This window comes from Phoenix dactylifera, chromosome 2 (genome assembly GCF_051530095.1).
Source record: "Phoenix dactylifera cultivar Ajwa chromosome 2, Ajwa_hap1_PhDact_Kaust_v1.1, whole genome shotgun sequence".
Lineage (NCBI taxonomy): Eukaryota > Viridiplantae > Streptophyta > Magnoliopsida > Arecales > Arecaceae > Phoenix > Phoenix dactylifera.
In genome coordinates, this window is record NC_143191.1 from 31,982,108 (window position 1) to 32,053,317 (window position 71,210).

The window sequence follows — 71,210 nt, forward strand, 5'->3', positions numbered from 1 at the left end:
GCCTGCTTGATTTTAATGGGCCTAGCCTAAAAAAGCCTGGTTATTACCCTGTAACGTCCACAAATTTGGCTGTCCAAAATTTTCGTATCTTAATAGATCATTGGTGTGCCGTATGTAGTAAAAGAAAAATCTCATGACTAGCCATGCATGACCATCTCATCTGACCTTCATTCCTACTCTCTCCCTCTCTTTCCGTCTCTCTCGGGCACATTTTTTTTTTTAGTAATATTATTAGACAGTAACTCTAGCATAATTTGTTATTCTAAAGTGATGGCCGCATAGCTTAAAAGATAAAAGGTTTGGACCTTACTAAATCATCATGCCCCTGCTTTAAGCCTTTAACTTGATTGATCCTATATATTTTAATCAAAAGAGGAATATTAATTATGGATGCACACATAATACACTTTCAAGCACACCCAAACACTTTCTTTTAACTAGAGAGTAGAAGTATATTATAACAAAACTTGAAACATAACATTCTACAAAACAAAAGTTTTGTTTCTACAAATTCAATAACCAAGTAAAAAATCTTTTTACAAATCCTCATATATGTTTGAGGATTTTTGTCTCAAGAGTTTCTATCATGTCAAAAGTAAAATATAAATCGGCCCTCGGTGCACCAAGGGTTTCTGTCATTCAGACTCTCACATTTTCCAAATTATATTCTCAGGCTTAGATTCGCCATTTTGGTTTGAGGAATTACCTAAGACAATCGTAGGAATATTTTATGCAATGCTTGGTTTCTTTGAATTTCTGATGCTAATGGAAAGAATTATTATTTTTGCTTAAGTTGTGTCTTTCTGAAGCCGATAGAAAGGCACCTTTCATTGTTTCGGTGTGTAGCTTCGTGTGGCAGATGCACCTTTTCTTCATCTCCTTTTGTGCAATGGTAATATGGTGGACAAAAATTTCACCAAATTAGTCGTAGCTTCCAACCCTTCGCATGCACGGAATTTGCTTTCTTTGATGTTATTTTGTTTCATTTAGACTCGAAGCTGGTCTAATTTGGAGTGCAGCGGACCAAGTAGTTTGATGATATTTTATTCTTTCCTCGCCTTATCCTCTTATTGTGCTTTATGTTTACGTATTTATTCTTTCATTTTAAAGAATATCAATCTTGCCTACTTGATAAAATGTTGAAGTTAGGAAAATGATAGGATGCAACTAAGTAATAGAAGAAAAACGACACCAAAAGAATGGAATGTTTATTTCCTATTCACATTTACCTCATCCCTCTCCATCACCAGTTTTTGATAGGGATAGTGCAATCTATTTATCCCCATGGAGAACAGTTTTACTTTGCCTGCTTTTGATTGTTTAAATTATAATATTATTATGAGGACCCGTGCGGGTGTGTATTTAGTTCCACGTTAATTATTTGCTTGGTAAATCTTGGATATTTATACCGGATCAACAAAACCCAAATAATAATTTTCGATTAGTCATATTGGATGAGGTTCTGAGTTGTTACAAATGGTATCAGAGCGGATTTGACTCATAATCTATATAGACTAAGGAACACTACAGCACGAATCTATTGAGACTGTCCATAGACCGAACCATGTACAGTAATTACAATTGTGCAGGAGATGTTTGTTTGTCCTATCCTCGCTTGACATTCGGCCCGATTTGGACCAATTATAAGGAGCTCAGATGCGAAGACAAATCTAGCATTTTAAATTCAAACGCATTCATGCTCTTTCCTTTGCGTATTTGGAATACCACTTTAATTTGGCAACACCATTGCTTGGATTAATGTATCACTGAAGCTGCACAAAGAGACGAAATCCAGAGCATCATATCATGGAAATTCCTGATTTACACCAATCATGCGCCATAGGTCCCACCAGTTTTATATTCCGTAGGCCCCACCAGTTTGTGAATCGCAAGTTGTAATGTATCAGACCTCGATTGGCGACAGGGACGTACTACCGGCTGGATTCTTGGCGTTCCTTGGTTAGTGGAATTTTGGGAAGGACACCATCCTGACCCACCGGAATGGCGGTCATAAACAAATCTAACAAATAAATAAGATAATAAAAATACATTCGACCCAACAAAAAATATTTATCTGGTGGGCACATAGAAGGAAATATGAGATGGATTTTATATATATATATATATATATATATATATATATATATATATATATATATATAAATATATAAAAGCAAATTCAAAAGTTAAATAGGGATAAGAAGAATCCTACTTCCGTCAGTCCCCTAATTATTCGTAAAGAAAGCCTATTTACATTCTCTTTCTTTCTTGTCAAGCCTCTTCTTCTATTCTTTTTTTCTCATCAAGCCGTCTTTTCCATCCGTGAGGACTTTCTTCTCCTCCCAAGTTCATTTCTTCCTTTCTTCTGCAAACTGTGTAGCTGTTTATCTAAAAGTATATATTGAAATGTTAGACGACTATTTTGCTAGATGTGTATTATCTAATCGTGCAACGAGTACTGATACTCTATTCTGAAAATTGTGTATCCATTTATCTGAAGATATGTCTTGGGTTGCTGCTGGATGTGTATCAGAAAATTTTATAGTATGTATCAGAAAGCCGAAAAATATATATCACTTGATTATGTAGTGTATACTGGTGAGCATCATATTATGAAGATTGTACCAATTTATTTGGAGATATGCAGTGAGATGTTGAATGATTATATTGCTAGATATGTATCAACTAGCTATATATTATGTACTGATATACATCATATTTTAAAACTATATATTAATTTACCTAGAGATATGTATGAGTTGCTACTAGATGTGTAACAAAAAAAGACTTACAATATGTATCAAGAAGTCGATGACAATGAGGGAACTCCATGCTTTGTGAATACACCCCCTTCAGCCCGTGCTTGGCATTCTGGTTGGACCTGATTCAACACTAACCTTTCAATTGTATAATTGATGCTAAGTTCATGAGGGAGGTAAACAAGATTTCACGTGATTCAGTCAAATAAGGAATTTCTTCAAAGACAATTTGATATGCAGGATCTGATATACAAAATTCATGTGTTCTTCTCTTGAATCACTGTAATTGCTCATGGTTTTATGAATGCTCGATGGATTCCATTGGTACACTTTTGGTTAATTCTGTTTCTTATCAATATTTAACCTTTATTATTATTATATTTTGGCTTTTCAAATTTATGGTGTCTTTTAGTGTTTGATATTTTTGCACATTACTTGATGATTACAAATTTTTGTTCTGTACGATTCTTGTGGTCATAGCTACTGGTCTGTTGGTTCGGATGGTTTACATGGATCATGTTTGCAACTCATTATTTATTCTTGCAAAGTGATTTGAGTTCACTTGGAATATGATGATAAACTTCAATTTTATTGATCTAAATAATTCAATCTCAAAATTTATTTTGCTTTAAGGAAAAAATTTAGCCATAACATGTGGAAGCACTCAAGGAAGATATTAGAACGAGAAAGGCAAGGATATTTGGTAGATATAAAAGTTAGTTGAAACACCTTGCTGTATATATGGACCTTAAGCCACTAATTTACAATACAGTTTACCATAATTTTGGCTCATATTCTCTATATGGACCTAGTCGTATGTATGAACCTAACAACAACATCATCTCAGATATCAGTAAAGGACAATAGAAAAACATGTGGAATATAAACTTATCCACAATGTCATAAAAATGCACTTACCTATGAATATTACAGCTAGCTACTGACCATATTCATTAGGTAACAACTCATTTAGATAGAGACCACCATTGATTTTGCACCTATAAATTCTACCATTAAAGATTTGGCCAGAAGTGCATATATAATCCACTTCTCCATAGGTAGCTTTCATGCAAAACCAAAGTAATTTAATAACAGCAGCAACAACAATAAAAATAACAAAATGTAAATAAATCTAAAATTCGAGCACTTCTTGATGAGAAGGATAACATAAGAAATAACATAAGTCGATGTCATGTAGGATAATCTATTTAAAAAATATAAATTCAGAAGAAAACTATAAAATAGCAAAATGCAAAATAAACATAATATAAGATCCCACTGCAACTTGTTAATGCAGTAAACAGCTTAGTTCATGTCTTTCAAGCAGACTGATTTTGGAACTGAACGCTCCAAATCTGGTGTAAACTGATAAGCAATTGATAATTGAAAGCGGTGCAAAGAACATGCCACAAATCTTTAGCAAATAAATGCATCAGCAGAGCAGCAATGGTTATTTATAATCTTTTACAAAGACATCATGAAAGTAGTTTAAGGGATGATGGAAGTGCCAGAGATGATCATAATGGAGGTAGTCACATGCCAGAAATGAAAATTTGAATAGAGACAGGAGGTGCTGCTTTATTAAGGCAATAGAACAAGAATGAAGTAACTTAAGTTTTCACCCAAAATAAAGATGAACAATTTAAGTTTCTTATTTTCAAACTTCTCACTAAGATGTGCATCCAAGGCACTCTGAAAGAAATCACAAGCAACTATCCATATCTACATTTTAATAGAGGTGTAAATAGGTCGGGTCGGGTCATGAGTAACCCCGACCTAATTCAGTTCTTTGTTCGGGTCCTAATTATAGATCCAGACCCAACCCAATAGAAGATCGGATCGGGTCGGGTCGGATCCACCGCTACAATTTTTAACCCAATGGATCGTTCAGGTCAGGTTGGATTTACATATAACCTAGATCCAACCAAAAAATTTGGGTCCGAGTCGGGTCCGGTTTGGGCCCACTTGATTTTCAAAAATTTTGCACACTTATTTCAGCTGCTGGAGTATCAACTTGCAAGTAGGATTGCAATATTTTAAGCTTTGTTATGTTCCTTGTCAAGTTTGTTAGAAAACAGCTTTCTTTTCATATGCTATATTTTCAAGCGTTTCCATGCTCAAGGTGTAATGTCCGGGCCCACAACCTACTAGGCCCAATAAGAAATGGGCCCAGTTAAGGGTTTGGGCCCAAATTTCACTGTGGGCAGTGCTGTTATAATGTTTAAAAAAAAAACGAAGGGATAAGACCGACAGGGAAGGGTGACCCTCACCCCTGCTGGCAGCCGATGCCTGCGCACCGGAGACAGGGGGCGGCGGCCAGTCCCGGAGAGGGGAGGAATGGAGCGGATGGGACCTCTCAGAGAGGGGTCTCATCCTCTAAACAATTGTTTAAGCCTCTGCCGGCAACCCTAAGTCACAGACCCCCAAGAACACTGAACGAGAGAGAGAGCCGAAGCCCTGGAGCCGAAGGCGAAGGAGCCCTGAAGCTCCAAGAGGAAGGAGGGACTACCAGGGGGAAGAACTGTCCAACGGTAACCAGCAAAAAGCCAGGTAAGCCCCCTGCCTTCTCTCCCCCTGTTTTGTGCAAGACAACAAAGAAACAAAGAAAGAAGGGAGGAAGGGGACTGCCGGCAGACCAAGGGAGCGGCCGCGGGCATCCCGCAGTGCCGCCGGCTTCTCCCGGCATCTCTTCCCCGTGGGAGAAGAGAAGGCCGCCGCAGGCGCGGCCGTGGGCTCAGCCGCAGGCGCGGCTGTGGACGCCGCGAGCTCGGCCGTGGCACCGCCGACTGTGGCTCGGCCCTCCCAAACCCTCCTTCTTCCTTCACAGGGGAAGAATGAAGAGAGGAAGAGAGAGGGTTTGGGAGTGAGAGAGAGAATATGGGGGGTTGGTGAAGGGAGGTTGAAGAAAAGACGAAGAATGAAAGAAAGAAAGGAAGAGGGAAAAGAAGAGAGGAAGAGGGGACTCATCCTCGTCGTCGTGTGCGGCGGCCGCCGGCTTCGGCCGCGAGCACCGTCGACGCAGGCGCGGCCGAGAGTGCCGCAGGCTCGGCCGGGGATGCCGCGGGGCTTGGCTGCGGACGCCGCCGGTCGTGGCCCGTCCCCCTCCGCTCGCCGTCCTCCCTTTCCGCTCGTCGTGCTCCCATCGTCGGAGAAGAGAGGAAGGGGGAGATCGGGATGAAAGAGAAGGGAGGAGAGGAAGCTTCGGGAAGGAGAAGAAAAGAAGAAGGAGAAGAGAAGAAAAAGGGAAGAAAAAGGGAAAGAAAAAGAAAAAGAAAGAAAGAAAGAAAAAAATATAAAAAGAGGGGGTTTAGCCAAATTTGACTAACCTAAGCCCAATTAGACTGGGCAAGTCTAAATCCGAGCTCAATCAGATTGTGCTAAGTCTGGACGAGCCCAAACTGCAAATTGGGTCAAATTCGAACCAAATTAGGCCCAAATTGATTTGGGTCCGAACCCAGTTGAGTGGAGTTAATCCCAGCAGGCCCAATTAATACTAAATTAGGCCCAGTAAATTGACAGAGGACCCAATTGGCTAGAAAAGGTTGGACCCAATTATAAACGAGGCCCAATCCTTCAATTAAAAACCCAATCAACCCATGTGGGCCCAATCTGGTTTTAAACTGAGCCCCAAAGGCTCTAAATTGGGTAAATTGGACTTGGCTAGATCCTTGGATGGGATCCAAGCAAGTAAGTTCATAGTATGATGAACTAAGAGATTTTATAATAAATAAATGGGGAATAATGTAAACCCTATGATGTTGTTTTAGGTGATTAAGGATTTGTCACCTGGACTTGAGCAATTTGGAAAGCGAATTGAGGTAAGTAATCTGTCTTAATCCTATCGTAGATCTTGTATTACGTTTTATAAGATGAACCAGTGTTTTTCATACAATTTGAATTGTATGCATGATTAGTGAAGAATGTAAGTAACCTGTCCTAATCCTGTTATGGATCATGTTATGTTATTAATGTTTCCTAAGCATTTATTTTAAGTATATATGTTTCATACATGATATGTTACAATGCATAAGTAACTTTAATGATCCCAGAAGCTATGGCTATGTATGCAACATGATGATACTGATATTATAATCATGCATGTAAGTTTATAAAGTCTTAGCTAGCCCAGAGGCACTATAATGGGCTCAAAGATGCTACTGAGAATGACTGAGCCGCCAGTGGCTGAATAGTAACTGAGCTGCCCCGCCAGTGGCTGAATAGTAACTGAGCTGCCCCGCCAGTGGCTGAATAGTAACTGAGCCTGCCCCGCCAGTGGCTGAATTGGAATTGGGCCTGCCCCGCCAGTGGCTGAATAGTAACTGAGCTGGCCCCGCCAGTGGCCGAGTTGACTTCGCAGTAGCATCCGAGAGTAAAAGGACCACGGCATGCCGGGGGAGGCACGGTTTCATATGCATATAATATGAAATTTTGTGATTTGCACTACTGCTTTGTTTAAATTGCATACTTATTATGCCAGGATGATTATTAGATAAACATGCATGTCAGCTTCTCAAAACCCTGATTTACATGTTTAGTCTACTGGTTGATCCGGTAGGATTATGCAGGATTACTTACTGAGCCGTGTAGCTCACATCTGTTTATGTTTCGTTTTCTTTCAGATCCTCACCAGTGATCGCCATCAGATATGTTTTTATTTTGTTACAGAGCTTCGTATTTTTGGAGAAGCTTATATACTTCTGTACATTTGAATAGCATAGAAGTTCTGTATTTTTGGTTTCAAACTTGAAGGTTGTACTGCAAACTTTTAATATATATATAAGGATGAATCCTTTTTGGCTACCTGTTACCCCTGTATGAGGCTGCATGCTACTGTGGGCGATAGTCGGCAATAGCACGGCCGTGTCACGGATCCGGATCCGGGGCGTGACATCTAGTGGTATCAGAGCAATAGGTTAACCATGAGTAAAAAATTTAAATTTTAATAAGGGCAGGGGTAGTTAAATCTCATTTAGTGAAATTCCGTATAATTGGAAAGAAAGAAAAGATTTTATTGGTTGCATCATCGGTCAGTCACGAAAATTGCTTGACACAAATATTTTGATAGGTGATAATGAGCAACAAAAAGAAAGAAGCTAGGGCTAATACAAAGCCATTCTAGGGGCATGATTGTGACAGGTATGGTATTAGAGCTTAAGATTTAAGACTACTAAGGATTTTGGTGTTTTGAATCAGAATGCTAACGAGCCATGCCAAAATAAGAAAAAGCTATTTTGGAGATTTCTCGACGGAGTAATTTGTATTTTGGATTATGATTAAAGTATATTTTGACTAATATTAAGTGGAGTACCAGCCATGGAATATTAAAGTACAGTGCGTATCAGTATATATGTGATTTTGAAAGTTTAACTTGATACTGAGTATTGTGGATAATACTTCTAGTTTGAAGTTAATTATTTTGATGGCAAGATAGGGTTCATGCATAAGTTGTTTAAGGCTTGGACAAGGAAAGATATTTTTTAATATTCTTCGAGGATAAAATCTGTATGACAATTATGCAGGCAACTATTATATAGAAAGAAAGTATATTTGAGAAATGAGATTTAAGAATTTCTCCTTTGTTTACTTGGAATGTGAAATATTAGATCTTTGCAAATTATAATGCAAGATTAATATTTCGATTGGAAGTCATTTAGTAAATTCTGAGAATAATTTTCAATGTTGAAGAATATTTTAGGCTCAAATGTTCTACTATGGATAAAGTGCAGTAGTTTGTGATCCTGTGATAAATCAATTAAACGAATATTAGTTGATGTTTTGACCAAAAAAAAAAAGAAGAAGAGAGAATGATGATGATATGGGGTCATTAGGAAATGCGAGTGGAATCAGCAATAGAGTTGATATGGGAACATGCCCAATAGCACATGATGTTTCAGGAGTTTGTATTTAGCAATCCCTGCTTCTAAGATTTGGAATAAAGTGTTTCATCTCTAATAGATGGGCAATTACTAAATGCCTTCGTTTATCATTGAGAAGCAAGTTTAAATTGTTTCATGAGGAAGGTGAAAGTAATGGATGATAATTTTACATATCATCGTCTAGTGGAAGGAGCACAAAAGAAGAAGATTTTTAAATAAAGATCTTACGACAAAAGTATGCATCTCTTTCTTTTAACGGATATGTGAGATCGAGAATCACCTTCTAGCAATGCTAAAATAGGGCAGATTATTGTTCATGCAATTTAAGGATACCTAATATAAGAGATTGGGATACTAAGGAATAATTTTCAGAAGTTTACATAATTCCGAGCTTAAAATGTTCTAAGATGGCTTGAGGGCTAATCTCTTATTAGGAAAGAAGGCTTATTTTCAATAAATGAAGTTGTTGAAAATGTAAAATTCATTTAAAGCGTTGTCGCTTATTTAAGAGGATCTTATGTTGGGATACCCTTTCTTTACTCGCTCATGGAAAAGTAAAAAGAAGTTTTGGCTAAGTAACATTCGATCAAGATGGAGGAAAGATTTGAAATGCAAATACAGATGAGGAATTAAATAGTTTTGTTTGTAGGCAAATAGTATGTTGATCAAAAGTTATTTGTGAATTCAAAGGAATTTGATCAGAATGCACAGCGAAAACATAGTGATCTGAATTATTTATCTAAGTTGGCCAGAAGTATTATTCTTTTGATTCGGAAAGTTTTAATAACAAAAGATTTGATCTGTTTTCTTGTGTAGTAAGATTTTTCTGGATAAATAAAAGGAGAATGTTCTGATTTTTGGATAGCACTGTGCTATCCTAGATTCTCCAGTTTTATGTCATGCTAAGAAACTTCTTAGCATCTTTTGACATGAATTAATAGATCATCGATTTTGATCTTGGATCTAGAATATGTTGGTATGAACCTTCTCCCTCCTAAATTTGAAGCTTGAAATTTTTAATTAATATCCATCCTTTATTCGATTGAAAGAAATTGAGGTTGTCAATTGACTTTGATGAATATCTATCAAGGGTGGATTGAAGTTGTTTATGATCTAATCTTGTGATAGATCGGGTAATCGAGAGCAGTTGATACTTTGACAAAGAAACTTGAAGTTCTTATTCAGAATTGAGATGTAGATTTTTGTGTATAAGAGAAAAGTTTGATTTAGATCACCTACCAAAAGAATCAAATCTGAAAATGTTAGACCTTATTCTTTTGATAAGATCTAATGATGAAACTGTATTGATGAATAGAATTATTGAAAAATTTGAATTAGAATTCTAATGGAGAAAAGTGTTGTTGATTCTCTGAATAATCTGGAGATAGCTATATAATTTCACCAGTGAGTTTTTCTATTGTTGGCAACTCCTGGGAGATTTTGAGCATCTTAAATTTAGTATTAACGGATTGATGGTGCCTTGGATGGGCTCAGACCTGGAATGTTCCTTACTCCTAGCTATGACATTTTCGATCTACCTATTTGAAAGGGGTTTGAAGTTTTGCTAGGGTAAAGGTTGATCATTAAATTGTAGGCAAAATCAAGAGAAGAAAGAGGATTATAGATTATGAAAAGTGTTTGATGTTAATGCTCTCACCTATTTCTATTAACCCGATTACGACCGTTGTGTGGACTTAATCGAGAGCAATTAATTTCTTAGGCCAAGAATCATAGCATTTAAAATCTAAGGTTGGAATATTAGTCTTCTTTTGGGAGAGATAAAAAGAACTCCTATATCATAAATAGAAGGGATCAAGTTTTGAGATGCCATGATTTTGCCAAAATCTTATCAGCAAGCATTTTAAGAGGGAGACTAACCGAGAACTAGAGGGTGACTCGATGGTTGAATACTTTTAAAGCTTGAACCTTAAGGTATGACTAATTTCGAGGACGAAATTTATTTTAAGGGGGGTAGGATGTAATGTCCGGGCCCACAACCTACTAGGCCCAATAAGAAATGGGCCCAGTTAAGGGTTTGGGCCCAAATTTCACTGTGGGCAGTGCTGTTATAATGTTTAAAAAAAAAACGAAGGGATAAGACCGACAGGGAAGGGTGACCCTCACCCCTGCTGGCAGCCGATGCCTGTGCACCGGAGACAGGGGGGCGGCGGCCAGTCCCGGAGAGGGGAGGAATGGAGCGGATGGGACCTCTCAGAGGGGGGTCTCATCCTCTAAACAATTGTTTAAGCCTCTGCCGGCAACCCTAAGTCACAGACCCCCAAGAACACTGAACGAGAGAGAGAGCCGAAGCCCTGGAGCCGAAGGCGAAGGAGCCCTGAAGCTCCAAGAGGAAGGAGGGACTACCAGGGGGAAGAACTGCCCAACGGTAACCAGCAAAAAGCCAGGTAAGCCCCCTGCCTTCTCTCCCCCTGTTTTGTGCAAGACAACAAAGAAACAAAGAAAGAAGGGAGGAAGGGGACTGCTGGCAGACCAAGGGAGCGGCCGCGGGCATCCCGCAGTGCCGCCGGCTTCTCCCGGCATCTCTTACCCGTGGGAGAAGAGAAGGCCGCCGCAGGCGCGGCCGTGGGCTCAGCCGCAGGCGCGGCTGTGGACGCCGCGAGCTCGGCCGTGGCACCGCCGACTGTGGCTCGGCCCTCCCAAACCCCCCTTCTTCCTTCACAGGAGAAGAATGAAGAGAGGAAGAGAGAGGGTTTGGGAGTGAGAGAGAGAATATGGGGGGTTGGTGAAGGGAGGTTGAAGAAAAGACGAAGAATGAAAGAAAGAAAGGAAGAGGGAAAAGAAGAGAGGAAGAGGGGACTCATCCTCGTCGTCGTGTGCGGCGGCCACCGGCTTCGGCCGCGAGCACCGTCGACGCAGGCGCGGCCGAGAGTGCCGCAGGCTCGGCCGGGGATGCCGCGGGGCTTGGCTGCGAACGCCGCCGGTCGTGGCCCGTCCCCCTCCGCTCGCCGTCCTCCCTTTCCGCTCGTCGTGCTCCCATCGTCGGAGAAGAGAGGAAGGGGGAGATCGGGATGAAAGAGAAGGGAGGAGAGGAAGCTTCGGGAAGGAGAAGAAAAGAAGAAGGAGAAGAGAAGAAAAAGGGAAGAAAAAGGGAAAGAAAAAGAAAAAGAAAGAAAGAAAGAAAAAAATATAAAAAGAGGGGGTTTAGCCAAATTTGACTAACCTAAGCCCAATTAGACTGGGCAAGTCTAAATCCGAGCTCAATCAGATTGTGCTAAGTCTGGACGAGCCCAAACTGCAAATTGGGTCAAATCCGAACCAAATTAGGCCCAAATTGATTTGGGTCCGAACCCAGTTGAGTGGAGTTAATCCCAGCAGGCCCAATTAATACTAAATTAGGCCCAGTAAATTGACAGAGGACCCAATTGGCTAGAAAAGGTTGGACCCAATTATAAACGAGGCCCAATCCTTCAATTAAAAACCCAATCAACCCATGTGGGCCCAATCTGGTTTTAAACTGAGCCCCAAAGGCTCTAAATTGGGTAAATTGGACTTGGCTAGATCCTTGGATGGGATCCAAGCAAGTAAGTTCATAGTATGATGAACTAAGAGATTTTATAATAAATAAATGGGGAATAATGTAAACCCTATGATGTTGTTTTAGGTGATTAAGGATTTGTCACCTGGACTTGAGCAATTTGGAAAGCGAATTGAGGTAAGTAATCTGTCTTAATCCTATCGTAGATCTTGTATTACGTTTTATAAGATGAACCAGTGTTTTTCATACAATTTGAATTGTATGCATGATTAGTGAAGAATGTAAGTAACCTGTCCTAATCCTGTTATGGATCATGTTATGTTATTAATGTTTCCTAAGCATTTATTTTAAGTATATATGTTTCATACATGATATGTTACAATGCATAAGTAACTTTAATGATCCCAGAAACTATGGCTATGTATGCAACATGATGATACTGATATTATAATCATGCATGTAAGTTTATAAAGTCTTAGCTAGCCCAGAGGCACTATAATGGGCTCAAAGATGCTACTGAGAATGACTGAGCCGCCAGTGGCTGAATAGTAACTGAGCTGCCCCGCCAGTGGCTGAATAGTAACTGAGCTGCCCCGCCAGTGGCTGAATAGTAACTGAGCCTGCCCCGCCAGTGGCTGAATTGGAATTGGGCCTGCCCCGCCAGTGGCTGAATAGTAACTGAGCTTGCCCCGCCAGTGGCTGAATAGTAACTGAGCTGGCCCCGCCAGTGGCCGAGTCTGACTTCGCAGTAGCATCCGAGAGTAAAAGGACCACGGCATGCCGGGGGGGGCACGGTTTCATATGCATATAATATGAAAATTTTGTGATTTGCACTACTGCTTTGTTTAAATTGCATACTTATTATGCCAGGATGATTATTAGATAAACATGCATGTCAGCTTCTCAAAACCCTGATTACATGTTTAGTCTACTGGTTGATCCGGTAGGATTATGCAGGATTACTTACTGAGCCGTGTAGCTCACATCTGTTTATGTTTCGTTTTCTTTCAGATCCTCACCAGTGATCGCCATCAGATATGTTTTTATTTTGTTACAGAGCTTCGTATTTTTGGAGAAGCTTATATACTTCTGTACATTTGAATAGCATAGAAGTTCTGTATTTTTGGTTTCAAACTTGAAGGTTGTACTGCAAACTTTTAATATATATATAAGGATGAATCCTTTTTGGCTACCTGTTATCCCTGTATGAGGCTGCGTGCTACTGTGGGCGATAGTCGGCAATAGCACGGCCGTGTCACGGATCCGGATCCGAGGCGTGACACAAGGAGCATCTCTCAAACAATTGGTAAAGAGTGACAAGTGTGGCACAGCTTGTTTGTACGACAAAGATTAAATCACCAGTCAAGGAAGATTCTGTAAAAGATTTTAAAGAAAGCTCACAGTTAATACATAAATAACAATAGGGAACTATTTTTATGCACCATACCATCGCTGTGTGTATCCCAGTAGAAATGGCCTAGCAACATGAGACCATCTAAGCCCACGAACTCTTCACGCTTCTGTTGACTTTGGCTCCTGTTCTTCTCTAAGATGATAGATTGATAGTTTGATGATAGTGAGTATACAAGGAATAAAAATAGAGAATCTAAACTGAAAAACCTCCATGAGAAACACAGAAAATTGCTAGTATATCTTTATTTCCATCAGCAAACTCATCAGCAAACTAATTTGAAAGATGTAGCAACATTGAAATCTGTCATTGACTAATAATTCCACATCTTACAGTGAGCATATCTACACCCACAGCATAAAGGGCCAATTGTGCATTCCGAACCTGTAACTGAACCAAATGAACCAAAGGAACTACCTAAACCATCTGCAGTATAATTGTTTTCTCTGTGGTTTGATAGGACTGCAAAACAGAAAGACATACTACCTAAACATCCATGAATGATCAGTTCAGTTTAACTGAGAGAATATTCTAGTGGTTCATTTGAACATTTACATGAACCTATCCAAGACATTATGAAAATGAATTACATCACAGTCAAGCAAGAAAAAACATAGTTCGACATGTCAAGTGAAGTAGATGGCACATGGCAGTGTAAAGAGACATGCTTTTGGCCCAATTCAGAAAGCGGAGTCTCTTACCCTTCAGTTCGCAATGTCGCACCCCGACGATGTATGAACTTGATAGAAAATAGCTGCAAAAAAAATTTCTTTTTCACTTAGATAATAGATATATAGTTAACTATGCATAAAAATTATCATATTCTTAATAATATAAACATAATAATGAAGATGATTGTTATCTACATAAGTTAATCATCAGTACTAATAACAATAGTTGTTTTATAATCTTCAACCATGTAATTAGTACAAGGAGGTGGGTCATCTACAAATGAAAAAAATACGAAATTAAAAATTGAAATATTTTAAAGCACTAGTATATGATAAAGTTAGGGATGTCTAGAAATTGAACCTGCAAGATGAGGCAAGGTGTCTCGAAGCCAACCTTGTGTGCATATCAACGTATCTGGGGATAGGCTACTATGGAAATCATCCCAAACCCGGCCAACAATGCTGAAGGCACATCCATACAAATTCAACTTTATGTATTAAATCGAAGATCTTGAACTAAAATGAAGGAGATTTGAAGGGTTTCATTTCTAAAATTTTTGTTGATATGAATTACCTTAGTGTCACTCGAACTAATTCGAATTTTGGATATGTGTTATATATTTCTGATGGACAACTATTATTATTTCCACATGACTTTCACTACAAGAGCAAGTTCATATATTATTTCCACATGAAAATGCTAGAAAATAAAAATTTAACTTGTAGAAATAAACACTATTACCATCCATAAGACCTAAATAAAAAACACAATTGAATGTTTCTATGCCCGTAAAAATAATTGCTTACAAGGTTGTATATATTTATATGCTGATACTTAATACTAACTGACAGTGTAATACCATATGGTAAATCTGCAAACAATTAATACTAAAATAACGTATGATCCTATGAGGGTTCGTCCCAAACCAACCATTTCGAGGTGTACCAAACCAAACCCTAATTCCCCAAAACAAGGTCGTGACCATTCGAGAGAACCCCTCTCACAATCGTTCGTGTGAAGCAACCCCCCCTCTCTCTCTCTCTCATAATCGTTCGTGTGAAGCAACCTTCCATTAACAATATGAATCAAATAGCAGCATAACAGAAACATTGAATGTGAAAAGAAATTGAAAAGCTCTGGTTTTTCATAAAAAATATTTCAAGCAGCATCTAAAAACTCGATTCTTGAAAAGAGTGGTAGAAGCCTTGATCCCGAATTCAGAACCTAGTATCCACCTTCCATTAACAATATGCATCAAATAACAGCATAGCAGAAGCATTGAACGTGAAAAGAAATCGAAAAACTATAGTTTTCTATAGAAAAGATTTCAAAAGCATCCAAAAACTCAATTCTTGAAAAGAGTGGTCGAGCCTTGATCATGAATTCAAAACTTACCGTCCACCTTCCATTAACAATATACATTAAATAACAGCATAGCAGAAGCATTGAACGTGAAAAAAAAATCAAAAAGCTCTAGTTTTTCATAAAAAAGATTTCAAGAAGCATTCAAGAATTCGATTCTTGAAAAAAGTGATACAAGCCTTGATTTTTCATCCAAGAAGCTTTAATCCAAGAAACCTTCTATTAACGATATGCATCAAATAGCAGCATAGTAGAAGCATTAAACATGAAAAGAAATCAAAAAGCGTTGATTTTTCATAGAAAAGATTTTAAAAAGCTTCCAAGAACTAGATTCTTGAAGTAGAAGCTTTGATCACGAATTTAGAACTTTGCATCCACCTTCCATTAACAATATGCATCAAATAGCAGCATAGCAAAAGCATTGAACATGAAAAAAGATCAAAAAGCTCTGATTTACTATAGAAAAGATTTCAAGAAGCATCAAAAAAATTGATTCTAGAAAAGAGTGGTAGAAACCTTGATCACGAATTCAAAACTTAGCATTCATCTTCCATTAGCAATATGCATCAAATAGCACCATAGCAGAAACATTAAACATGAAAAAAAAACCAAAAAACTCTAGTTTACCATAGAAAAAATTTCAAGAAGCTTCCAAGAACTAGATTCTTGAAAAGAGTGATAGAAGCCTTGATCACGAATTCAGAACTTAGCATCCAACTTTCATTAATAATATGCATGAAATAGCAGCATAGTAGAAGTATTGAACATGAAAAAAATCAAAAAGTTCTGGTTTTTTCATAGAAAAGATTTCAAAAAGCATCCAAGAACTTGATTCTTAAAAAGAGTGGTAGAAGTCTTGATCACGAATTCAAAACTTAGCATCCACCTTCAAATAACAATATACATCAAATAGCAGCATAGCAGAAGTATTGAACGTGAAAAGAAATCGAAAAGCTCTAGTTTTCTATAGAAAAAATTTCAAGAAGCATCCAAAAACTCGATTCTTAAAAGGAGTGGTAGAGACTTTGATCACGAATTTAGAACTTAGCATCCATCTTCCATTAACAATATGCATCAAATAGCAGCATAGTAGAAGCATTGAACGTGAAAAGAAATCGAAAAACTCTGGTTTACCATAGAAAAGATTTCAAGAAGCATCCAAGAACTTGATTCTTGAAAAGAGTTATAGAAGCCTTGATCACGAGTTCAGAACTTAGCATCCACCTTCTATTAATAATATGCATCAAATAGCAGCATAGCAGAAGCATTGAACATGAAAAGAAATAAAAAAAAAACTCTAGTTTTCAATATAAAAGATTTCAAAAAGCATCCAGGAACTTGATTCTTCAAAAGAGTGGTAGAAGCCTTGAACACGAATTCAGAACTTAGCATCTACCTTCTATTAACAATATGCATCAAATAGGGTCATAACAGAAGTATTGAATGTGAAAAGAAATCGAAAAGTTCTGGTTTACCATAGAAAAGATTTCAAGTAGCATCCAAGAACTCGAAAAGAGTGGTAGAAGCCTTGAACTTCAAAAGAGTGGTAGAAGCTTTGAACACGAATTCAGAACTTAGCATCTACCTTCTATTAACAATATGCATCAAATAGGGTCATAACAGAAGTATTGAATGTGAAAAGAAATCGAAAAGTTCTGGTTTACCATAGAAAAGATTTCAAGTAGCATCCAAGAACTCGATTCTTAAAAAGAATGGTAGAAGCCCTAATCATAAATTCAGAACTTAGCAACCACCTTTCATTAACAAGATGCATCAAATGGCAGCATGCAGAAGCATTGAACGTGAAAAAAAAAATCGAAAAGCTCTGGTTTACCATAGAAAAGATTTCAAGAAGCATCTAACAACTCGATCCTTGAAAAGAGTGGTAGAAGCTTTAATCACGATTTCAGAACTCAACATCCACCTTTCATTAACGATATGCATCAAATAGCTGCATAGCAAAGCATTGAATGTGAAAAGAAATTGAAAAGTTCTGGTTTACCATAAAAAAGATTTCAAGAAGAATCCAAGAACTCGATTCTTAAAAAAAATAGTAGAAGCCTTGATCACGAATCTGGTAAGCAGAACTCAACATCTCCCTACAATAACAATATGTATCAAATAGCAGCATAGCAAAAGCATTGAATGTGAAAGAAAATCGAAAAGCTCTGGTTTACAATAAAAAAAGATTTCAAAAATCATCCAAAAATCTAATTCTTGAAAAGAGAAGTAGGGCTCGTTTGGTTCGCGGGAAGCATTTTCCTTCCTAGGAATATGATTCCTGGGAAACAAATTCCTAGGAAGAGGATGCCTAGGAAAGTACTTTTGGCATGTTTGGTTGACCATGGGAAAGTGACAAATTTCCAAGGTGCTTATGTTTGGTTGGCCATCTACTTTCCTAGGAAAGTTATATATAATTCCTATTATGCCCTTAATAAAAATTAAGTTTTTAATGCCTCTTTAATGCTTCTTTAATGCTGAAGGGACTTTTTGGGAAAAAGTAAAAATGGAGTGATTCCCGCCTCATGGGAAAGTAACTTTCCCTTCTCTCTCCTTTGAAAACTCCAACCAAACAAGAGGCATCTCATTACTTTCCCGTTGACCACACTTTCCCCCCTTCTTTTCCCGCGAACCAAACGAGCCCGTAGAAGCATTGATCAAGAAAAGAAGTCGAAGCAACCTATTCTCTTACAAAAGAGATTTCAAGAGAACTCGAAGAACCCGATTCTTTTTTTTTTTTTGCTAAAGAAAAGGGGTAGGGGGAGGAAGGGACAAGCCCACCCCTGCGTAGCAGCCCCCACTGGGCTCCCGTCCCGCCAGGAGAATGTTCGATGCGGGCAGAAATGGCCGTGTTGGGCACCCCGACCAGTTTTACTCATGCCTTCCCCATCCATGGGCCCGGCTCAGCTACCCCTCTAGGCTCTGGCTCGAGTCCCAAGTGTGAGTACGTCACACCTGGCACCACCCCGGCTACCAGCGGTCCAAGAGCGGTCCTATATCTCATGTCCAAGCAGTGGCCGAAGCCACATTTTAATCGTCGCTACAGCGACTTGAACTTGGGACCATGAGGTTAGAATCCCTGCCCAGTACTACTAGGCTACCACCTTGATGGTAAGAACCCAATTCTTGAACGACATAGTAGAAGCGTTAAGCATGAAAAGGAGTCAGAAAGCTCTGCTCTTTTGTAATACGAGATTCCAAGAAAATCCAATAACCCAGTTCCTGACAAGAGTACCGAGGACCGTGACGCGAATCTTTGGACTCTGGACATTCCCTTCTGCTTCCTGTCTCCCCCACCGATTATGGTTGTGGCATGGTCCTCCACCATATAAAGAATGGCAGTTTCGATCCAAGAATCCTTCACGCCTTAGGGTTTTGAGGGTTTTGGTAGAAGGGGAAGACGTCGTGAATAAGAAGAAAGAATGGGATCGAGAGGAGACGATCTCGAACAATCAAAGAAGATGAGAGAAGAGTAGCCGGAGAGAACTGAAGGTGGTGTTTCTTGGAACGGGCAACGGATGTATTTCGCCAACGTAGGGTTGCTTATTTATAGGCATAAATCGGCTAGGCAATTGCCGACATATTTAGACCCATGGTTCAAATGTCAAGTCCGGTTTGAACCGAGCTAGGCATAGTTTTTGGGGAGTAAGTTAAGGTTGTAAACTGTGGTTATCCTGTAGGTGGAACAACTTACCCATGCAGAGAGACAGAGAGAGAGAGAGAGAGAGAGGGGGGGCGTGGAGGGTGGGAAGAATAGGTTTAACTAGAATATTTAGATAATTTTAGTTAGAAAAGTTTTACTTTTTATTAGTATAAATGCTCAATCTGGTTATACCCGAAGGCTGAATAGGTATAAAAAAATTGTTTATGGTTTCCTTAAAAAAAATTGATTATTGAGATTTTATTGAAGTTCATAAAAATTGTTTGGATCGATGAACTTAGATGAATTGAAAAAAATGAGTTTTATTCAAATTTATTTAGGGGTGGCTTTTAAAATAATATTTTTTTTTTTGTATGTACTATCTTGGCACCGTTGCACTAAAATTTTATGATTAAAATTTATTTATTTTAAAGTTAGGTGATAATAATTGTATGAATAATTTATTTCTCGCTCAGCTCCTCCTTGATCACATGCACAATTTTAAACTACAGGGATAAAATACATTAGAGGGAGTGCTTAAACTGTCGATCAGCAAACCTATTTTTTAACACAATCTTTGTTTTGCATTAGAAGAAAAGTGATGTGATTTTTAATAAACAAAATTCAAGCGAGCCCATATGGTTGAGCAACCTTGCTTATCTGAAAGGACAACCAAACTTCGGCGAGACCAGTACCTTTCTTGCGAAAAACTATTGGATATAAATATTCAGTGCGGCAGATCCACTAGTATTTCTCGAGAAAAAAAAGAATTGCTGATGCAAGAATGACCTAAGCATGGCGTCTTATATAAGAGAAGCTAAATATTATTATTTTTTTTATAAAAGTAACCTAATTTGTTTTTTCTAGAAGTACCACTAAATTAATATATTTTTGGAGTACCTATTTGCAGGACCGGCTCAACCCTTAGGCGAGTTAGACGTTCGCCTAAGACTCTAGCCCACCGTAAGAAAAATCTTAAAGATAAAATGAAAAGAAAAAAAAGACTTTCATGTAAATTCGTCTTAATTCGGCCTACTGTAGGAAAGGTTTTAAAAATAAAACGGCCTTAGGCCTCCAAATATATTGGGCTGCTCCAACCTATTTAGTATGTGGCCAGCCATTCGAACGGTACTCTATGTACTCAGAAGGAAGGGCTTAAGATGCTTTGTGATATTTTTTTTGATTTTATTAAATACATCCGTACTCGTATATAATGATGCACCCGGGCAAGGGAAAAAAAAATCTATTTGTTATGGTTTTGATTAAATTAATCTTGAGAACATGGGAAATCCATGGCACGTGTTTCCGCCGAGTTGCCGGGGAGACGACCTGTAATTTATGAGGCAGGTTGACACGTCACGCAACGCGGTGTCGGAAGTCAGCAATGAACGACTCATACACCCGGAAAACCCATATCAATTTGCTTAGGTGTCGTCATTAGCGCCCCTCGTTAGATTAAGCAAGCCAACCGGTTTTAAATGCTTGCTTATCTCCTCATCCGGTACTATGGATACCCCAGCTGCAAATTCTCTCTCTATCGAGTACTCCCTCCTTCTGCTGACACGTACCCACTCTTGGCGCATACTTCGGGACGTTATTGTTACGTGTCTGTCACTAATTCGGTGAATATACGGTTCGCTGTACTAAGTTGACACGATTCCACGAGCATTCGACATCCTCCGTTCATGGCGTGACACTGAAGCGAGAATTGGAGCGAGAATAACGTGGTCTCCCCCTTCCCACGACGGTCAGATCTCTCACCCCCAGCGTTCCAAGTTGGGCCTTGGGCCGGCTCTCGCCGATCGTCCAAGTTGGTCACGCGGTTAACGTCACCCCAAGCGCTCTACTTCCGCTACCCGGTCGTCTCCTCGTGCCCCTGGAGCCGGGTCGGGTTTCCTTCCTCGTCCGTACCAGTCAGCCGCCGGTTTCTAGGTTCCATGGAAATTGTCCTAAGTGGTTCTGTTAGTCCTTTTATTTAAAAGGAGCCCAAAAAACTCTCGGTAGGTTTTAATTTTTCTCGAGTTTGATTCGCCGTAAACCGATGTTTTCGATAGGTTTTTATGCTGAAATTTGTCAAAAAAGAGATAAAAGAGGCTCGAGTCATTTGATCATTGCACCATCGCCCTAGAGATCTGGTTTTGGAACGAATCGCAGAAAGAGCTCGACAGCTATTCTTCTTTTTCGTTTTGAATCTTCTGTGGTTTCTTTGGTGAGGTGGGATTCTTCCGATCTTTTCGTTCCTGGCTAAAAATGAGAGCATTTGGAGGTGTTTGTGCTCAAATTTCTAAATAGATGGCTCATTTTATTCTGCCTCTGTTGATCCTGGTGCAACTGCCTTGGTCTTTGGTTTGTGGATCGGTGCCGACCATCTCGAAAGTTTGTAGATTTGATCATGTTGAATACTCAATGTCGTCGGACGGTTATCACCTTGCAATTAATCAAGAGAGGATAGAGGATCCTGTTTTGATATGTGAAGCAGTGGAAACCTATTTCAACAGTGGGTGTTTGTTCTGTGACTCCCAGGTGGAATCATGGAGGAAGATTGGCAAGCAGTACTGTAGTCAGGACTTTACTGTACCAGTCAATATGAAGTGCAATCCTATTTCTGGTAAATACTTGTCAAATGGATCATTGGTAGATTGGTATCTTATGCTATGTTTATTTACTTATCTTGATGTATTATAATGTGATGAGAATGTGGTATTTTGTTGGTAATGATTTGAATGTTTTCAGAATTATCTGTGGATAAAGTCCATACTGTTGGAAATGGATGAGAAGCCATATAACCCAAATATTTGGATTCCATTAGGTGATTTGATTGGAAGAGTTATAATTTCTTGTATCAGACTATATTGTCTTGGATATCTTTTACTCTAGTTAATTGAGTAAATAATGTTTTTTCTTCTTTTCTTCGATTAATTTCGCCTTTATTTGTTGTTTATCAAAATATACGTTTGGGTCTTTTCACAAGAGTTTCTTATTACATTTTAACTTTTTTTGGTTCTTTTAGCCATATAGAAACCAGTTTACAAGATTATGTATGACGGTTGCTTCTTTTTGTGTTGCATGTTGCAGTGGATTTAGTTCGAAGGGCAGGGAGAAAACTGTTGCTGCAGTTTTCAGCAAATGCTTCCAACCTTGATCAGTTGACCAGAAAGGGTCAGTTGCAAGAAGAAGAGCTAGATATTAAACATTCTTCAGCATCAGATAATGTTCCTCTGGCTGTACCAGGAATCTTCCTCATCTGTTGTGCTTTTTTGTGCCCTTGCTTTCATGCAAGGAGGAAAGAAGCAAGCGAGCATAATGTTCTAGACAGAGAGTTGAATTCAAGTGAGTCAGATAGGAAATTATGCCATTTAACATTTTCAGCTTGCCTAACATATGCAGTCAAGTTCAGTTACCAGAAAATGCTTCTTAGTAGTAGCAAATCTACTACATATGTGATAGCTTTGACTTTCTCATGGGTGTGCATTTTGTTTCCATACCTTATGTAAACTTGTGATTTAACTGATACATAGGAGGGTCATGTTAGTTTTATACATACATCTTAGAATGTTCCTTCTGAATATATAGGATGGTATCCAAGTAAAAATTTGGTTTTGTGTTTGAATGAGATGGAAATTAGCTGATGCAGGGTCTCAAGATGTGCCTTATGCTGTACCGTTTCATTGTAAAGCTAGCATGATTTTTTTTATTAGTTTTTGAGAAGTATAATGAAGGCCATTATGAGTTATGATTCATCTCCATACTGTGCACGGGGGAAGGGTGGGGGGTGATTCAACTTCCATTATGATCTCGTTACCATTTATGTCTCTGCAATCCACTAATTGGTTTTCTTGGGGGATTCTCTTTAAATTATATGTTGTATATATGATGCAATTCTCTTGGGTTATGCTACCATATCTATGATAGTCGGATTGAAGCTTGGAAAAGCTTTGATCAACTCTGATGAAATTTCTTGTTTATATTTTTTAAATATCTCTTTCATGCTGTAGCTTTGTTGATACACTAGAAAATTAGAAATTCTCTCAGTTCCCAATTTGTGTAGAGATTTTGGTTCAACTAAATAATATTTTATTTTGTTGTTATTTATATTATTCTATATATCATCCACTGTTTATGCCTCTACTTTGCTTGATCTGCAAAAAGAGATTTATGGTAGGGATACATATCCTTAAATGTAGAACAAATGGTATCATGGCTTGAATGCAATTATTCGTGGGGGATAGATAATGCCAACAGCAATACTGATGAGGGTAAAGGTAAAATTTCCTTTGGTGAAAAGTATGATAGATCTTTTCTGCAGCAGGTTTTACACAAGCTGTTGCAAAGAGAATCGGAGAAAGCTAGTTTTCTGGATTTGGATTTGTGAATTGTTCATTGAGAACGTAATCATTTGTATATTCTACATCTCCCATCTTTTTCTGCAGCATGACCTTTTTGTTTTCTCTATCCTTTTCCCCCTTTATTTAGCTTTGGCTCATAAAATTCATTCTTTATGGCTGGTACCATGATTTTGTATCAAATAATACATAAACATGTATATGAAATTTGCATTGACAAGTATATACAGGACATCTTTCACAACAAGTTTGTCCTACTAACAAGTCATCAAACAAAGTCTTTCATGTTTATGCTGGTGTTTTATTTCATATTATATAGGTGGAAACTGAATGTAAGGAGAAAGTTGACAATTTAAACAATTCTAGCAAGCAAGTCCAACAATGATGTCTTCCTTTACAGAATACTTGATATTTTCTGCATATGTGATTCTCTCTTAAACTATTTTACATTTTGGTTGGTTAGTTAAGTTGACTACCATAACTACATGCAGATAGCCTTATTTGTTGAAATTGATATTAAACCCTACATGTTATGTTAATGGTAGTGTTCATGTATCCTAACCAAATAGTTTTATTTGTTGCAGTGGATTCAGTTTCATCTATAGAAGTACGTTCAGCCTCTGAAAAGATCCCCACAACTCCTCTCAGAGTGCCTCCTAGCCCGTCTCGGTTCTCATTATCTCCACAATTGAGTAGAATTGGAACACTACATCTCACTATGAATCAGATCATCAAAGCTACTCAGAGCTTCTCTCCTTCATTAAGGGTAGGTGAAGGGATATTTGGAACTGTGTACAAGGCTGTGCTGCCAGATGGTCTGGTTGTTGCTATTAAACGAGCAAAGAAGGTAACTATCTAAGTGTTTTTCACAGACTTAGTTAAACTTCAGAAACTCAAAATCACACATATAATATGGTTGTATGCTTAGGTGGCTTGTAGTTAAGGTCATATTAGCTGGCTCTTTTAGCAGTTTGACTTATTTTTTTTTCTTAGGCCTTGTCAATGACAGGGAGTTGTTGACTTGCAAAATAACGTCCAAAGAGATTTTTGTCATCATATGGAATAGAAACGCTACCTAAATTTATTAATAAATATAAAATATTTCTATCAAAAACTTTTGTAGCATGAAATATTTTATCAAGCTATGTACTAAGTATCAATGTCCAGATTCTTAAAACATATTCATTGCATATGCAATATTGATGATTAAATAAGGTCTTGTCACCATAATGTTTTGGTCTTCATGCTACTGAAACTTATCATTTGCATTTGAAAGCAGGCAAATGGTAATGCTGCTTCAATTTATTCCCAGTGACAGTTTATTGTATTTAGGTGGTAATGGAATTGGCCTTTGCCCACAAAATCCTAAGGTTCTGTATTTTAAGCTATCTAGTTTAATGCTAGTAGATCCAACTAATAACAAATACTATGGTCACTAGACTATGACTTGGCAACATGATGACTTTAGGAAAGGAGTTATCATGAGAGCTTTAACTCTTGGAAACGGAGGTAATAGACATTTTTTTTAGATCATGACATAAATGCTGTTATTGTGAATTCAACATCTTATGGACCAAAAATTGATATTCAAAGATAACAGGTAATAACGGGTAAAGCTTTGTGTAATTTAGTCCTACTAGATAAAGCTTGAAGAAAAGATCTCTATAGAATTCCTTAAATCTTGCCTAGAACATAACAAAGCAGGAATGTTTTATCAAGGGCTGTATAGGTTTATAGATGTAATAAAATTATAAAAGAAAATGTGGCAAAGGATAATGTTGACTTGTACAGAAGTTTCATATGATCTTATCTACTAAATAATTTTGCCATGCATCAATTGCAATTGATATGCTTAGTTAATCCCATGAAATAAATGCCCTAGCAATCTTTCACTAACAAGTTATTTGTACGAGCATAGCTCGAGGTATAGCATGTCTTACTGTCTATTCTATTGGTTTGCTAAAAAGATTTAGGAACTTTTGGTTGTTTTACACTAACAAGTTGTCAGTTTATCAGCATTTACACCGAGTTAATGCTTGAACATCATAATAAGTATTAAGTTAGCGAATTAGATAAATAATAATGCCATTAAATATTAAATAGATACTTGTGTGCAAGGTCCGCAATCTCGGTATCGGGTACCATATCGGTATTTTATCGGTTCGATATGGTATGATACGGTATATCTCTATGCCGAAATAGCTCTCTTATTTATTTTCTCAATTTTCATCTCGGTACGGATCGGTACACACCTCGGTATGCCTCGGTACAAGTCAGTACGCCTTAGTACAGGCGGTACGGATCTTGTACCGACTTGAATGTGTATTTTGTACCGGTTTACTTCCGATATGGTACGGTATGTCCCATATCGGATGGTACGGCAGACTTTGCTTGTGTGTATATCATGAGAGGGTGAGCCTTGGTGCAATCGTAAATTATCTCTACTGTGACTTGGAGGTCATGGGTTTGAAATACGGAAACAACCTCTCTGCACACGGAGGCAAGATTGCCTATATCTGACCTTCCAGGAGCCTTGTGCAGTGAGCTGCCGGTGTATGTATGTATATATATCATTGTACGTATGTGTGTGTATATATATATTCATTACAGAAGTTGCAAGAAAGAATATAAAATATTCCATATTAGGGACATACTACAAAAGGAATACATAAGTATACATAATTATAGATAAAGACATGCAAGCCGATGAATTTTGTTGCTTCTGACAAAGTAATTTCATTTTTCTTCTTTATATAAAATAAACATCAGACTCAGCAATCTAAAGTAGATGTAGAGAACAAAATGGTGATGTTATAGCCATTTGAAATATATATGTATATTCTCTTAGACACTAGGTCTGTGTGCTGGAATTTTGGATTATTTTGGGAAAACTGTTGTCTATAAGATCAAATCCATATTATGATCAAAATGCTCCTGAAAGTGTAGTGGTCATAAATGCACAATCTTGGGGCTTTTATTTCATACATACTCTAGTTTTTCACAAAAAAATGGTGCATTTATCACTTTCTGGAGAAAAAAGAAAAACATCTCACTAGAGTTCAAGAAGATGAGGAAATCAATGAGATGGACTTGGATTTTCTGGATAGCAGAATGAACTAATACAGAGGAGGGTGCAGAATGAACCCAGTGCTCAGGTGAGAATTTTGTGAATAGAAGAAAAAGTGGAACTTGACGCATGGATCCCCAAGCCTCCAAGGTAACAAAGCATTTGGGTTGTTGACAAGCTGGACCGGAATGATATAAATTCCATCAAGTCCACATAATTTGCGTTAACAGATAGATACATGGCTTGTGCTCACATTTGCTTAAATGTACTGCTGAATGCTTCTAGATGAACTGATTTGCAGCACAACGTTTCTTTATCTCCTTTTGATCTATAGGCTTATTTATTGATATAACTATTACATGCAGGATGAAAGATCTGTTTCCTTAAATATGATGTTCTTCTGCACTGTTGATGATAGATTTTTGTACAGGAACAAATTCCAGCATTACGAGATGAATTTAGTAATGAAGTTGAACTGCTTGCGAAAGTCGAGCATCGAAACTTAGTCAGGTTGCTTGGTTACAATGACAAAGGAAATGAGCGCATTATCATTACCGAGTATGTTCCGAATGGTACTCTCAGGGAGCATCTGGATGGTAAGTTGCATATTCTGTCACATACTATATTGGTTTCTTCAGATGGAGCGTAAATACATTTGTTTCATTTGGCAGGTCAGCATGGAAAGATTCTGGACTTCAAGCAACGATTAGAAATAGCTATTGATGTTGCCCATGCCTTGACTTATCTCCATCTATATGCAGGTGAGGCTAAGAAAATTTCCCTTACAGAGCTTTATTGTTGTCCAGCAAATACATCCTTTATTTTATTTATTTACAAATGGAATTCAGATTTTTGCTACTTGTTGACTCAAGCATGTCACAACATGACTTCAATAACAATTCCATTCCTTTTGAAGTGTGAAGACATGTTTTCTTAGTGACCTATGATCTGTGATCTAGAAATCCTTATATATTGTCAAAATGAATTTCATTTTTAAGATTTGAAAAGACAAAACAGTAGATATTATGTTTAAGTTTGCAGAAGGTTTTTAAATTTTTGGAAATTGTCAACAAAATTTAAATTCCATCATCATAAACATCTCACCTGGTTCTTTGAGTTTAAACCATTATCTCATTGATTTACTATCCAAGTAATTAACGAGTCTCACCATAGGCTAAAGTATGGCATCTCATGGAAATAGTCTCCTTCAGAAGGTATAAATTACCAATTTTCTATGTTGTCTTGCTGGACAGGGACGAGAAGTACCCTGAACTTTGACTTTTCACAGTTAAATTAATACTCAAACACCAAAAGAGATGAAAGGCTTTGAAGTTGCAAGCTCCCTTAAGTTATGGATGATTAGCATAGAAAAGTTGTTTAGCTATTTGTAAAGCCTTAAAGTGCCATGATTTATTTCCTGAGAGAAAAACCAACCAAGATGATTATGCCCATCTGTAACAAAGAACAAATGGAGAAAGACATTATCCATCAAAGTTTGCTGATGTTCTATGACTTGACATAAACCCTTTTTATCGTTGCCAATTTCCAGGCCTGGGCAACTTGGGCAAGAAAGGAGCTTGCCATGAAACGTAGAGGGCAAATTGGTGGGTATGAAGACCTGGTCTATGGATTAAGCTCACGTAATCAGGAATTAAACCTCAAAGATTCTTTTAGATATGCGAAGAATCTAGACTACAGAAAAATATATATTTAAATCCACAAAAAACTACCAAAAAAAAAGCAAATATCTATGTAGAGGAACAGATTATTGTCATCCCTTCCCTTGTGTTTGTTTCTTTCACTTTTATTGCTTTCTTAATGGAGTGACGATCATAACCATAACCAAAATGATGGGGCTGTATCTAGCTATTCGGGTTTACTTCATGACATATTTTTTGTTAATAATTCATATTAAAGGCTGTATACCCTGTCAAAATAAGCTTTACAAACCCTTTTCACCGTCCTTGTCCTTTTTTTTTTAGTTTTACCCTGTTGTGCTGGACTCAATGGCACAAACCTAAGCAACTCGTTCTAGGGAAACCTTAGATCACTAAGCCAATACTTTATGTTGTTTCTTCATAAATTGTCCTTAAATTTTGGTCGTAACTCCTCCAGTTATATATGATATAAATCTCATATTGTAGTTCTTCTTGATGGCTGCCACACATAGCTTTTGTGTATATGTGGATGTCTCTGGACACCTCATCTCATGTGGCAGTTTCCTTGCTGAGTATATATGATGAATTGATATATCAAATAACATATTTTGAGCATCATTATCAAAAAAAATATCATATTTGTATAATATGTATTCAAGCCGACTTTTTTCCATCTGGAAACAGAGAAGAACTAATATAAATAGAAGAAGGGAAATAAATTGGAGTTTCGTCTTGCAGAAAATGGCAGAGGAAAAAGGTGTCATCAGCAACAAGACCTAAATAACCCCTCAAGATAGGGCTCTAAGCAACTAAAGATCAATTATGTTTCAGTTTGACTATTTGGCTTATAATTTTTGTCATAAAGATGAATGCAGTTCTCTAAGTCAAATATTCATCTTCCTTCTTCATTTAGATTGTGACTACAGGAATATTTGGTTGCAGAGCCTAAACTATGACTAGTAATGTACCCACCAGTTAGGGTTAATTAGTTTTATGGTAGATCCCTCTCTTGCTTAAATTAGGCAAGCCAGGAATTCTACACCAATTCATAGAATCTGTGAACAGGTTATCTTTACTTAGAGATGTGTGCCCTAGCTGTTACATGAAAGGGGCCTCAGTGATGATGGTAATGGTACGGTCTTTCTCAGAAGAACATTTTAGATGATTATTTTAGCTTGTCAGAAACCCTGTACTTGTTTGCATTAAAACAAGTTTCCAAGCTTTCAAAGCTTATGACCTATTAATGGAATGCTCCAAGGCAAAGGCCATGTTAGCACCTATTGCCATTAGAAGTAATTGCCCTCTCCAGACAAATGCATTTAAACTAATATAAAGAATGCACCATGTGGTTTGCTGGTCCATTCTTGCTGAGGCAAAGGAAGTTATTATCAGCTTTGATCCTCAACCAGGGTTAATTCATTTGACTTTTTCAATGCACATCTTGGCTTAATTGTTATCAGTGAGGATCTTCCTCTCGGTAACCTTCCTTTTCCCACTACTGAGGAGAACTGAACAATTTGAACCTTCTACATCAAAATTTCAAAAGTATCTATAAATTAAATATGCTTCTTTTATGCCAAGCATGAACCTGTTGATAGCATTTCAAGACCTTTCACCGGCTCGGCTTCTCACAATTGCTTTGAAGCAGTTATCCATTAGCATCAGAATGAAATTGAAGAATCAGTTCTTACAATAATTGTTATTTCACTGGATATCCCATATTTTATTTTATTTTTTAAAAGTCTTTTATAGCTCCATGCCAGCTGTGTCAATGCCAGTCTCAAGTGAAGATAAAGACATCAGACTGGAACTTAATTCTTCTATTAAATTAAAACCTGCTTAAAGAAACCTATTTCAACACTACCAATAAATCTAGCCGTAATTTAGTAGAAAAAGGGTTGTTGGGTATGATGATGATTGTTGCTTCTTTTTCATATTAACCACTGGGCATTAAGATGATTTGTCTATCCCATTATATTTGTACCAATGATGTTATATTATCTCCTCCACAGATAAATGAGATTAATACTTATGTGGCACTTATGCTCAAAAGATTTTTCATTTCCTTGAGCCGTGAATTGCTTGATGATGAGCCTGTAGCATCAGGAATTGTCTGCATAGGGTGGTGCATCCTCTTTGGAATCTCCTCAGAAACTCATCCGGCACCCGCTTCCTAAGTTTTTATACTTTATATTATTATGATTATTATTACTATTATATTATTTTAAGAGAGCCGCTTCCCGCTTTCCGTACCCGTACTCCCACACCCACAAACACTTCTGGTAACTAAGGATGCACCCAATCATGATATTCATGCCTTTGTGGGTTTTCCTTGTATGATAAGAAACACCATTACCCATACATGGCAATTCAATGCAACTACTTATTGACCATTTCTAATGCTCTCCTGGTTTCTCATGAAGATATCATTCACTGATAATATAGTTTGTTATGTGCGTGTATGTATAATCTCTCTCTCTCTCTCTCTCTCTCTCTCTCTCTGTTGTTTCTTTCTAAATTTGGTTGATAAATGTGTTCCAACACAGCTTGTTTGCATGTTAACATGCAATGCTTGCATACATCTGCTTCATATTTGGATGTGCACACCTGCCTCTGCCTCCTCTTTAATTACACGAAACTTGTTCTTTGGAGGAGGTATGGAGCTATTGTCTTTAAATATGTCTTGAAGATTTTATATGCAACTTTGCAGTAAACTTGGCATGTCGATTTCTCTCAGGTTGTCTTTTTCTTCTCCATGTGACCTGCTAATATATTTCCTGCTGTGTTGGTGTGATATTTTGACAGAAAGGACGATAATTCACCGAGATGTGAAGTCATCTAACATTCTGCTGACAGAAAGCTATAGAGCCAAGGTTTCTGACTTTGGGTTTGCACGAACTGGCCCAACGGACACAGAACAGACTCACATCTCGACAAAAGTGAAAGGAACAGCTGGGTACCTTGACCCGGAATACCTGAGGACCTATCAACTCACGCCCAAGAGTGATGTATTTTCCTTTGGAATATTGCTCATAGAAATTCTCTCTGGAAGGCGCCCAGTAGAACTCAAGAGAGGCATAGATGAAAGAATTACTGTTAGATGGGTGAGCATAAGCCTCCCTTCTCTCAGAAACCATATCAATTGTTGTAGCTGCAATTATTCTAGAACTGCTTGATATTACTCATAAGCACCTATTTATTAGTTGAAATATAAACCATGATAGAAAGTTTTAGTGCTTGGAGATGCAGCTTTTGTTTGTTATTATTGTCTAAAAACATAGATTGGTGCTGCAGGCTTTTAATAAATATAATGAGGGCAATCTGAGGGACATTTTGGATCCTTTGCTGGAGGAAGTGGTAGATGAGGAGGTGCTGGGGAGGATGCTCAGTTTGGCATTCCAATGTTCTGCTCCTACACGTGATGATCGACCCGACATGAAAGAAGTTGGAGAACAGCTATGGGAGATACGAAGGGAGTTTGGGAAGAGCCTTGGGAGAGCATCAAGTAGCTCTGCTAAGCTGCAGTTGAGAACTTGAGATGATATAGGGCATTGTAAAGGAAATCAGTTGTTTACGTCTCTATTCCGGAATATAAAGGAAATCAGTTGTTTACGTCTCTATTCCGGAATAGGATGTCAGTTTAAGCACTATTAAACCTTCAGTTTTCTTTGTTGTTCTCACAATTCCAGTATCATTCACATTTCTTTTTGTGCTCAACAGTAGGACACCAGAAAATAATACAGTGATGGTATATTTCATCAGTCAAAAGCTTTGTTCCATGACATGGACAATGGAAGAGTTTATACAAATTATTCAGAAGCCACATTTTTGATATGCTATCAGTTCGTGCTGTAATTTTTGAACTTAGTAGCTTAGGTCATTCTTGCATATATTTGAATCCTCTGGGTGGCATTCTGATTGACCTTGGTGAACAGATTTGTGGAGGCTGATTCCATTATGATGCTAATGGATGCTAATGATATGGCTAGATTTGTGGACTTGGAAACATCTGTTATTGTTAGATATGGGATCACCATCACCATATCTTGATGCAGGTGATCTGCAGTTTATTTGTAATTGTGGCAGCATAGTTTGTTGTGTTCCCAACTCTTAATGCTTGGATGGTAGCTGTGATAACACCCCAACAGAAACATAGGAAATACCAAGTAGAATTGTCAGAGAGGTTGAAGGGCATGCAAGTGATGAGCCCTCAAGGGGTTTTCTAGCGGGTAGTCGAGGAAATAGATAAAAGTCTTATCAGCATTCTGAATCCAGTTGCCAACAGCATCAAACCTTTTGCATCATCTACATCTGCAAGACAATTTAAAACATCAGAATCACAGTAGCTAAACATGGATGAACAAATTAGTTTTCAGAATTTTCAGTCAAGTGTTGCCGATCTCCTTTTCATAAATCACAGCAAGCTGTTCTTATATCAACCTTGATTGTCAGACATACAGTTTAGGAGAGAGATAAGCAGCTGGTTTTTTTAGACTTCGGCGAGCGCATGTCAGTGATTGAAGTGTAATAGATAAACTGACATGAGGTTTAAGTGCGATGCAGGGCTAAGAGGTTTTGAAGATGATTGTAATATCAGTATGGTTGCAGCAACACAGATTAAACTGCACATCATATGGTCCTTATCAGGCAGTTTGTTCTGCTCTAGTTAGGGAGAAAAAAAGGCATTTTTCCTACATGCAGTAAACAAAGGCTCAGATATGATTCCAAGCTCAAGTAATAGTTGAAGAAAAAAAATCAATTAATAGTCTTAAAACCTTTAATTTTTTATTTCACTAGCCATGCTAAATTTTTAAATAACTTTTTGTGCTTCTTTAAAAATACGTTTTAATTAATTAATTAATTTTGATGAAAATATTGGTGTTTGTGTTAACTTTAGATACAGATTTTTGATAAGTTGATTGATTTTTACACGTTCCATCAGGGATGGGATAAACCCAAAACTTTATTAGGCTCTTAAATAAAACCCAGATGGTGATTTCCTTAAATAATACTGTTATTGGTGACCTTACATTTTATTCATGAAAACTTGAAGAAAAAAAGAATCGCTCTGCGGGTGTCTAAGTGGATTCTCGGTAACACGTCGTCCGCTTGAGAACGGAACAGCGAAATGAACTGATGCAAACGAACCCACAATTGAGAGAAAGCGTCCTCCTACTACGTGGCTACCAACATCTGAGTCACATATCCGAGTGCCGATCGAATGTGGAGTGGCCTCAGGTTCTGGTCTCCCCGAGCGGATCCGAATTTGTTCCACGGTCCCTCTCTCGGGTCCTACGTTTATAGAAAGAAATAGCGATTCCTGTCCTCCTCTTCCTTTGAAGCGGATGTATCGTACATGGTGCATATAGATACACCTCAAAAAATTAAAAAATAATAAATTTTGGAGCGCATTGGATAATTCTCTTTCCTCCAACCAAAAAGTCTCTCCAAAATGGTTACCACAAAAGAGGCTATCACGGTCATATGCTTTATCTGAAAGACTGTCTTCCACTCATCATTATTTGAATATCTCTGAGCGACCGGTGGTTGTTGCCCATCCCACCCACACCCTGCTCGATCCAGCCAATAATTATCATTGAGCCGCCTTCCAGCACTATAACACATGCTCGTGATAAGTGCCTGGCATAACTCAAGTCGGGCCAAATTATCCTTGTCGAACTCACAGGTCCCACCATCTCATAATTGACTTAGCTGAGTCACAAACTCTCCATAGCACAATAACACGTGTAGGGAAGTGGGGATCTTTTCAATTTGCCGGACTCCGAAAATCGACAGTCTTCGGTGTTCAGCATCCGTTGCTTCCCTGGGTTGGATTTGCGGTATCTTGTCACAATCGAACTCAAATTTTGGTGTTCGACTAGATTCACACTACAAAGTCGGACGTGAAAAGGCTATAACATGGAGTTGTACAGCTATCGTCCGCATGACTGTCAGCAGGCGACACGTACCCATATCTTTAGAGTGGCCCCGGACTGAGACATGGCAACGTGTCCTCTTTTTTTTTTTTGGTGAAAACGGCAATTCATATATCTCTAGCTTGAGTACATGCGGCCATATCAAAAGAAAGTAAAAACAACAACGGGATAGGACACTCAGCTACTGATGTCCAAAGAAACCCTCTCGAGTGCCGGGCAACATAGGAGGTGACCCAGTCAGCCGAACGTGTCCTCTTTTGCAATCATGTATTAGCTCTTGGTAAATAATTAACGGAGATCGCAGAATCTGATCCCGCGATCACCGTTTAGCGGGATTTTTGCGGCAATCTAACGTACAAAAGTTATTTCTGCCAAATGGAGAGTGGCTCGAGAGTCTTCATTCGGACAGTGGCGGACAACCTCCTTTTTCTTTTCTTTTTATTTTTTTAAAATTTTTTTATTGAGCCAGAGGTGGCTATGAGCCACTCCATCCGCTCCAGGCAAGCACCTAGGATAACGATACGAGAAATTATATTAGGTATCATAAGCACCACGTCAGCGATGCATCACAAGGACAAACTGAGATAAGATGCTATCGATAATGATCGCATGATACATAAAGCCCATAAAGATCGGAATGCATGATTGATGTGGTGTACTATCATGTGGTGCAGAATATAATTTTTTTGAATAGATAGTTTTCTTCCGTACAATATTGGATCCTCGGCTATAATAATTGGCTTCCTTTCGGACTACAAGGAGATTTAGTAATAGCTAATATATTGCGTGAATAACTGCTTAGAATTCTTCAATTTGTCGATGAACTAAAGTTGTTAATTATATCGTATGCACCCATATAACCGTGCACCACACCAATCATCATGTCTTCTTGTTGTAGGCCAATCATCAAGACAAGCAAACGATGATGGAGCCTAAAAAAAAGAGATGAGATGATTGGTATGGTTCCAGCCATGTAGTACTGCATGCGGCGTATGCAGTGTAGGATATAATTTGACATCTTGTTGGGGATCCTGTCTAATGCATGGATCATTGTGATAATGGATGGTTCATGCTTGGGTTCGCAGCTCAAATAGGCGTAGCTAATTGATAAGAGAATTGATTCCTTTTGTTAAACCCATCAGGAACAAGTATTTGCACACTGGTTAGAAATTCCATGACCACAAGGTGGAGAAAAAAGATACGCGTGTATGTAGCCATCCGTGGGAGAGAATTCTGGTTTGGTCGTAGGTGCTCATTATTTTTGTGGCAAGGCAGCAGTGGGGATACTCTTGCATCTAAGATGTCATTGTTGCTACACCGGAGTTGCTATCAAATGGCATAAATAATGTAAGGTTTCAAGAGTGAGTAGGCTCTTGGCAGCAAAACTGGGATTGGGCAGGGCAACATCATGCAGAGCCAAAATAAAATGGTTAACTCAATTTTTTTGACCTAGAGGCTTCCAAAGGAGCACCTATCCCATCAGGCTACACACATCTACTGAAAAGCGAATGGTGCAGTTGATTTGATTGCATCCTATGTGATCCATCATTCCGGAGACTTCGTATGAATGGAGCGTGACAGAGTGCCGGATTCTTTATCTGATTTGTTGTTTTCTGATTTTATTGACCGCATCCACACCGCAGGGTGTGAACCGCAGTTGTACCCAAAAAAAAAAAGTAAAAAAAAAAGGTGGAACACCTATCCTTAGTATTTGTGTGAGACCCTGAAAATGGGCCCGATCCATTGACCGGCCCAGCCCAAGGATTTCGGCCTCACGTGCAGCGCACGTGAGGGCGTGTGATGAGGGGGGGGAGCCATCCCGAAGAAGCCGGCTCCCCTGTTTTTTTTTTAGGGCTTCTCCTCTTGTTGAAGCCATTTGAAGAGGAGCCGCTGCCTGCCGAGAGAGAGGAAGAGAGAGAGAGATAGGGGGAGAGAGAGAGAGCCATTAGAAAGGTGGGTCTTCTTCGGCACGGGTCTTCCTCTTCCTCCATTGCCGCCGGAGAGAAAGAAAGCCACCGATCTTTGTCGGGGTTGAGGTAAGAGTCGCTCGCCTTCTTCTCCTCCTCTTTTGATGCTTAGCCATGGTGTAGGGTGGTTTGGAGCCGGCCAAGCGCCAGATTTGGGTCCAAAACGGGGTTTCGGCCCGTAAGCTCGTCGCCGCCGTGTGTTCGTCGCCGCCAGCCGCCGGGGGATGGCCGGGCTTGCTCCGCCACCACCTGCCGCTGTCAAGGCCGGCCGCCGCGGCCGCCCTTAGGTTCGATCGAGAGGAAAAAGGAGGGGGCGGCAGGGGGTGACGGATCCCCTGTTTCGCGAAGGAGAAGAAGGGAGTCGGGAGAGAAAAGAAGAAAGAAGAAAAGAAATGAAATGAAATGAAAAAGAAAAGAAAAGAAAAGAAAAAATAATAAGAAGAAAATAAAGGGAGGAGGGTGGTTTACGGGTATGAACCCGAATCCGAGGTGCTAGACACTTCTGCAGGGTCAGCTTTGGGAGAATATTAAAATTTAAGTTTTTATATATATTGTGATGAATTTTAAAAGAAGAATATGATTTTTGGATATTAGGTTCTGCGAGGAATTTGTGAAATTAATTGGATTTGTTGTGGATCGCGTTCAATGTAAGTAATGAGCTGCCTTCTCTAGACTCTTCATTTATATAATATTATTTTCGCATCCAATAAATTGTTAATGAATTTATATGTGATTTATGAATTTACGAGATGATGATTTGAATGAAAAATAGATAGGTGAATTGGAATAATATTTTTTGGATATATTTACTGTTCTTGCATCGTATATACATATTTAGATTGGATTATGATATATCTATTATGTTACAAAAGAATTTTGGTGTGCATCAGATTTAGAACTCTCAGTCTGACTATGTTTTGGACCCTGCCAATTGGGGGTTATGCATTGGCAATTCTGGCCCCACCACAGGGTATAAGTACTGTATTCTGGCCCACTCCGTAGGGTATAAGTACGGTATTCTGGCATACTCCGCTGGGTATAAGTGCGGTTCTGTTTCTGGCCTAGCCACAGGGTATAAGTGTGGTCGTAGTTAAAGGCTGTTGAAATGAATGTGATTTGTTTTGAATCAGATTTACGATTATGTATATCGATATTTGAAAGATACGAATTTCAATGAATTTGTGTTTGAAAATGAATTGATTATGTTATTATGTTGCTTCATCGTAATTTGTAATTTATATTTTATGTTATTATATGATTTGACTAGTTAAGGTGTTTATTACTTACTGGGTTGTCTAGCTCATTATATAATTTTTCGTTGTTTTACAGATTCCGAGAACTAACCTATCGGGGTTTCAAAATGGGAGAGCGATTAGAAGAACTGTGGCACAAGTTATCTTAGATTAGGGTTTATTTGCATTGATATTTTATCTTAATTGTTCCGCTGCATATTTAGAACTGTGGGACTTTATAACTTATGTCAGTCAATGGAATAACAATTATTTTAGTTACATGTTTGAGTTTGGTTAAGATGCCTTCCATGCTCGTGGGGAGAGTTTCCTAGGGTGTGCGGCGGTTGGCGCGGACCACCGGCTCGCGATTTCGGACCGGGGGCATGACAATTTGTTTCTATCCTTGATGGCCACAACGGGTTCAATCCCCATCTATCAACATTTACCGTAAGTTGAAGGGTCAATGAACTTGTGATCCCTTGGGTTGACATTCTTACTACCATGAGAGAGGGTGACATGGATTGAAACCCATGGCTGGTCCTCAGTCAAAGGCCCAGGGAATGCTGGTGTGACATCCAATGCATGGGAGCCACATTTTCCCTCGGCACCAAGCTCATCTATTGGCCAAGTTACTGTTAATCAGTTCAAAAGTACTCGAGTGAAGCCAAAAAATTGAGCCTACCTAGAAAGTTATTATCTGGCCTATCTCATAAATTTGGATTCTACTGAAATGCAGACTATCTATAAGAATACTTAGTTATCAAATTCCAAAATGAACAAATATTAGCTTGTTAATACATGGGACATATCCAACCCAACAGAACTTGCTTATTCGATGTGATATAAGAAGTGTGGAGGAAGGAAAACTACTAAAATTAATGACAACTTGAACAGTAGCTCATTATCATCCTAGTAATACAGAAGCACATTTAATTAATCACCTTATATAACTAAGATACTGTGCTAAACATTCCGCAGCATACAAGTGATATAAAAGCAAAGCCTCCAATGAGATAGGTTTTACAATAAGTCAAATAAAAAAATATATATATTATTGAAATAATGGCTATTGTAATAATCCATGCATTATGACATTACATCTTTCATACTACTAACATAAAAGCAAAGCCTCCAATGAATAAAAAAGTGGCAGGTGTGCTTCGTTTTATTTTTCAAAGAGTAAAAAAATGAAGCGTAGGTAGTGAATTTAAATTTTAAGCTACAACTTGCAAAGCAAAACCACCAAATAATGCATTATCCAGTAATTGAATCCAAGCATCCTAGATATATAAAAGATTGAATTTTAAAACATGAAAAATCGGAGAAACTTGTAACATAGATCTACAATTTTACCATCCTAGCATGGTAGGCACAATATAAATAAAATTCGTATATCTTTTTATCTTGCTTAGTCTTGTTTATTTACACTACATTTTGGAAGATGATAAGTTGGAGAAAATGGTTCCTAACATTTTTGGTTATCTTACTCATAAATATAAATGATATGCGTATGCAGTAAAAAATCATAGAATAAAGGGAAAGGTAAAGCAAGAGGAAAGAAAGATAACAGATTAGAAGAATAAAAATCACTGAGATCTATTAAAGGCTTGATGGGTTAGATCGATTTTAGCTCACACACACATAGGGTTACAAATAGTTTGTAAAATCTTATACCAAAATATTTGACCATTGATGCTCATCAAGATTTATACCAAAATATCTTTTGTATTTGTACATTTCTTATGCCTTATTTATATAACTTCAAAAGCATTGTATCTTAGTGGCTCTAATCTTCATTAAGAAGTCATTAATTCCACTAGCAAATATTTAATAGTAAACGTAGATTCGAACACACTATATGAATACTCTTTTCCCATTAAATAATCTAAAAGTTCATATCCTATCATTCCTAACGATAACGTACTTGTTGCCCATTCAGTGACGGCCTAATCTATTATTAATTGGGCCCCAATTTACAACCGGTCAGCCCCATCAAACGGTACCGAGTACCGACCAAGCACCCTTAAATCCAAGAAAAGAAATAGTTCTTAATCAATGGTCTGCCTCGATTGTAACGGGGCCCAAATCCAGTAAATCCAGGCCTCATAATTAAGCGCAACAATGCCCAAATCCATGCCACCTCAGATGATATCTTAAGTTAAAAAGTCTTAAAATTATCATTGCCGACAGTGTTTTATTTTTCTTGAAAGGGACAACGACGCCCATCCATCCATCCATGTGGTGATCAGGAGAGAGCGGTACGTACGGACGGACGGATGGAGGCGGTGGCAGGTCGGCAGCGGAAGGGACGGGGCGCTTCCAGTCCCCATCAATGGCTCCCACCCGCTTCCCATCGAATAAAGGAACAAACTCCAAGTCCTTCGCCTTCCCTCTTCTCCGTCTTTCTTGGCCGCATTGGTCGAGAAGCTCCTCGATCTCTTCCGGACCCCTCCAAGAAATCCAAACCGATTCGAAGGGGAGAGAGAGAGAGAGAGAGAGAGAGAGAGCTCTGGTTCTCCGCTCTCGGTTAGGTTTCTATTTTCTTGTGGCTGAGGGAGAGGTGGGTGGAGGCGTCGGAGATGCCGTTCTTGTTGGGGTTGTTCCTGGGAGTCGTGGTTGGGGTCGGGCTGGTGATGGGCTTCGTCCGCTTCGAGAATTACCGATCCAAGCAGCGATCCGAGCTGGTACATTCTTTTCTTGCTTTGTCTTTCCCGGGGTCCCTTTTTTTGTGCCATCTTCTTTTGTTTATTTTGATCGACTATTGTTGTGTATGGAGGTGATAACAAACTTATGAGAAACTCTTGGCACTGATTTGGTTGAGTTTGGCTCATGTTTCAGTGAAGAAACCTAGTTCCAAGAGTCGACCTCTAAGATTTGGGAGTCGACTCATGGAAGATACGAGTCGACTCCTGAATGAGAGAGCCGACTCTCTCAGTGAAGACAAAAGCATGTTGTTTTCGGTGCCAGCTCGAGTCGACTCGAGAACTGCGCGAGTCGACTCGAGGACTGTGCGAGTCGACTTTAGATGGCGGGTTTTTGACTGAAACTTGATTTTGGGGTAAGTTTCGTGGAAGAGTTTTTTATCGAGGGCAAAGAACCTATAAATAGGCCTCTTTTAGGAGACCTAAGGTGTGCGTAAACCAGAAGAAGAACTAGGGTTTTCTTTTCTTGAGAAAGGGAGGTTCTTTGGTTTGCCCAAAATAAAAAAAATACTTGTATCTTCATCTTTGCTTAATAGAAACATTTTCCTCGCTGTTCTCCCGTGGACGTAGCCCGGATGTGTGAACCACGTATATTTTGTGTTTTTCTCCTATTGCTTTATTTCCGGTCGAGTTTATCTTTTCTTTTCTTCTTCTGTGATCTATCCGGTTCGGCGACTTTCGAGAGCAAAGGGATCCAATATTCCCATCAAGTGGTATCAGAGCCGATTAGGTTGGACTAGATCTGTGCCTTTAATGTCGATGACACGATTTGAGGGGGAGAAGTTCGATGGGAAGAAGAACTTTGAGTTATGGAAGGTCAAGATCCGTGATCTTTTGGTTCAACAGGGATACGAGGATGCACTGTTGGGTGAGGAGAATAAGCCTGCGGCGATGACGAAGTCTGATTGGGAGAAGATGGATGCGAAGGCGTTGGCAACGATCCGCATGTGCTTGGCGGATGAGGTGTTGTTTAACATCATTGGTGAGAAGACAGCTTCGGGGTTATGGATGAAGCTTGAGACACTTTATCAGACCAAATCCATCACAAATCGGATTTTTCTGAAGAGGAGGCTATATTCATTGAAGATGAAGGAAGGTACTAATATCTCTAAGCATCTAAACACTTTTAATGATATTGTCTGTCAAATGAAGAGCATAGGGGTGAAGATGGATGATGAGGACTCTGCAGTCACACTGCTTTGCACATTGCCGGAGTCATATGATAATCTGGTTACGACTTTGAGTTGTACCAGCGATACTCTGACCATGGATACGGTCACCAGTGCCTTGCTTGCCGATGAGATCAGGAGAAATGCGTCTCTTGGAGTTTCGGGAGGGTCTGGGAGTGAAGCTCTCATGGCTCGTGGCAGATCTACAGATCGCGATGGATCGAAGGGATCTTTCAGAGGCAAGAGCAAAGGGCGTTCCAAGTCCAAGGGCCGATATAGGGGCAAGTGCTGGGAGTGCGGTGAGAAGGGCCATCTAAAGAAATCATGTCCCCGGTTAGCAAGCTCTAGTTATGATAGAGGATCAAGTTCAGGTGGAGGCAACAGAGACAGGAATCATGTTGAAGCCAAGGAAGCAAATCAGGCTGAGGAATCCACCTTAGGTTTTATTGAGGACGAAGCGTATGTGGTACGCTCTAACCAGAATTTCTATCAGAATTGGATCATAGATAGTGGAGCCACCCATCATATGTGTCCTCATCGATCATGGTTTACTGCATACAAGCCATTAGATGGGGGTTCTGTTTTGATGGGGAACAACTCAACCTGCAAGTTGGTTGGAGTTGGTTCTATCAGGGTAAGAATGTTTGATGGAGAGGTTAGAGAACTCCATGAAGTACGTCATGTGCAGGAATTAAAAAAGAGTCTACTGTCCTTGTCTGCTTTGGATGAGGAAGGATATAAATGGACCGGTCAAGGTGGAGTCATCCGGATTGCAAAGGGAGCTTTGGTGGTGATGAAGGGTGTTCGGGTCGGGAACTTATACAAGTTACTCGGCAACACTATCGTTGATGATGTAGACATAGTGGTGGAGAATGGAGATGATTTTTCATTGAGACTGTGGCATCGTCGACTGGGACACATGAGCATGAAAGGCATGAAAATTCTGGTGAAAAAGGGATTAATTCCCAAGTTAGATTTCAGCGAGAGGGAGTTCTGTAAGCACTGTGTTTATGGAAAACATGCAAAAAGAAGCTTCAAAGTTGGAACTCATACTACCAAAGGAGTGCTTGACTACATTCATTCAGATGTGTGGTGTTCACCTGTCGCATCTTATGGCAGAGCGAGGTACTTTGTGACCTTCATCGACGATTTCTCTAGAAAAGTCTGGGTGAAGTTTCTAAAGACAAAAGGGGATGTGTTTGTGGCATTCAAGTATTTCAGGGCAGAAGTGGAGAATCTCACTGGAAGGCGCATCAAGTATCTGAGATCCGACAATGGGACTGTATACAATTCAAATGAGTTTGAGTATTTTTGCAAGGAGAAAGGAATCAAGAGACATTTTACTAATGTCTACACACCGGAGCAGAATGGTGTGGCTGAGCGAATAAACCGTACATTGGTGGAGCGAGCTCGATGTATGAGGAGCAATGCAGGGTTGGAAGATGAGCTGTGGGCCGAGTCAGTGGCCATGGCTTGTTACCTTGTCAACCGTTCTCCTTCAGTTACACTGAGTGGTAAAACTCCAGAGGAGGTATGGTCTGGTTCTTCTTGTAACTATTCAGATCTCAAAATTTTTGGATGTGATGCATATGCGCTAATCCGAAGTTGTCAGAGGAACAAATTAGAACCAAAATCCAGAAGATGCATCTTTGTGGGATACAGTGAAGGTGTAAAGGAGTATCGGCTCTGGGACTCGGTTGCCAAGAGAATTGTCATCAGCAGGGATGTGCATTTTGATGAGTCAAGAATGCTTGTCAGAGAAGGTCAGACTGGTAGTGAGCAGGAGAAAGTCCTCGAGCAGGTGGAGCTTCCTGGTAGAGAACTGGAATTGGATATGCCAGTGGATGTCCCAGTGGATCAAATCACTGAAGGAGATAGTGAGGAGGATCACCATGATCATGATGACGCTGATGTCAGTGGCAGCCAAGAGCATGTACAAGGGGCGCCACGGTTGACAGCACAAGCGATGGGTCGATTGAGACGGGAGAAGGTACTGCCAGTCCATTTAAAAGATTATATTGATCCAACAATGATGCAGGCACTATTATCAAAGGATGGAGAACCAAGTTTGTACCGTGAGGCCGTGGAGTGTGAGGATGCTTCACACTGGAGGAAGGCAATGCAAGAGGAGATGGATGCTCTTCGGAAGAATCAAACATGGGACTTGGTAGCATTACCTCAAGGCCGGAAAGCGATGGGCTGCAAGTGGTGTACAAAATAAAGAAGAGTACCGATGGTAAAGTGGAGAGGTATCGTGCAAGATTAGTTGCAAAAGGCTTCTCACAGAAGAAAGGTACAGATTTCTTTGAAATTTTTGCACCAGTTGTCAAGTTGGTCTCCATTCGTTTTATTCTCAGTCTTGTAGCTACACATGATTTGGAGCTTGAGCAGTTAGATGTAAAAACTGCATTTTTACATGGGGACCTTGAAGAGGAGGTATACATGCAGCAACCTCCTGGTTTTATGAAGAAAGGAAAAGAGGACCTTGTATGCAAGCTGAAGAAGTCGTTGTATGGTTTAAAGCAGGCGTCGAGACAGTGGTATAGGAAATTTGACACTTTCATGTTGAATTTGGAGTATCACTGAAGCAAGTATGATCACTGTGTGTGCTTGAAGTTTTTCGGTGATGGGTCGTATCTAATCTTAGCATTGTATGTTGATGACATGCTTGTAGTCGGAAAAGATAAGGCAAAGATTGATGAGCTCAAAGGGCACTTGAGCATGGCTTTCGAAATGAAAGATCTCAGGGCAGCACGTCAGATACTCGGGATAGAAATTCGGCGTGACCGAAAAAAGGGTACTCTGTCACTCACACAGAAGGGTTTTGTGGAGAAAGTGCTCTGTAGATTTGGCATGGACAAATCGAAGCCGGTGAAGTCTCCATTAGTGGTACAGTTCAGGTTGTCTTCTGAAGAGTGTCCAACATCAGAGGAAGAGCGGAAGCAAATGAAGCGGTTTCCTTATGCCAGTCTGGTTGGAAGCCTAATGTTTGCCATGATATGCACTAGGCCGGACATTGCCTATGCGGTTGGTGTGCTCAGTCGGTACATGGCAAATGCTGGAAAGACACACTGGGAAGCAGCAAAGTGGGTGCTTCGTTATCTGAGAAATATTACGGACGACTCTATCTGATATTTCTCTGAAGTACGAGTTCTATAAAAAGGTATTGAACCCATGGATCTATTTCCTATTTTTGTCGGATTATTCTATTACTTTTGGCCGAGGACCGAGAGTGATGAATGGGTATGTTGATGCAAATTTTGCGGGTGATCTTGATAAAAGGAGATCGACGACAGGATATCTATTTTGCTATGCTGGTGGCCCAGTGAGTTGGATGTCGAAGCTACAGCGATAGTTGCTTTATATACGACTGAGGCGGAGTATATGGCGTTGACGGAGGCTTGTAAAGAAGCAGTATGGTTGCAGGGATTGATGAGTGAGATTTGACTGAAGTCTCAGCCCATGGAGTTGTTTTGCGATAGCATGAGTGCTATTTGTTTGGCGAAGAATCCTGTGTATCACAAGAGGACCAAACACATTGGGGTCCAATATCACTATGTACGTGAAGTCATCGAGGATGACTAGGTAAGAGTGATAAAGATTGGAACCAAGGACAATCTCGCAGATATATTGACAAAGCCTATGCAAGTAGAGAAGTTGGAATGGTTTCTAGCTTCTCTAGGCGACATGACGAGGTGATGATTTGATCTGGAGAACGGCGATGGATGTGAGTTTGTCATCAAGGTGGAGATTGTTGTGTATGGAGGTGATAACAAACTTCTGAGAAACTCTTGGCTCTGATTTGGTTGAGTTTGGCTCATGTTTCAGTGAAGAAACTTAATTTCAGATGGAAGAGTCGACCCTTAAGATCTGGGAGTCGACTCATGGAAGATACGAGTCGACTCCAGACTGAGAGAGCCGACTCTCTCAGTGAAGACAGAAGCATGTTGTTTTCGGTGCCAGCTCGAGTCGACTCGAGAACTACATGAGTCGACTCGAGGAATTGCGCGAGTCGACTCGAGGACTGTGCGAGTCGACTCTAGATGGTGGGTTTTTGACTGAAACTTGATTTTGTGGTAAGTTTCGTGGAAGAGTTTTTTATCGAGGGCAAAGAACCTATAAATAGGCCTCTTTTAGGAGACCTAAGGTGTGCGTAAACCAGAAAGAAGAACTAGGGTTTTCTTTTCTTGAGAAAGGGAGGTTCTTTGGTTTGCCCAAAACAAAAAAATACTTGTATATTCATCTTTGCTTAATGGAAACATTTTCCTCGCTGTTCTCCCGTGGACGTAGCCCGGATGGGTGAACCACGTATATTGTGTGTTTTTCTCCTGTTGCTTTATTTCCGTTCGAGTTTATCTTTTTCTTTTCTTCTTCTGTGATCTACCCGGTTCGGCGACTTCCGAGAGCAAAGGGATCCAATATTCCCATCAGCTATTAGCCCGATTTGATAAAATTTGCTTGTGATTAACGAGGACTGGTGGTAGAGATTTTTTTTTTTCTTGTTCCATTATCTCGTTCGTAGTATTGATTGCTGATGGTTAATTAGAAAGATTTAACCCATGATTTGTGTCCAGAAATGATGTCTTGAGCATGCTAAGAGCCACGAGTCTAGATCAAAGTGCGTCTGCTGGTATTCGCATTACATAAGTGGCGTTCGTAGTGCAGATTGTATAACGGAGTCATCTCGATGCGGTGCAATTCATGTCGTTGTTGTGGAGATGCATGTTTGTGGGACTAGCTGTTAAGCTGCTTCCTTGATAAAATTTTGCAAAGATTATGTTTTTTTTCCTTTAGAGTGTGAAAAGGAAAACAAGAAAAAAAAAGATAAAATGAACTACAATTTATTTTCAGTCTAGAAACCAACAAAGGGAATAAAATATGAGATTAGGAGACTTCGGATTTAATGGTTGGCTATGAGGACTGAGAAGGATGATTCTTCCTCAATCTCTGCTTAGTGGGCATTCTGACTTTTCTAAATCAGAAGCTTCAGAAATTATGGCTGTAGGGGATGACTAATTGATTTTTGATTCTTGGCATTCTCACAAGGCACCAAAAGAGGAACCGGAAAAACCCTTGAGTAGAGAAAAGGTTACAGAACTAGCTTATGTGTCATCTGTGTAACAAAATTGTTTTACAAAACTGGGGGCTTTAACATTAGACCCTTTCTTAGTGTGAGACTATCTTAAGTATGCACATCCATCCAGTATCCTCCTCAATTAGTTTCCCAAATAAACATGCATATCCAGAGAGTTTGTCTGGAAGTAACTGAGAACAAAAATAGTTGGTAAATGGGACAAATCACCTGGAATACTGGAAAGGCATATGCTTGATAACTAGCAGTCATGTGTGTTTGTCTTCATTCTGGGAGTCGTTGTCAAGGTCATATCCATAAAAGTTTTTGTTCAAAAATTTCGTTTAGGTTACTGCATATGGAGCATGAAAGTTAATGTACCATACCAGATAATTTAGAAACTTTTGCAGTTCATAAGACATATTTCTAGTTTATAACAACATTATCCATTTATACAATTTTAATAGATTTATCAAACTGGGCTTTTAAGTCAGTATGAAAATTATTAAATAAATCAAAGGCATGCCTTATCCAAGTCACTCTGAAATAAACCATTGAAAAAATTAACATAATAATGAAATCAAAGCATCGCTATTATTCTTAAGGATTGTCAAACATCAGTATTAATAAGAGAAAAAGGGTCTCGTGATGATTATCCTCTCTGTGGAAATAGAGTTCTATGGTTTTTTCCTACCTGGAAACTTCTGCATAAAATTGTGGATTTAGATAACAAGCAAGTTAGTAGACTTTAATTTTCGATGTGAGGAACCGGGGGAAAAAAAATACCGCTAACAAGGAGACACTAAAGAATGTTTTGCAGGATTCTGTGAGACTCAGCTATGACAGTTGAGTTCTTCATCCACACACCCTAGACCAATTGTTCTTTTTGTTTGTAGGCATTGGAGGATACAGTGTAGGGATCAAAGGACAAACAAGATCTTTCTAATCTATTAATAAATAGCAGATTCATAGGAAATTTAGGAATATACGCAAAGATGACAGATGAATTGGAAAAGGATGTGTCAAAATGATGCAACAACTATGCTAAATAAAGTGACAGGAGAGGTCAGCACACATTGGTAAGTAGTGATGTAATTCAGAATCAACAATTCAAGAAGTTCAGATAGCACAAATATTCATTTGCTGGGTGAACCGAATTAGTGGATGAAACTGAATCGTTATCACCTGATGATGATTATTTTCTTACTAAAGCCATAGGAACTGATGTAGCGGCAATCCTTTATAACAAGCATGGTGGAAAGACAAAGTGCCACTCATTGTAGATTATTCTATTTTATCCCCAACCTTATGCTTCAGCTTTTAACAAGGTTGTTAGCTTATTACTTTTTCTGACTCCTAAAGCATGCTTGTCATAGCAACTTTAATGATGGAATATGTCATGCTAGCTCCTTTATCCTAGTCTCTTGTACTAAGAATTTCGGACCTGTCGGTTACGTTTAGGTCCAAAAGCTGCGCCTGAGCCACAAATAGTTAGAATGTGGGTTTGGCATGACCCAACCCAACCAGAAGACCCAGCTTGTCCTGATCAATAGGTAGTTTAGAAGGTTTTCTACTTCTCATTAAAATATTAGACCAAACAAATGTAACATGAACCTAATAAAGAGAATACTTGGGGACGGCCTCCATCATGTGCTGTGCTATATATATTACTAAAATTCAATGCTAATTAAGTTACTAAATATATGAAGATATATGTCGATGTCTAGATAGATATGTATAATATATACATGGAGGCCTGCATCATGTATTTAAATGTTAACACTGCAATACCTTTTATTGTACTTGGAATGCAAAAAATTGTGGATATGCGAGATTCTTGGATATTATCCAAGAACCAACTTGATTACTTAAATATCTATGGATGGTTGAGATCATTTAATTTTATTTTTTTTTATGGTGAGTCTGTAGTATCTGGATTTCGGCTTTCTCTGCTTCTGAAATAACATATCCACCAATATTTGCTCAAGTTAAAGATGTCGTCACATTTATGCTTATGTTCTCGTTGTGTTTTGTGCGTAATTGGCATCAAAATATTTCTTACCTCATTTGATATTGAATAGATAAAAAATGCATGCTGTTTGAGGCTTACACTGCTGCTTGTGAATGTGTATTCTTATTGCAGGCTGCTACAGTGGCAGCTTTCTCGAAGATGACAGTTGAAGATTCCAGAAAAATTCTTCCAGCTCAATTTTATCCATCATGGGTTGTTTTCTCACAGCGCCAGAAGTTGAGTTAGTTCTGTTTGGATTTAAATGACATTCTCTATGTGCCACCTTTTTTAATGTCTTACTGATTCTGGTTTCTTCATTCTTGCAGTTGAACTGGCTCAACCTTGAATTGATGAAAATCTGGCCTTATGTTAATGAGGTACTTATTTGTTCTCTCTTGGTGTATTGCTTTATGATTTCAAGCTCTGAAAGACTCACACCAATTTTTACATATCAATTTGTGTGCAGACCTCCATAGAAAGTATATGGATGGGTTGACTAATGTGTGATTAAGAAAGAAACTTCCTCCCCGCAGAGGATTGCTTGATTGTGTTTACAATTTGATTGTCACAGGCAGCATCTGAGCTGATAAGGACTTCTGTTGAGCCAGTTCTTGAACAATATAGACCAGCCATCTTAGCTTCACTTAAATTTTCAAAGCTAACTCTTGGTACTGTTGCTCCACAATTTACAGGTAGGTTCAGTTGCTCTTACATCTGATTATTGCATATACTCCATACCCATTTGATTCTTCTGAATTTCACTTTGCTGAAAGGATAACTTTACTGATGTTTATTTCAATAGTAGGCACATTACAATAATTTCATCCATTGCTGTTACTAGGTTACTTCATTTTCTTCTTCTTTCCTTTCATCTTCATGATTTTTATTATTAAAAAAGATGAATATAACTTCTACTAGATCCAAAGAAATACATATTGTTGTGCATTAGATATTTTGATGATTTACAGTGTTTTATGTTGAAATGTGGACGTGGTGATTTTTTATTGTTGGGCTATTCTGTTAAAGAGCTTTCTGCTATTACTTTTTAATCAGAAATTTATAACATAATGATTTTTTCTAGGAGTTTCTATTATTGAAGATGATAATTCTGGGATTACTATGGAGTTGGAGTTGCAGTGGGATGGTAATCCAAACATTGTACTTGATATTCGAACAAAACTTGGTGTGGCACTTCCTATACAGGTAATACAAGTATTTCTTACTTGGATTGGAAAGTTGGTAGATATTCTGAAGGGATTGTTGGAGAGGCGAACTGCATATTTAATGATGATGCTGCATCTTTGATGAATCACCTCCTGGGATTATTTTATTTTATTTTATTTTTTTAAGTCTATTTCTTCCGGGCTTCCTTTCTATTTGAAAAAGTTGCAAAACCAGTACACTAATAGTATTTTGGAAAATGTGAATCGCAATGCTATGCTTGTCTAACCTCCAGTAGATTTGAGAAAAAATATGCTCATATTAGATGTATCTTGATTAATCTTGTGTCTACCGTGCAACATTGGGTTATTGTCCTTCTGGATAGGGAGCCATTGTGATGCTGCTGTTCAGATCCTTTTAAAAAAATTAATCTTGAGAAGCTAATGCACTTAGTACACCACTCATGAGGAAGAGAGCTAGGTTTTGATCCAAGTGGCCTATTTGTGGGGATTCTTTGGAGGCTCATTGTTTCAATGTTTGGAATTGAGGCTTTTGTGCAGCCTTATTGTGGAACTCTCAGTGTCATTTGGAAAAGTATAAGGGCATCCTGTTAGTATTTGTGCGATTGATAATTCGGGAAATATTGCATTATACTTTAAAGGGTTTTGTCTTCTCCCAAGATTAAAATCAAGAACATATTGCATTGGTATTTTTAAATAAGGCATGGAGATCTTCTATTTAGTGTTATTGGTAAATTCTAATGGATTTATAGTTATGAGCTACTACATTTTGGATAGTTTAATTACGCTTTGACTGTAACGAGCATATATCCTCTTAGTTGTGCATGTGTTTTCACTATTCCTGATAAAATCATTGAATACTCATACACTACACCATTTTAATAGTTCAGAAACTAAACTTAGGGTTGTAAATGAACTGAGCTCAAGTAGGCTAAACCTAGCTCAAGCTTGGTTCATTTTGTAATCAAGTGAAGCTCTTCATTGTACATGCTTGTACCATATCAATTGTTTTTAATCACTTTGTCCCATGGTTTGCCGTACCGGTCCGTATCGGCCGGTACGGGTCGGTACGTACCGGTCCGGCCTGGGACCGGTACCGGATCAGCGTGGAATCCGGTACCGGTAGCTTATCATTGGAAAACCGGTACGGACCGGTATGGGACCGGTACGTACCGGTCCGGGCCGCCACCGGTACGCTGACCGGTACCGGTACGGCGGACCTTGCTTTGTCCTTAATCTGTTTTACTCCTATAGCTCTTGTAATATATTCATTTTTCCAGTTTATCTTTTCTAGTTTTACCACATACCCATCTTAACATTCTCATTTGTATTGTAGTCAACTGGTTTTCATGTAATTTGCTTATTGTGCAATACCCCAAAGCCATATATCATTGTAGGACTTATATACACATGTGCACATTTTAAGCAAATTTCCGCCATTATATCTCCATGTTACAATTGAAATACATTCTTTAATATACAAATCATATTAGTCTTTGATAATTGTAAAATAAAAATATTTTATAATAACTAGAGTAACATATATTATAGTTTAATTATTTATATGTTTCAAGGATTTGTGTTGCAGATCAGGGAGCTTTCTAGCCAGTGACTAGCATGGAATGGCATGTTTCATGTTGTGCACATGTAAAGCTATACGGAAACAAAAAATAAAAAATATTAAGAAATAACTTAAGAATTAGAAAAGCCTTTTTAATTACAAGTATAAAAGCATTTAATGGATGTTATAAGCACCTAGTGTCAGTGCTGGTACTGGCTTCACATGAGCAAGCATTTAAAACCTTGTTTTATTCCTATTTTGTGCTTAATCTAGCTGATCTCAAGTGAGCCAGGCTAGCTCTAGCTTGGATCGTCTACTAATCATTTGCATTGATAATACAGTAAAAGTATTTCTCTTTTTTTCTGTTTTAGTGAATTCTTTACTGTTTTTTTAAAAAAATGAATACATAAACCTCTGTAACTTGAGAAAACATATATTTACTTTAATGGAAGTTGATGGTAAGTACTCAGCTATTGATCTTCTTTTTTTTGGCGTTGCTTCAATCTACAAAATCCTTACAAGCTGCAAATTTTCCAACCTAGGTGAAAAACATTGGTTTTACTGGGGTATTCCGTTTAATCTTTAAACCATTGGTTGAGGAGTTTCCCTGCTTTGGTGCTGTCTCTTATTCATTGAGAGAGAAGGTGAAACACTCTGTCTAGTGTTTTGATCTTGTTATTCTTGTGGTACTGTGTATTATATAACAATATACCTTTGACTGTAGAAAAAGCTGGATTTTACTCTCAAAGTTATTGGCGGTGAAATATCATCTATTCCTGGAATTTCTGATGCAATTGAGGTTAAACAATTACCACCTTATCATATCAAACCTCTTTTATATACATGCACACCAATCAAGGTTTGCCGTCTCGGTACCGGACCTCGTACTAGTGCCACACTAGCATAGTGTTGGTACGATACGGTACAAAATTTTTGTGGCATACCAAGTGTCGGTACGCCACCCATACTAGGTACTGGTACCAAACCGGTATGGTATGGTACGCCCCATACTATCCGGTTCTGGCCGGTATGGTGTACCTTGACACCAATGCATATCTCCTGATACCACAAAAACTAACATATTTATCTAGGGAACAATACGTGATGCTATTGAAGACACCTTAACATGGCCAGTAAGAAAAGTTGTTCCCATTTTACCTGGAGATTACAGGTATAGTCATTTATTGGTGTATTTCTAGTGAAAATGATGCTTTCAATCATATGACAATGTCAATGACATTTCTTTTGCTGCTTAGTGACCTAGAACTGAAACCTGTTGGAATATTGGAAGTAAAGCTCGTGCAGGCAACGGGCTTAGCAAATAAAGACTTAATAGGAAAATCTGATCCCTATGCTGTGTTGTACATACGTCCATTATGTGACAGAATGAAGACTAGCAAAATAATTGTAAGTCCACAAGCCAATTCATTTCCTGTTTTTCAGATCGTGTCTTTTATCTAGAGCTAACTTTGTAACTTCTACAGAACAATGATTTGAACCCTATCTGGAATGAACACTTTGAGTTCATAGTTGAGGATGCATCTACTCAGCATTTGACAGTAAAGATATATGATGATGAAGGGATCCAGGCATCCGAGCTTATTGGTTGTGCTCAAGTGAGGTTAAGAGACCTTCAGCCTGGAAAAGTGAAGGATATCTGGTTGAATCTTGTCAAAGATCTGGAATTCCAGAGAGACAGGAAAGATAGGGGTCAGGTAGAATTATACATCATAAATCTTCTTTTTTCTATCTATCTTTTTGCTTTATGCAACAAAATCAAGTATTTTAAAGATCATATATCATATTGGACATGCTGTAGAAGAAACAATAAAAATGGAGATACTTTTCACAAATTCAGACTTCTAAAGTACAACAAAATATCAGATAAAGAAGGCCAGGTACTTGTCAATAATGGCTAAGTAAGAAATTAAAACAGAAGGTGCTAATTTAATCTGTCATCTGCTATCTGTTGCATTCTTCTTAATACGAAGATAATGATTTTCACTCTCCAATTTCACACGTATTAGTGTCTTTGTTATATTACAAGCTTTTGTGTTTGATCCAATTTCTTGATTTAATAATGGATTCTGTTGTTGGACTTTTTGACATGATGATGATCTGAACTTTAACTTAAAAAGAAAAAAAAATCTAGCAGGTAGTCTATTAATAGATTCCTGGACTGAATTCAATAAAGCATGTTTAGGAGAGGCTCACACACTACAGTGTGAATTGGCATGCACTTACAAATAACTAAACAAAATGGTACTTAATAAATCTTTTAGCTTTTTATGGATATAGTTGAAAAATGCTCATCCTTATCTTCAGATCTGTAATTGTTTCTTTTTTTGTTTCTTTTCCCCATTCACAAATTCTTAAGCTGGCCAATGAAATGACCGACCTAGTAGCTTAAAGGAATTATCAAGCTGTGCTTTGTGAGAAAATGTCAAAGAAAAATGTAGAGTATTTGGTGCTGTTTTGTTCTTTCCTGTTATATTTTTATTATATTCCTGTCTTGGGAAGTTTTGTTGGGATATGCACTCTGCAGTTGAATGAGCTTATACTGCATATCTGTTAGAGTAGCTCTTGTTCTTTATCTAACTGGTCTTTTAGGTCTCACTATATTCTCCTCAAATAACATAGTTTTGGTAGCCTGGTTCTTTCTTACTTTTCCAACAAGGCTGTTGTTCCCCTTAAATTTTCAAATGATGATTTATGCTATGAAAATTGTCTTATTATGTTACTTTCTAAATTTAGTATAATGTTGTTGTAGAATTGTTGCAATCATGTGCATGCTTGCTTGATATCACTCTTTCATCTGATTATTTTTATATGTTTACTTCATTTTAATTGGGATATTTTGCTTCGTTTACGCCTTATATCCCTTTCTCTGTTATTTATCCCTTATGATGTCAAAATTTCCATATCTGTCTAGAGTTTCTTCAGATGTAGGGGAATATTAAATTGTATGAACAGTAAGGAAGGGTCCTGCTTGTCACCAGGAAGCGCCAGGGCCCTCTTTTGCTATCTGGCCTTTGCTTTGTGGCAGGGCCCCTCTTTTGTCTGAAGTTGCTGTGTCACCAGGAAGCGCCAGTTTAGGGTTGACATCAGGTTGGGAGCTTGTCATATGTATGTGGGATGCTTTGTTGGTTCGAGTAAAGGTTATTTACATCCAGATGCTTTTGCTTAGAAGTTTTTGCATAATTCTTTTCCTGATGCTCTATAAATCAACATGAAGGGTGCACATCAGACTGATGGTCGCAATATCTAGTCACATTATTTGTCAGTCCTTCCTGCTAAATACCTATCAAACTGTTACTTATCTGTCATTGACTAGAACAACTTGCTGGAAGAAAGTTGAGGCTGAAGTAGTTTACTACTGCTCAAAACTTCTGCTCTTATTGATAATATGCGTATATTTGTGCATGTATGTATTTTTCACTTCTGGAACTGCAATAGTTCCAGTAACATATCTTGTGCCTTGTTGCTTCAGGTGCATCTAGAACTTCTGTACTGTCCTTTTGGCATGGAAAATGAGTTTTCTAATCCTTTCGCCAGTCAAAATTTTTCAATGACTTCTTTGGAGAAGGTCCTCAAAAGTGGCGTGAATGGAACCGAGGCTGCTGAGATTGACAGGACAACTCTTAGGAAAAAGGATGTTATTATGAGAGGAGTTCTCTCTGTGACAGTTATATCAGCAGAAGATTTGCCTGCAATGGATGTGATGGGGAAGGCAGACCCATTTGTTGTGCTGAGTATGAAGAAATTAAAAACAAAGAACAAAACAAGGGTAGCTTTCTGATCCATATGAAATTTGAGAACCTTGTATTCTTGTGAAATATGAAAAACTTTGGCGCTGTTTTGCAGGTAGTAAATGAAAGCTTGAATCCAAACTGGAATCAGACTTTTGACTTTGTCGTGGAAGATGGACTACATGATGTGCTTATCTTGGAAGTCTATGACCATGATACATTTGGAAAAGTGAGTTCTTTTTTGACTTCTTCATTTGTTGGTTGCAGTATGAGCTGTATGTGAGTTTGCATAAGCTTGGGTATCTTTTAAGTTTATTCTGACAGTGTGCATACGGTTCTTGAAGGAAATTCCTCTTGGCTAATTTGGTGGTTTGGCTGTTTGTTGTGTCTCAAGAGTTCTGATTTGAACCTCTCAAATCATTGCAGTTGCATTCAAATTTGGCAAAAAAATAATAATTCTAACGATATCGTTTGCCATTTTAGGGTTACATCGGGAGATGCATCATGACGCTAACAAGGGTGGTAATGGAGGGAGAATTTACTGATAGCTTTCCTTTAGAAGGGGCTAAATCTGGAAGGCTGAATTTGCACCTTAAGTGGACGCCGCAGCCAATTTACCGGGACACATAATGGATGAAAGCTAAAGTGACTCTCTCTCTCTCTCTCTCTGTGTGTCTCTGTCTGTCTGCACGCGCGCGCGCGCGCGCCATTCATGCTGAGGATTAGTCCTCTTGTGTAGCTTCCTGTAATGAAGAGCAGGCACGCCAGTAAGTTGAACTCTTGTACAATTTCCAGGGTAAGGCCTCAAACCTCCTACCAGTGAAGAAATTAATATTTTCTGTTACGCATCATCTTGTCCTCATGGTTTCTGGTTATTTTTGGAAGCTGTGGTGAATGTCAATCATGATATATGCGAGAACAAAGAGAAGAATGGAAATGCCTTAAGAGTATTCACAATTTGTCAGCCTTGCAAGACCCTATTGTATAGTTGAGTAACTAGTGAAATAACAAACACTTAAACCTATCACTTCGTCCCCCATCTGGCTAGAAGAATCACACCTTGCAGGCAGGACCAGGAAGCATGTGATGCAGTGATGCCTTCCTATAATGTTCATTGTTTGCAGCACTGATTAGTCTTGTAGAGGATATTGGTTGTATATGGTTTTCTACAAGTGTGGTGGAGTGGCAAAACGAGAAAAAGATATTGGTGTATATAAATTATGTCTCCTTATTCGTATAGCAGCTGCTTTCCTGTCGGTGCATCACTTCTGTATCCTACACTCCTTCGTATGAGGAAGTGATATTTTTCATTTTGCTGCAGTGCTTGATGCTTCATTGATGAGTAGACTTTCTGTTCTTGGATCTTATAAGAAATGTAGCCCGTGTAAAATGTTTTATTTAGTTTTGGGTGGTGGGGGGAAGGTTAATGCTAGGTGCATTTCATGTTATTAAATGATAGTTGTAACTTTAAATTTTCCATATAGGAACAGCGATATATGTTAAATTTTGCCTTTTTTTGATCTAGTCTAGAAATAATCTTGAAGGTTGTCTCAACACTTCAGAGTTGCAACTTTGTAGCCAATTTTGCGCCACGCAGCCTTGGAGTATGGCAAAGTCAGGTTAAGGTGTGGATATCATACCAAGTTTTGAAGCCGTCTGCCAATCTTCATGTAGATGCAGGCTATTGCCAATCACTGATAGCTGGAGATTAAATTTAAGCAAACGCTATATTGCCTGTATAGCAAATTATGGAGCGACGCCATGATTAACCAAGATGCTTGACTAGGGTTCCCAGGTTGCTTGACGTAAAATATCAAGAAGTTCATGATGCCGCATGATGGTGGTAGTCATTGTCTGCAATTTTATCAAGGCCAATCCATGACTGTAATTTGGCCATTCTCAAGACGTATTGAAAAAAATCTCAGGAAGGTCATGGCCGGGGTTCCATTGCTTTGGTAGCTAACATGAAGCTACCAGCTCTTACAAGCCACGACTGCACTCTACATGATTGGATGATTCTTTTACCTGAGAGTTTTACGAATTTGGCCATTCTCTCGTCGGACAGTCCATTTGATGCTTGTTGGAGGTACTTCAAGTGCAACCTATAATACCGGCTTGAGATGCAATGGGGGATGCGAACTCAGCATCGTGCGATAATTGCTTCTCGTCATGCATGGTTGGAGGCCGGATCAACTTAAGACAGCTGATGGCGGTCATGTCGTGAACTGTAAAAATCCCACAAGTAGTGGAACGGGCCCGCATACTTAGGTTGAGTTTAGGGGACATGGTTTTGAGAGAGAACTGCAATTCCTCTTATAAAGCATAAGAGCAAATCGTAATCCAAAGTAAAAAACTTCAATAGACGCCAGATTTTGGTTCCTGCTAGGTCCACCTACTAAAGTAAACGCATAACAAGTGCCTCGAAAAAAAATTGATATCGGGTAGAGTCCATCAAGAGAAACTCTTCTTGTTTTCAGGCACAAATACTGAGAAAAGAAGAGTATTGCAACACCCGTTTTAGGCCACCATACAGCCTCTCTCTACGCATGCATAGCCACTAGATTTGACAAATATTCAGAAACCATGCAAGAATCAAAAATTATATATGTTTAATACAACATAGATACCAATTCATTAAGAAGCGGGAATAATCGTGCAATGGGACGTATCTTAGGACAATGTCTTTGCTCAAAAGGACTTACCAAACTGTGCATGAAAGAGCGTCTATCATGCAGAATAAAGTTATATCCAGATGAGCTAAATTAATCATTTCAGGCCAATAGCTAAAAATTTCTTGCAGAAATATATGAAGAAAGAGCTGATGCAGAAACTTCATTGCTTCTCAAAGTGCGCTGCCAGAAAATCTTGTGCTATAGCACCTTTGAGATTTCTTAGTACGTGGCAATGGAGCCAGCATGGAACCAACGATGTTTTTTCAATCTCCTCCTCCTTGTGTTGCTTGCCCTGCAATATCCATAGTTGGATATAAATCAAAAAATAACATGAAGAATATACAGGATTGTACATTATATCAGCATGTATCACTCAACCGCTACAGCCCATGGACATCTTGTTCTTATTATAAGATTGCAATTTGATCTGCCTACACTTGGTAAAAGAAAAATTTTCTCGTTTGATCATAAATGGAACATGTTAATATGGAGCATTCTGCTAATTCTTTTTTTCCAGTAAATAAGAGGAATCTTGATCTAAGAAATTAACCAAGATTACCTAAGGGAAGTCAGAAAGTGTCATAGCATTAAGGACTATTTGCAAATTAGTCCCTAACATCTTTTAAATTTGTGTATTAATCTGTACTTTTTCATATTTATATTAAAATCCTTATAAAGTTCTTCGTCTATACACATTGGTCCTTCTGCTAGTTTCATTGATCGAAGCCTGATTAAGGTTAATTAAGGTTGCAGAAGGACAAAAATGATCTTGGCATAACAATGAATTAGACTCGAGACTTGGCCTCTTCTCAAAAACTTCACCCTTCTATCACTTGGCACTTGGTTACTAAGAGACTTGGCAATAAGTTGCAAGATTTCAGGAATTAAAATATAAAAACTGAAAAGATAAGATTAATACAAAAATATGGAAGATTTCAAGGACTAATCTGAAAAAACTCTGGCATTAAACATTAATTTAGTATATTGCACTTACCAGTACTGATTGTGAAATACAACATGGTCCGTATGCACAGGCTTCCCATCATCATTTCTGTTCCAGCGGTATAATGCATGGGTTCTGTTCTTCAATTCCAATGTGGAATGACCATAACTGGCCTCCCTGAATGCAGAATAATCTGGTTGCGGGTCAGAGAACCTACCCGATTAGAAAAACAGAAAGAAATGATTGTTAAACCAGGAAAAGCCCATAGAAGCAAAACTGAGAATTACTCATCATAGTGCAATTTTTGATCAACATCTTCCAACTACCTTACAGCAAGGCCTTCCTGATTTCCACCATCGCCAACAGTTATGTAAACAGGAGCTGATTTGTCAGGCATCGGATGACGACTACCAGACGTTATATTGTAGTTTATATTGGAGATCCTATACTGCAAAAAAGGGTTTTTTCTTTCTTTCATATAAAGGTCTATAGATTTGATAAATGAAATTAGTAGCACTGAACTGGTGCAAAATGAGTTCGTGGACTGGCCAAATCGTATCTAGCATCCAGAACACATTAAAAATGTGTTTGTACTTTCATTAGCAGATGGATAAATCTTATGTTCTATTTATAGAGCAATAGAAATGGAGAAACTAACCGATCTCTCATAGGCATGCACGTGGCCCGAAAAGACAAGATCGACTTTATAACGCACAAACCAACTTTCAAAAACAGCCCGCATACTTTCACCCTCCATGTAATGTGCTTCATTGCTGTTGTACAGTGGGGCATGCATGAGAACAATAAGCCAGGGTGTCTTCTCCCTGTCCACTCGCTTCACCTCCTCGAGCAGCCAGAACCATTGAGGAGTATATTTAACTGATTTAAGTCACATATTCTTGGAATTAGTACAAACAGGGTCAAAAAAAATGAAAGCAGGAAGAGAACTCAAAGTAGAGAACTTAAGCTCTGGAACTAAAAAAATGAACCTCTAAGATTTATCTTATTCACATATTTTATTTGTAAAAGGAGAAGCTAGAGATTTTTTTTTTTTGGCAAATCAAATAAACAAAACAAGGCTTCTAGAGCAATTTTATAAAAGGAGAAAGCTTAGCCAGGATATGTTACCTAGATTTTTTCTACACGTCTAGGTAAATACCAAAACTGAAAAAAATGCAAGCACAGAGTAAACATAGTTATAGATCATTATCACCACCAATCAAATGATGACTTGGCCAGAATAGAACATGAACATATGATGTTGCAAAATCACTACTGCACTATAACCACACATGCAATTTTACACTTTCAGCACATGCAATAACTAAAAGCACTCGATTAACTGTTAAAACCAACAGACCCCATTCTGCATTCATTTTGGGGTCAGGCTTAGCATTCCTGTTTCAACAAATAAATATATCAATAGCCATTACATGAATACAAGTAAACTTCCAGAAAACATCATTAATAATGCCTTCATAATGAAAATGCTTTTAGTGATGGCATCAAGGGTGAAAAGAAACAAACACATTACCAAATGAAGAATAACTTGAAAGCACGATGATATGAGCAGATGCACGCCTGACTGCATACCAAAGGGGAGAGCTGCTTTTGGAAGCGACATAAGGGGTCGCATACCTATGCTTGTAAGCTTTGAAAGTGACGATTTCACCCTAGTGATGTAAAAAAAAAAAAGAGTATAAAAAGATGCACGCTACTGTAATTTTGTGCTGCATTGACCTGAGTAACAAACTTAGAGCTGCTTATGTGCTTGGCAGCAGATAAATAAATGCAGCATAAGGAAAGAATAATAGAAAATTTTAAGAATCCCACCATTTTAAAGACATAATACAATATCAAGCACATAATTTACAGGAAAATTAAGGTGTTAATTCTGCCTATAATATATGAGCAACTTTAGATAGCAATCTGATGTCAACCAACTTTTTTTTTGTTTTTGAGTGAAGTCAAACTTCAAACCTTTAAAAAAGCATCAGAACTAGGAAACTTATTTATGAGTTTATCAAGATGTAAAACGATTTTTTTAGCAAACTGCACAGAGATAACAGAGGTTACCAACATAAACCAACTGATCCTCAAACTAGTTCAGACAAAATAGAGAAAACATGTATAAATAAGAAAGGTGAATAAGAAGAATGTTACCAAGTCAGGCCTGTACTCTATTTCGTGATTTCCAGCAGTCCAAATCCAAGGCTGATAAGCAGAACTACGTTCAACAAAACGGCCCCATGAATCCCAGCGAATGCCATCATTAAATTCATATCTGTCAGCATAAGACAGATCTCCAACAAATAACACAGTCTGTCCTCCAGTTTGCATGTAGTGCTCAAGAGTGGAAAGAGAATTAAATGTTTGACCCAAATCACCTATTAGTTTAAAAAAGAGATACAAGTGATTTAAAAACTGCCAAAGAAGTCCAGAACTGTAAGACATAATAACTATAAGAAAAAATGTTTTTTCTCAATAGAAGAACAAGAAAAATGTTAGTACAACAATATATGCAATCTATGATATTGCATATACAGTATAATTTTATGTAAATGAATTAAAACAATTGGCTATTCGAAACATATATGCACCATGAAACAGCAAAGTGTTGAGATATCATAATCTAATTTATGATTTATAAGTGCCTAAACCTGCTAAATTTTGGCCCACATGTTTAAAATGCGTAGATTGACACATTTTCACACCCTAGCTTGATCAGTATCATCCATTTTGTATCCACTTGATGCATGGGCAAGAAACCATTGGAAAAAACTCCATTTTTTGGATTTAAACAAATTCCATTAATTGGAACATAATATCTGCATAGGTAAATACAGAAACACATAGATATGTAAGTACATCAGAAAGAGTTTTTTTTATCATTAACATTAGAACAAACCTGACACCTTCAATGGGCCAATTTTTTGCTTCCTATATTGTCACTGGCTCCTACTTAAGACTAGGTCCCTCCAAAATGGTAGGTGTTTTCAAATCACTAATTATCACTTTCATCCTTTCACTCTTTGCCCCACACACCACCCCCCCGGGGCTCTTCTGACTTGAATCCATAAGTCCCTCCTGAATAGGGTCATCTCTAGCTTATATTGCAAAATGGGCTAACAATCTCAAAAGATCCCCCACTTGACTTTTATTACTGTTACCTATGATTCCTATAATATACTCATCTCTGACTCTGCCCTTACAGGTCTCACCAAATTTCTATCTAACCTTCTAGCCTACACTACTCATCTTTAATTCTGTCCTTTAATGCCAACATTTGCACATCCACCTACACATAAAGAACTGGTCATACATTTGTTTTCTTTTTGATGTTTGCAAAAGTATAACTTATAAATATACAATAAGGTGTCTCATGAATATCAATAATTCATCAACCCATTTACAACAGATAAACATCCCAATTTCATGGTTGAAGATTCTTAAACAACTCCGACATAGCTAAGTCATCAAAATATTTGTAATTTCTTGAGTTTCCTTTAGAATAAGTTAAAGAGTTGGATTGATCATATATAATAAATGAAAGGTAGTGAAGTACTGACCTATGATGCCAAAAGTGTAGGGAGCATCTGGATCAATCTTTGGAGGTGTTTCAAACCAAAATACACGAGCTGCATCCCCCTTTCCAATCGTGTAGTAATACTTGGTGCCATACTAGAATAAAAAGCCACACCATGTCAACTTCAAAAGTAATGCTTTTTTCTGTTCCTCTTCCAGCAGTATAGAACTTTTATTTCTCAAGTAAAATCAAAGCTGATAATGCATCAAGTTGAGCTGATATTATATTCCAGTACCACATCTCCACGAGAAAGAAAGATATATGGATTTTTAAATCATAAAGCTTAAAGAAGTTCAGTTAGATGGAGCAGCCTCTTAAACAATGTAATAAGGTAATGATTTCTAGATTAATAAAAATCAAATATTCAGCATATCATTAAACTTGTGAGCACCACTATTGTAAGTGGAAGGTTACTGATCTCTCTATGGATAATAAAAATTAAAAGTTCTGTGCATTATTAAACTCATGAGCATCAAGTATATCAAATGGGAGGTTACCAATGCAGATAGTAGCTGAAAAGTACTCATGCAATCTAGAACAATTACATGGTCATTAAACATTCTTCAAGTTTTACGCATTTAAATAGTTTTATTAAGGTTTGCTGAACCGATACCGGAAGGGATACCAGTCAGCGGTCCGTACCATGCCGTTTCAGGGTCTACCGACATAGGGAGAGCTAACGATCTGTACCATGCCGTTCTAGAGTGTATCGACACAGGGAGAGCCGAAGATAGAGAGGGGAGAAGAAGGAGAGAGAGGAAAAGAGATAGAGAGAGGGAGGGAGAGGGAGAGGAAGGGTGGTAAAGGGAGAGGGAGAGGGAGAGGGAGAGGGAGAGGGAGAGAGGAAGAAGGAGAGGGAGGGAGAGGGAGAGAGAGAGGAGGGGGGAGAAAGAGGTCGAGGCCTCCAGACTCGCCTGAGGGTTCGTAAGGGCTTCGCGATGATGAGGAGGTGTCCAACAATGAGGACCAAGGCTTCGCTCTGTGATTCACATTCAAATCGGGAAGGCGTCCGGATCCGGCAAGAGAGAGGGGCCGAAGCATCATGACAGGGATAGGGACAGAGAAAGAGTGGGGAGGCTTACCTTCAATGTCGCAAGGCAGAGAGAGCGAGAGAGCCCTCGAAGGTTCTCGGGAGATGAGTTTTTTTAAAAAAAATTATAGCCCGAATTGTTGAAATAGACTGAACACTCCTAAGTCAGTGTTGGTCCAATTCGGTATGGGCCGAACCGTCCAGTTTAGATTGATTCGATATTCTTTTTTATATATATTTAAAAAATATAAAATGGTTATACAATAAATAAAAGTTTTACATAATTTTAAATTTCAGCTCATTTATATAATTATTAAGCACATGTGACATGACTAATTAGAATTTATATGTTAATCAGTATGGAATCTAACATCTTAATCAACTCTAGGAGTACCAAGAAAGATGGCAAATATGAGCAGGAATGGAAATACAAATAACCTGTACATACATACATATGTATGTACATAAGCACATCAGTAAATACATATGCAAGCATCCAACTAGGTGCACAAGCATGCACTCAAAGTGTGTATGTATTCATTTTTCATGAGTATACAAAATGCATACATGGTGGGAGCCTCGTGCATTGGGCTGCCCTTTTTTATTTACACAAAATACACACATAGCATGCATAGACATACTCATTAATTTATTCTCATATTACTGTATACGCCAATCCTCTAACAAAGCTTGAGCCTTAACATCCACTGTCTCAATGCTTATCATTAGATTTCATATGCATAGATGGATGGGGTCCATTAATCTCACAACAATAGTTCCTAGACTATATAAATCTACCTTGCACTATATGAGTCTACCTTAGACCCATACATCAGCTTGGACATAAGTCAATGCACAATCAAGCTCCACAATATATAAGTCAAAAGCATTAAATGCATTTAATACTTGAATCCAGACCAACTTTCGTAATAAATTAAATTAGTTAACTGCTGCATTAATATAATATTAGCAGCTAATATCATGTTTTACATAGATGCAAGTACAAAGTGAATTTATTCTAGAAATAAAATGAAGTTGAAAATCAAGTGATCATCTATATTAAATATTGCATTTGTTGAAAGTTATACAAGAAAGTAATACATAAATGCCAACTTATTGTTTTTAAAGATAACTGAGTATGACAAATTTAAAATGATGGTAACTATAGAGATTAAGAATCAATGGAAGTTTCACTTTAATACATATCTCAAAAGCAAAACTAGCCAACAATGGAAGAACAAATAATTAATAAACCATTAAAATGAAGAACCTTCTTTGACAAAAACAAAATAGCTCATAGTATGAGCAGTGAATATAATAAGTCATTACCTCAAGTCCATCAACAAGGCAGTGATGTATGTATCCAGATTTATAATTGTAAAATGTATAATTTGTAGTTTTCCCTTGAGCGCTATGTTCGTATTTATGCTCCTCTTTACCATATAACACTTCACTAGTCCCGGGTTCAGAGGTTGTCACCCATGAAATTATAACAGCTTTTCCATCGTAGTCACCTTGAGTAACATGGACCTAAACAACGATGTAACCAGTCAACGCAGGCTTCTTTTAGAAGTACTGAAGGTCCTGAAATTTAACATGTGGAGTGCTCCAAGACAAGCAACATAACATAATTTCCATATACCTTTGGAAAAAACTCCATGATGTAATTCCTAAGCACATTCAAGAGTCAAGCTAGAAGCAATATAAAAATTTTCTCATGATTTACAAAACTATTTTAATCTGAGGATTTCTGTGTTTAATCATTTAATTATCAGTAAGTTTCGTTAAGCATTTATATTCATTTCATCATTTATGCTGCTCAGTTCTTACATACCCCTCTTTTCGCAATGCAGAATTTCCAAATTAATAATGCGCCCTTCAGAAATGCCCACAATCATTAATAAATAGGTAGGTATTCATGGTTACCTGTTGTGGGGCATTGTATCCCTTCGGAATTGCAAACACTTCATTGTCTAGAGGGATGTCAGTAGATGGCCATTCAGACCGGATGAAAGTACTTGTGCGGCCACAAATGACATTGTCCACAGAACATAACAGAACAAGAGATAAGGGGATGAACAGCAAGCTATGAAGCTCCATAGACTCTGACAATATGGTAGCACGTTTAGCCTGAAATAGCCACAAATCATATTATCATTTAATTGTTGAAAACAAACAGTGACTCATTTAAAAGATGACCAAGAAGATCAACATACAGTCATTGTGATGTGGCCTGCAGGAAAAAAAAAAAACAAGAACACCAAAAATCATAAATACTACTCAGTGTCGACCATTTTATATCATTTTATAAATGTACAGAAACGAGGTGGACTGAAATATTAGGATTATGTCGAAGTGGTGTAAATTGAAATAGCACAATAAGCACCGTACGGTTTAACTGATACAAATGGGCAAAGGTAAACAGAAAGCCTGACCACAAAAGTAAAAGTTGTTTTTTTTTCGTTTTCCTTTTAAAAAAAATCATGTTTGAGAACTACATATATTTCATTTTTAATTGCAACCAACATATCATCCTAAGCATCTGAGATCAGAAGAAAGTTTCTTTCATCGCTAAATTAGGACTACTATGACAATTATTGACGGAAGATTGACACATCCACAGGACTCCATTGCAAGTTGCAGACTGGGATCAAAGAATAGAAAGAACCCTATAACTCCTTTAGAATAAAGAAATTAAGGGATGCGGAACCGAATCAAGATTCAATTCTGATCCGCCTCTGATGTCTTGAGTGAGACATGTGAATCAAATCGAAACAAATTTTGATATCAAGAATCCTCCAAGACCAACGAAGCAACAATCCACCCAACGAAACACCAAACTCACTATGAAACCCAACACCGTGACTCTCCCACCCTTCTCCTTACAAGAGAGAAGCACGCAAATCATGGGCAGCAATTCAAGGCAAACTCAGTACCAACCAACGACACCAAACCCATCCTCCAAACAAACACCTCCACTTACAAGATCAAGAAGAGGGCAGCAGGAGAATACAAGCCTCCCAAGTCCAAGAACCTCGCGAACCACCAGCTGGAATCGAAGGTCGGCGGCGAGAAGAGATCCGGACGACCGGAGATCCGAATGCCGGCGGTGGGCGGCGGATGGGAGGAGAAGAGGGACGGAGAGAGAACGCCCGCCCCGCCACGCCAAGCCTCGCCTGCCCGCCGCCTCCACGTGTCGGATGCCGCTTTTATAGCTGAGATCCCCATCACGTGAAGCTTTGAATGGATCCGGAAAATAATATCAGGAGGGGCATTCTGGGAATTCTCAGTAACTGGAGGCAAGGAAGGGTTGGGTGGTTCTATATACACCCCCCCTATTGCTCAGGACACCCCCCAAAAATTAAAAAAAAATTAAATACTCTCTACACCCCCCCCATTTGCTAAGGACACCCCTAAAAAATTAAAAATTCCTAAATTACCCCCCACCCTCCCCACCCCCTCACCTAAATTGCTCTCTACACCCCCCAAACCCCCCCCACCCCGCACCCCGCTCTTCCCCTCCAAAACACCTCGCCAACGCCCAAAACCCCCCGTTCCCCCTTCTCCCTCTCGTCGCCGGCATTCTCCCGATCTCCGACCACCTCGCCGGCTTCTCCCGGAACCACCTCGCCGGCTTCTCCCGAAATTTTTTTTTTTCACGGTTCGTGCTCCGTTCGGCACTGGATCGCCGAACAAAAGGCTTCTGTTCGGCTGAACAGTGCCGGACAGAAGCCTTCTGTTCGGCACTGTGCAGCCGAACAGATCTGTTCGGTTGAGGGTTGCCGAACAGAAGGCTTCTGTTCGGCACTGTTCAGCCGAACAGAAGCCTTTTGTTCGGCGATCCAGTGCCGAACGGAGCACGAACCGTGAAAAAAAAAAATTTCGAAACAAGGTGGAACACGTACCTTTGCGGCCGATTCTTCGTCCCAAATCACTAGTTGCTTGTCCATGCTTCGAATGGGGCTTAAATCTCCTTCAAAGATCGCCTAAACGATGTAAATGGATCGAGGGGTTTAAGGGGGGTTTGAGGGGTGTTTTTTTTTTTTTCTTTTCAAAACGAAACGGAGGAGGAGGAAGGGGGGTGTATGAGAAAATTTCAAGGGCAATATGGTAATTACACTAAAGGTTAGTTTGGGTATTTTTTTTTTGGTTTTTGGGGGGTGTCCTTAGCAATAGGGGGGGTGTATATAGAACCACCCGGAAGGGTTTTGGTTCCTCTTCTTGATTTGCGCCCAGCTAAATCGGTCGCAAACTCGCCGACTATTTCTTGCCTTACGCGTCAAATATGACAGTTTCTTTGGGCGTTTTGGTCATTATGTAATGTTTAAGGAATCGCGTTGCTTTTTTTAACGAGTAGATTCTAAGTAAACATTATTGGTGTAGGTAGGTGGGTGGTGGGTGGGTGGATGAGTGTGGAAAGCTGTTGTTTCTTCAATATTGGGAACGTTACCACGAAAAAAAAAATGAGAGAGATTCTCCAATAATTATCTCATTTTTATGCACCAAAATGATGCCAAAATGTGATAAACAAACTTTGCCTAGTATTTATTAGAGTTTTTTTTCATAGATATCCTTCTAAATATCGAATTTTACATAAATATTCTTTCCAAATTAATATTTACATATATATTCTCGTAAAACACTTGTTTTGCTATTTTGTCCTTTTTTATCTTTATTTTTGCATATATACTCACACCATCTAACGTCGTTAAAAAATTAACCGTTTCAAATTAAAATGACTAAAATATTCTTAACGGATAGATGTGTAAAAAAAATTTATAAGACCATCGCGATGAAAAAAATAGTAATTTCAAAATTTTATTTTATTTTTAATTAAAATAAATATGGTTTTTATTAATAGTGTTAGAAGAACCGTTATATTAGAAAAATTTATGCAAAAACAGTATTTTATGAGGGTACAGAAATAAATATAAATTTTAAGAGGGTATTTACGTAAATTTAAATTTCTAGAAAGGTATCCATACGAAAAAATCCATATTTATTTGATGAAATTGGTACTATGGTATCATGTTTAGATTAATAATTTTGCCATCTCAATATGTTTAAGATGATGGCTTTCATGGGGCAACCTAACATCACAATGATAGCAAAATATTCCGATATTTGGAATCATTTCTGGCTCTTTGTTAGAATTGCACATGCCATGACAATGTAATATTCCTCCATCAAGCTTGTGTGCTGATCAAAGAAGCTACCTGGATTGTGGTGCTTTTGTTAAGAGGGTTTCAATCTCCTTTTGCTTATCAAGGAAAAGAGAACAAACATATAAATTAGGGGCCTTCGAAATGAGAAGTTAGGTAGGTGAATCACTTTGCATTATATTTGCATCCAACTGCCATCAGATGATCAGAACTAATCTCAAGGCTCTGGGCGTACCAAGAGCAATCACTCCCTCGCATTCTGCAAAACGATAGCATGGCTTGGCCCGGTTTTTGGCTGTTTGTTCTTTTTCAGTAGTCAGTACTCAATGTTATTCCCACTCAGGTACAATATGATGTGTTGCCCAAGGTGACAAGCCAAGAGGGGGGGGTGAATTGGTTTCTTCTTTACTTGAGTGCTTTTAAAACTTTCTTAGTTAACTGCGATGGATGCTTACTTAGGTTATTAGAGTGAGTTAAACTAATGCAAGAATAGAAAGTAAAGCAAGAGAGAATGAAAGCACAAACACAATCCAAACACAACAATATATAGTGGTTCGGTGCTCTCCTTAGCACCTACGTCCACTCCCCAAGCGTACCCTTGGGAATTCACTATAATCTCGCGGATTACAGTTGGATTGTTTTCCGGGCTCACAATCCAAAAACCTTGTTGGTTTTACGGGATCACCAACGAACCTATACAACTTTGGTTTTCCGGGTTCACCAAAAACCTTGTTGGTTTTGCGGGCTTACCAACGAACCTTTACAACTTTGGTTTTCCGGGTTTACCAAAAACCTTTGTTGGTTTTGCGGGCTCACCAACGAACCTTTACAAAGTTTTCAAACAAATGAAAAGAAAAGATTTAAACTCCTAAATGAGCATATAGAACAATATGAGCAATGAAGAAGAGTTAGAAAGAAATTATCGCTTTGAAGTCGCTTGGCTCTTCTTTGTCAAGGAAGCTTCACTCTTCAATGGGGGAAGGAGCTCTTGATGCCTCTTTGAATCTGCTCAATCCCTTTCTTTGATTTTTGAATGAAGCTCTTGATGAAGAAGATTAGGGCTCTTTGGTTTTCTTGTGTATACTTTGATTTCCCACTCAAAAGTTATTTATTCTGATGAATAGTGCCCTTTTAAATAGTTTTCAACCTTCCTTGGACAAGCCCCATTGATCAGATTTGAAAAACTAGCCGTTACATGCCTTGGGAAGGACAAAAAGTACATCTGCAGAACTAGCCGTTACTGTTCAGCCCGTGTTTGGGTCGGCTCAACCTGTCCTTGGGTCGACCCAACTTGGCCTTGGGTCGACTCAAACATTCCTTGGGTCGACCCTCTCAGAGAACACAGAAACATGAATTCAAACTTCCTTCACTTGGGTCGACCCAACCATTCTTTGGGTCGACTCAAAGTTCACTTGGGTCGACTCAACTTCTTCTTGGGTCGACCCTCTCAGTAATTTCAGAGAGCCATTTTCTGTCTATCTTTCTGTCTTCCATTTGGGTCGACCCTCTCAGGGTTTGGGTCGACTCAAAGTTCACTTGGGTCGACTCAACTTCTTCTTGGGTCGACCCTCTCAGTAATTTCAGAGAGCCATTTTCTGACTGTCTTTCTGTCTTCCATTTGGGTCGACCCTCTCAGGGTTTGGGTCGACTCAAAGTTCACTTGGGTCGACTCAACTTCTTCTTGGGTCGACCCTCTCAGTAATTTCAGAGAACCATTTTCTGTCTGTCTTTCTGTCTTGCCTTTGGGTCGACCCTCTCAGGGTTTGGGTCGACTCAAGCTTGGGTCGACTCAACCACTGTGTGGGTCGACCCTCTCAGTAAATCCAGAGAGCATTTTTCCTTTGCATTTTGAGGTTCTTTGGAGGTTGGGTCGACTCATGCCTACCTTGGGTCGACCCAACTCACTGTTCATTTGTGCTGTTTTTGCATGAGTGTGCCAGATGATTCCTTTAAGTCCCGGGGTTGACCCAATCAACCTATGGGTCGACTCAATTCACACTTTGCTGCATTCTCAAGATTAGATCCATCCAAATGAACAAGACCATATATATATTTTCAATTAAACAAATATACTGAGAGTAATGAACTTATAAATGAAGTATCAATTTAACTTATAGCAAGCTCTAGATAATTGCTTGTTAATCATCAAAATAACACTATCATCCTCATGATGGCCTCTAGCCTTGCTGCAACTCCTTGTTCTGTACTCAAAAGTAGTAGCCTACTGTGCTTCTGGTGACATTTAACAGGCAAATAGGGTAGGCCATCCTTAACCCTGCAACTATAGGAGTTTTTGAGATGGCAGAGAATACTTTTCTACCAATTTCTGCATCTTGAAATATTGAGATTTCAAGTGTGGCGGCCTCTTTTTTTTCCATTCCTCTTTCTAGTTTCTTTGACTCGATGCCTGAAAGTTGGATAGGCTGGCCCTCACATAAGGACCATATTCTTCCAAATTTCTATAAAATACAAGATGTTCATTAAATGAAAGAAAACTAAATTGAGTACCTGTTTTCTTTCTATTTCTGGATTGGAAATTCTGTATTTTATATATCCATGCCATCAAGTCCTTAGGTTTCCTATCAATGACCAAGACGAATCTAATGTATCATAGGGAATTTGCCTTTCCTATTGATTCCTACAGGTTGGATCAAAAAAAATTCTTGAATGAGCACCGGCCATTTGAATCTCATTCCCATTCTAATTTTAGGAGAGAACAAGATACCCCAATGATTCCACTCAAATGAGAAATATCACAAGTTGGGCATCCAGGCTACCTCTTAAGATTTAGAAACAACTAAAAGTTGAGAAGAACTCCGATGTCAAATCTTTGTTAACTTTTCGATCAACTTATCAACATGGTCGTGGTGTTTTGTTCAAATAATCAAAGTTTTCTCGACAAAGCATACAATGACAAAAACTAGATCAAAATGTCAATTAAAATCATCAGAGGC

General features: G+C 38.6%; 3 protein-coding genes and 1 long non-coding RNA gene across 21 annotated transcripts; 2 read left to right on the forward strand and 2 right to left on the reverse strand.

Moving 5' to 3' along the window:
• Positions 1-1,031: 1,031 nt before the first annotated feature.
• LOC108511464 (uncharacterized) lies at positions 1,032-19,123 on the reverse strand. 6 transcript variants are annotated; one of them, XR_016399224.1, is made up of 5 exons: positions 18,812-19,123; positions 17,579-17,675; positions 14,575-14,873; positions 13,579-14,296; positions 1,032-2,020 (listed from the first exon to the last, which is right to left on the reverse strand). It is a non-coding gene; the product is annotated as an uncharacterized LOC108511464 (long non-coding RNA). The 6 variants fall into 6 exon arrangements; XR_016399225.1 differs by lacking the exon at positions 17,579-17,675; XR_016399222.1 differs by lacking the exon at positions 18,812-19,123 and having other exon boundaries at positions 17,579-17,804.
• Positions 19,124-21,094: 1,971 nt separating this feature from the next.
• On the forward strand, positions 21,095-32,118 carry LOC103711478 (calmodulin-binding receptor-like cytoplasmic kinase 3). Of its 7 annotated transcripts, XR_015975317.1 has the most exons (9): positions 21,219-21,824; positions 21,950-22,025; positions 22,292-22,546; positions 24,144-24,406; positions 27,057-27,222; positions 27,298-27,387; positions 30,831-30,939; positions 31,090-31,388; positions 31,579-32,118. XR_015975317.1 is itself a non-coding variant. In XM_088715926.1 (8 exons), exons 2-8 carry the CDS (start codon positions 21,983-21,985, stop codon positions 31,819-31,821), a joined length of 1,359 nt encoding a protein of 452 aa, XP_088572052.1. In that variant the 5' UTR covers positions 21,219-21,824; positions 21,950-21,982; the 3' UTR covers positions 31,822-32,118. The 7 variants fall into 7 exon arrangements, 5 of the variants coding, with proteins under 5 accessions (XP_008795844.1, XP_088572052.1, XP_038985518.1 ...); XR_015975316.1 differs by lacking the exon at positions 21,950-22,025 and having other exon boundaries at positions 27,045-27,222; XM_088715926.1 differs by lacking the exon at positions 30,831-30,939.
• Positions 32,119-39,655: 7,537 nt separating this feature from the next.
• Positions 39,656-56,202, forward strand: LOC103711477 (synaptotagmin-5-like). 6 transcript variants are annotated; one of them, XR_016399227.1, is made up of 15 exons: positions 39,656-40,103; positions 48,505-48,608; positions 48,699-48,749; positions 48,944-49,064; positions 49,454-49,575; positions 51,657-51,758; positions 51,839-51,913; positions 52,206-52,285; positions 52,371-52,521; positions 52,599-52,829; positions 54,605-54,901; positions 54,979-55,092; positions 55,347-55,508; positions 55,603-55,659; positions 55,749-56,202. XR_016399227.1 is itself a non-coding variant. In XM_089928897.1 (14 exons), exons 2-13 carry the CDS (start codon positions 48,582-48,584, stop codon positions 55,491-55,493), a joined length of 1,518 nt encoding a protein of 505 aa, XP_089785023.1. In that variant the 5' UTR covers positions 39,656-40,103; positions 48,505-48,581; the 3' UTR covers positions 55,494-55,508; positions 55,603-55,707. The 6 variants fall into 6 exon arrangements, 5 of the variants coding, with proteins under 5 accessions (XP_089785023.1, XP_089785024.1, XP_089785022.1 ...); XM_089928897.1 differs by lacking the exon at positions 55,749-56,202 and having other exon boundaries at positions 55,603-55,707; XM_089928898.1 differs by lacking the exon at positions 55,749-56,202 and having other exon boundaries at positions 55,659-55,707.
• Positions 56,203-57,469: 1,267 nt separating this feature from the next.
• PAP26 (purple acid phosphatase 26) lies at positions 57,470-66,395 on the reverse strand. Of its 2 annotated transcripts, XM_008797616.6 has the most exons (10): positions 66,078-66,395; positions 65,021-65,224; positions 64,424-64,624; positions 62,048-62,159; positions 60,642-60,865; positions 60,013-60,151; positions 59,137-59,357; positions 58,805-58,926; positions 58,530-58,691; positions 57,470-57,827 (listed from the first exon to the last, which is right to left on the reverse strand). In XM_008797616.6, the coding sequence occupies exons 2-10, from the start codon at positions 65,192-65,194 to the stop codon at positions 57,755-57,757; spliced, it is 1,428 nt and encodes a 475-aa protein (XP_008795838.2). In that variant the 5' UTR covers positions 65,195-65,224; positions 66,078-66,395; the 3' UTR covers positions 57,470-57,754. The 2 variants fall into 2 exon arrangements, with proteins under 2 accessions (XP_008795838.2, XP_088572055.1); XM_088715929.2 differs by lacking the exon at positions 57,470-57,827 and having other exon boundaries at positions 58,526-58,691; positions 66,078-66,314.
• Between the last annotated feature and the right edge of the window lie 4,815 nt (positions 66,396-71,210).

Excerpts from the sequence above, each read along its gene's own strand:
- LOC103711478 (XM_039129590.2), top strand. The coding sequence starts at position 21,509 with ATGGCTCATTTTATTCTGCCTCTGTTGATCCTGGTGCAACTGCCTTGG. Across the intron at positions 22,547-24,143 it reads AGACAGAGAGTTGAATTCAA|TGGATTCAGTTTCATCTATA; the intron begins GTGAGTCAGATA and ends TATTTGTTGCAG. Across the intron at positions 27,388-31,089 it reads TTATCTCCATCTATATGCAG|AAAGGACGATAATTCACCGA; the intron begins GTGAGGCTAAGA and ends ATATTTTGACAG.
- LOC103711477 (XM_089928900.1), top strand. The coding sequence starts at position 39,999 with ATGCCGTTCTTGTTGGGGTTGTTCCTGGGAGTCGTGGTTGGGGTCGGG. Across the intron at positions 49,576-51,656 it reads GTGTGGCACTTCCTATACAG|GTGAAAAACATTGGTTTTAC; the intron begins GTAATACAAGTA and ends TTTCCAACCTAG. Across the intron at positions 52,830-54,604 it reads ACAGGAAAGATAGGGGTCAG|GTGCATCTAGAACTTCTGTA; the intron begins GTAGAATTATAC and ends TTGTTGCTTCAG.
- PAP26 (XM_008797616.6), bottom strand. The coding sequence starts at position 65,194 with ATGGAGCTTCATAGCTTGCTGTTCATCCCCTTATCTCTTGTTCTGTTA. Across the intron at positions 62,160-64,423 it reads GCCTTGTTGATGGACTTGAG|TATGGCACCAAGTATTACTA; the intron begins GTAATGACTTAT and ends TTTTTATTCTAG. Across the intron at positions 60,152-60,641 it reads TAGAGTACAGGCCTGACTTG|GGTGAAATCGTCACTTTCAA; the intron begins GTAACATTCTTC and ends TTACATCACTAG.